The sequence below is a fragment of the Brassica napus genome, chromosome C1, assembly GCF_020379485.1.
Source record: "Brassica napus cultivar Da-Ae chromosome C1, Da-Ae, whole genome shotgun sequence".
NCBI classification, from domain to species: Eukaryota; Viridiplantae; Streptophyta; class Magnoliopsida; order Brassicales; family Brassicaceae; genus Brassica; species Brassica napus.
This window is the reverse complement of record NC_063444.1, coordinates 42,959,008-43,031,096: the sequence shown is the minus strand read 5'-3', so window position 1 is coordinate 43,031,096 and position 72,089 is coordinate 42,959,008. Positions and strand designations below refer to the sequence as shown.

Here is a 72,089-nt window from a genome sequence, read left to right as displayed (position 1 = left end):
CCATATCTATTTTATACGCAGTCTGAAAACTATAGAAAGTCTTTAATTTGGTCAACAACCTAAAGAGTTCTTGACTCTATAAGGGCAAACGGTTTGCCCCATACCCAGTACCAAATAACAAAATGAAATTATTCGCTATTTTTGCCTTGTTTATCCAAATCCAGATAGCCTTGTCTCAATGAAATCCGTCTCCTCTGGGCACTAATCTTATACAGCAACTCTGCAAAAGAAACCGTCATCAAACCCTATGAGTCTCTACTCTCAATCTTGATGCTAGAAGCAAAACCTCCAATCTCCAAGGTGAGATAATAAATAATTGTGAAAGAACGATTTGATTAACATTTTCTGTAAAAATGACTATGATTATGATATTTGACATATAATTCACGTAAACTTTGTCATCATGCGATTCCCTCACACATATTGCAAAGTTATGTAGCAAACAAAATATACTTATATGTTTTAGTTTTTTTTTTAAATACATTTCATATTTTTATGGAAAGGCCTTGCATCAATCTCATCGATGCTGCCACAAAGAAAACGAATGAGACGTTAAATTACCTCATCTCTGTTTATAAGAACCTTGTAGGCCGTGAAGAATACGATGACAAAAACGATGTTTGGGTGTGTCCCCAACGTCTCTGGAGAGAGGGCGAGATCTTGATAGTCCGTATGCTTGCAGGAGGCGCCGTCGATTTGGTAGATTTAGGGTTTGTCTTACGGTGGTTCTGGGTCAGATTCGCCACGGGGGCGTGTCGGAATGAAGTGCGTCGCTGCCTCTTCTCCTCCGGCCTTCCGCCTCCTCTGCTTTCCCCTGTCTCCTCCTTCGGTCGCAAATTTAGAGCTTCCCGTCTTATACCCATGGTCTGAGATGAAACGGCGAGACTGAGGAGCTCGTTGGGAACCTCTTCCTTAGCTCAAGTGACAACAACCATGGGTTCTATGGTGATATGTTCGACTCTCCCTTCCTGCTACCGACGTCATCTACTAGGGTTTGAGGACAACCGCGGTGGAGACTCACTTGCTCTTAGGTGGAGTTCTCTATCACCTTGTGGATACATGCTTTCAAGGAGAGTTATGCCTCCTTTTGTGCTTCATGCCTTCGTTCAAAGCTCCGACAAGATTGACTTTGTGCTCTTTCATGGTTTCTGCTGCATCTTGTGTCGCGTGGGCGGTTTTTGGAGCCAGTTGTACCGCCTACGCTTGACCGTAACTCGTGCTTCCTTGTGCGCAGTGTTGGTATGGCGGAGCTTTTGTCTCCGAGTCGAGATAGTTAGGTTGGTTGGTCGAGGTCCTCCTCCAGCGGAGCTCCGGGGCGTAAGCCAGGCGCTTCCGTCGATGCCTGCTCGGAGCCACTTCGGTGAGTTCTCGGCTGATTTTCCAGGTTATTCTCTTGCTTCCGCAAGAAGCGCTTTGAAGAGGGGTTTACATTGTTGTTTTACTTGATCTTACTACCTATTAATCTCAAGTCCTCTTTGTTTGAGGCTTGGAATTAATCTTTATCTATCCTAGTGGTTTTTTAATTTTTTGCGGTCACTAGGATCAGATGAGCTCTCTGCAGATTGTGGTTCAATTAAGTTTGTAACCAAACTTTCATTTCATCAATGATATTTACCATTTAGCAAAAAAGAAGAATACGAGATTTACGGAACTTGCATGGAGGAGTACGGCGCGGCTATTGATAGGTTTTTACGGGTAGCTTTGGGTGTTTAAAGGCTAAGAAGTATTTTACGGCGATGTCTCACATGAAAGAAGTTGTGTCTGTGCCGGGTATTTGTGAGGACCAGTTCGCCGGATATTGTCCGGAAACCGGCAACATAACAAATGTGTTCATTATATCGCCAATATGCTGATGTCATCAAAACATTTGTCAATTAGAACGTAAATTTAGATTCTTTTTTCTTTTTTGCGAGCAATGGTGCGAAAATTCGAAAGAAAAACGAATAATGTATACAATAAAAACGATTAAGATATGTTTTTCCATTTTTTTATAACCGGTTACCATAAAAAAACAATAGGAATAGGCCTAAATAGGAACGAAGATGAAAACAATTTAAAAATGAACTGGATTATGATCCACTTTAAAGCGCGAGAATATTTTTTTAATAAATCTAATTTATAAAATTAAAATATTTAAATTTTTTATTTACTGTATTTTAAAAATATGTAAATGCATTTTTAATTTAATTAAATATGAAAATTATTAATATATATTATTTTATTGTATTTATAATTAACTCGTTCCGTTATGAATTTTTAATAAATCTTTTTAATTTATTTGATTAATTTTGTGATATATATTTTGATAATTTTTATAAAACTTATTTGATGTCAATTTATCGACTCTAGCATTTTCTTTATACATCTAATTTAATATGAAATCTTATTTAAATTTATATGAATGTCATTTTCTGTTCAAGAAAATATAAATAAAATAATCTATTAATTTAATTAATTTTATACTAAATTATACTATTTTGTAATATCTTTTTTTTATGAACCCTATTTTTAATATCTAGACCTGCAAAAAATAGTTTACTTATTTTATAATTTTCATAAATCATTTGAGTGTTTTAATCAATAATTTGATTTATCAAGAAATTTGAAAAGATTAATACAAAGTTATTAAAAAGGTGGGACCAAATGTTTTGGACACAAGATTGTCAGCTCCGTCCGAGGTAAATCTAGCGGAGGAAGGTAATATGATATGACCCTTGGGTAAAGGTGGGTTCCAGATCCTTTTGAGTGTTTAAAATGGAAGGAGGAGTCAGATTAATTATTGTGTTGTTTGAAAATACATATAGTAGTAAAATATTGTTTTCTATAATTAATTTTAATGAAATTCTAGTATTTTCATTAATTACTAAAGATATTTTATGTAATATATAACATATGATTAAATGTTAGATCCAAATTATAATACTGTTTAAATAAGATTGGTTATTGTGTTGTTTGGAAATATATCTAGTAGTATTATAATATTGTTTTCCATAATTACTTTTCATGAAATTATAGTATTTTCATTAATTACTAATGATATTTTATGTAATATAACATATTATTAAATGTTAGATCTAAACCATTGGATAAATCATAAACTCTAAATCAGAAACACTAAACACTAAAACAATCAAGGGTTTAGAGTTTAGGATTTAGCGTTTAGTGTTTTTAATTTAGAGTTTAGGATTTATCCAATGGTTTATGATTTACCTAACGGTTTAGGGTTGAAGATTTAGGGTTTAGGGTTTAGTGTTTTACTGACGACGTTAAAAATATTTTTTAAACTTATTTTTTCTGTAACTACTACTATTTTTATATTTTTTTGCCTTTTTATTTTAAAAATATAATATAACTTGACAATATTTTATTTTCTTTTCTAAAAGATAACGAATTTGAAATAATGAAATCCTATTTGTTGGTGAATCTAGAAGTTCACCCTAGGATAACTCTAAATTTATTACTTATTGTACTTTTAAAATTTGATAAGTTATATTTTTTCTATAATTCATTAAACATAAAGGTATCACAAAGAACCATATATAAAAATCTTATCTGTATAAAATTTTCTATAATTTATTACTCATTATACTTTTAAAATTTGATAAGCAATAAAATGTTCCATAATTCATTAAGCATAAGTTGTTTATTGATTTGTTGAAGGGACATAGTCATATCTTTGTGGACAATTCTCTCGAATAGATTTTTTTAAGTTTTTATCATGAAAATAGATCTCAAAAACTAAAAAGACTAAAACAACATTTTTATTTTGAAAATTTTAACTCTTTTCTTTAATTTAAAAATTTTTAAATCATATCCGAAAACCCCACTCATCAACTCTAAACTCTAAATTTTAAACCCTTTATTCTAAACCCTAAACCTCACCCTTTAACTCTAAAATCTAATGTCTAGATTAATTAACTCTAAAGATATAAGTGTATTTACTTCTTTGATAAAATATTTAAGTTTATTTTGGTTATTTTTATTTTTATGGTATATATTTGTGAAAGAAACCTTTTTAAATCTATCCTATGGAATTTCTTAATGTTTATCTTCAAGAACAGCAAGAAAGACAATAAAGGCTTAGCTAGTATACGAAAATGGTCGTGGTCTTTTTTTTTCCCGTCAAGTGAGAGGTTAATTGCCTTATACTGTTCTTTGATCGAAAGAGGTCAATTGGCTTCTACTGATATTTGACCGAAAGAAGTAAAGGTTGTTGCCTAATTTATTTGAAATTAAATCACAGTAAATCAGTAAATTAAACAAGGAGAATCTGTTGGTATTTGTCTTAGTAACTCTTATTAAATTTATGTCCATATCTATTTTATATGGGCTTTTTGCAAAAGTGACTCAAAACTTGGAGTCAAACAGAAAACTAACCTTTTCTTTTGACTCCTTTTTTTTTTTTGAGATTTTAACCCCACACCTGCATTTTATCTACGAAAATGCCATTAACATTTTTTTTTTTTTTCAAAAATGGCTTCTTTACTGTCTCAACCTCATCTTCTTCAAGTATTTACAATATTGCCACTGCAATGAATAGTGGCAACAACCTTGTACGAACTGTTTGGAGCTTTTATTGCCCTTTAATGCACGTAAATCTCTTTACACTCTCTCTGTTTCAATTGTTATGAACTAAAAACAACATTTCTTTCACTTTCTCTCTATATTCATCCAAAAAACTCAAGCTTTTGATTCAAAATATGGGCTATGGTTGACAGAGCCATATTTCTTTCGTTTTGACTTACGGTTGCTTTCGTTTGAGGTTCTGGGTGGTTGGAGAAGACCTTGTGTGCAAACAAAGTCATCTCACCTAGTTTAAGGTACGAATTTGAATTTTTTTTCAAGATCTGTTCGCGTAGAAGACTTACTAGTAAGTCATCTGTATGTAGAAGACTTACTGATGAGTCTTCTGGTCAAACGGACGACTTAAATTAAGTCGTCCAGCTTTGTTTGTTAAAAAAAAACACTCCAGACGACTTATATATACGTCGTCTACGAGAAACGGGCTAGTTTTGCATTTGACCGAATCGTGTCAGATCTTTGACTATTTCTGGACGACTTATAATTCAGTCGTCTCTGGGAAAGTTAAAATTTCAATATTTTATGAAAACTTGACGACTTACGTGTAAGTCGTCCTAGGTTAGTTTTGTAATTGAAAAATAAAACTTCATAATTTAACTTTAACCAGATGACTTAATATAAAGTCGTCCCTCCAGAAGACTTAATTTAAAGTCGTCCGGGGAAAGCGAAGTCGTCCAGAATTTTTCCCAATTTTCTGGTCAAACCTTGCTTATCCCGGACGACCTTAAATTAAGTCGTTTAGCTGGACGACTTTCATCTAAGTCGTCTGGAGAAAGTTAAATTTCAAGTTTTATTTTTCAATTACAAAACTAACCTAGGACGACTTACACGTAAGTCGTCAAGTTTTCATAAAATATTGAAATTTTAACTTTCCTAGAGACGACTGAATTATAAGTCGTCCAGAAATAGTCAAAGATCTGACACGATTCGGTCAAATGCAAAACTAGCCCGTTTCTCGTAGACGACTTATATATAAGTCGTCTGAAGTTTTTTTTTTAACAAACAAAGCCGGACGACTTAGAATTAAGTCGTCCCTTTTAATTTTCAATTGCAAAAGTGACCTCTTTAGACGACTTACCTTTAAGTCTTCTGGACGACTTAATGCTAAGTCGTCTGCGGCAATGTTTATTGAACTTCTTCATTTTCTCTATGTTTACTAATGTGTTTTATTTTGAATATTTGTAGATGATTTTTCAGTTACATGCAGTGTATGGAGAATGGTTGTTGAGAGATTTCCGTTGGGAATTTGTGGTTGATGATCTCAAAGGAGCAAGATTGTTTTTATTGAATGAAGATTCAACACATGCTGAACTTGTTGCAATGGCTCAAGAAGATTATAACCTGGACATGAGAACAGTGAGTGTGGAGATTAGCTACTCATTACCAGCAGAAATGATGATGGCTCCAGGCAGTCTTCCCATTCATGTTACAAGTGATAGACAAGTTCGAAACTTGCTGGAGATACTCAAAACCCATAGAGTATGTCTTTGTGTATCAAGCCGCAGCAAGGTCGAAATGGTTTCAGAGAAAAGGGATATTGATGAAGCTGGTGAATGGGAAAAAGATGTTGGTGATAATGATGAAGCTGGTGAATGGGAAGAAGATGTTGGTGATGATGATGAAGCTGGTGAATGGGAAGAAGATGTTGGTGATGATGATGAAGCTGATGAATGTTTTGAAGATGTTGGTGATAATGAGGAGGAGGAAAATGGGGAGGAGGATGCTGATAATTCTATTGTTGGTGAAACGGATCAGAATGGTGGGGATTACAGTCTTTATGGAAAGGTTCCAGATGAGGACGAGGAAGATGATGATAATATTTGTTTTGAAGAAATCCAAAAGACTTATGCTAAGACAAATGCTATTGAAGGAGGAAAATCGAATGGTACCAGTATCTATGTCAACCAGAGTTTTGTTAGCAAGGGTGCACTGCTTTCAGAGCTGCGGTTGGCAGCAGTGAGGGGTAAGTTTTCTTTCAGATTATACAAATCAACGAAAACTCTCGTTGTGGCAACATGTCCGGTTAGCTATTGTGGATGGAAGGTCAGAGCGAGTGTCAAACATGGGACAAACACGTTTTGGGTAACAAAGTATGTGGAAAAACATTTATGCTCAGCGGGAGACCGAATCGCTCAGCGGAGACACTGTACTCCGAAGTATGTAGGTAGTCTTTTCATTGATCGTGTTGGAATCATTGATGGGATAACTCCGCAGCATATCACTGATGCAATGAGGAACATGTTTGGCATGGCGCTTGATTACACCACTTCATACAGAGCACTGTTATATGCACAAAGATTGGTGAGAGGATCAGCAGAAGAAGGGTATTCGCGTCTGGCATCATATCTCGAGCAAATCTCCATTGCAAATCCTGATTCTATCACGGCGATAGAACTTGATTCTATGAAAAGATTTAAGTATCTATTTCTCTCTTTTGGAGCTTCTATCAAAGGTTTTAAGTATCAGAGAAGGGTCATTGTGGTGGATGGAACTCACCTAAGTGGAAAGTATGGAGGAACTATGTTAGTTGCAGCCGCACAAGATGGCAATTTTCAGATATTCCCATTGGCTTTTGGGATCGTGGATGAGGAAGATATACCTTCTTGGGAATGGTTTTTCACAAAATTGGCTAGTTGTATATCTCATGACAAGCCTCTGGTGATAGTCTCCGACCGGCACAAGGCCATTAAAAGTGCGTGTGATAAGGTGTTTCCTTGGGCAACCCGAGGAATATGTTATTATCACCTTCAAGATAACATTGTCAAAAAGTTTAAAGGGAAACATCTCATGTACTTGGTGAAAGGGGCTGCTTATGCTCACACGGTTTACGATTTTGACCGGTACATGGCTGAGATACGGAGTGCAAACCCGGAACTTGCAACGTATTTGGAGAAAGCCGACGTCAGGCTATGGTCAAGGGTTTATTGTAAGGGGAACAGGTTCAACATAAAAACAAGCAACATTGCTGAATCTATTAATTCCGCACTGAAGCGAGCAAGAGGATTTCCGATTACGTTCCTGCTGGAGTTCATAAGGCAGAAGTTAGGAAAATGGTATTGGAAAAGGAGACAAGATGCTTTGAGTCTCACAACTGAACATAGCGGGGGTGTTGAATACTTGCTTGCTGTTCGAGAAGAGATAGCGGGTACGATGACGGTCGAACCAATTGATGGATGGCATTTCTTTGTCAAAGGTGGCAAAATGGACTGTGTGGTTGATTTGGAACATGCAAAGTGTGATTGTGGTGTCTATGGAGTGGAGAAAATACCTTGCTCTCATGCTATAGCTGCTGGAATACATGCTGGTTTGCATATCTCCACACTTGTATGTCCACTGTACTCAAAGAATTATCTGTATGCAGGATACTCAGAGAATATATATCCTATCGTGTCACAACATATTGAGGAACGAGAATGCTTTCCTCCAGAACTAAAGCGTGGTCGGGGGAGACCGAAGAAATCAAGATGGCAATCTTGGTTGGAGCTATCTAGGATGAGAGGACACAAACCCAGGAAGAAACACAGGGCACGGAGATGCTCAAACTGCAAGGAAACTGGCCATACGAAACCACAATGTACACAACCAGTTGACTAGTTGTCCAGACGACCTAAATTTAAGTCGTCCAGTCTTGATTACCCGTCCAGACGACTAAATTTTTAGTCGTCCAGTGTATTTTATTTTTAGACGAGCTTCTACTAAGTCGTCTAGTGTATTTTATTTTTAGACGACCTTCTACTAAGTCGTCCAGTGTATTTTATTTTTAGACGACCTTCTACTATCCCTTCAAGTGTATTTTATTTTTAGACTACCTTCTACTATCCCTTCAAGTCGTCCAAACCTTCTAGACGACTTATTTGTAAGTCGTCCAGTTGGAAAACCTTCCAGACGACTTACAATAAGTCGTCCAAACCTTCTAGACGACTTATTTGTAAGTCGTCCAGTTGGAAAACCTTCCAGACGACTTATAATAAGTCGTCCAAACCTTCTAGACGACTTATTTGTAAGTCGTCCAGTTGGAAAACCTTCCAGACGACTTATTTGTAAGTCGTCCAGTTGGAAAACCTTCCAGACGACTTATTTCTTCCAGACAACTTATATCATGTTCAAATACAAAAATCATGTTAAAAAATCATGTTCAAATACAAAAATCATGTTAAAAAATCATGTTCAAATACAAAAATCATGTTAAAAAATCATGTTCAAATACAAAAATCATGTTCAAATACAAATCTAATCATACATGCCCACGACAAAATATTTAGTCGTCTGTTTTCAGACGACAAAATATTAAGTCGTCCTAGACCCTAAAATGAACCCCTAAACTAAAATGACTAGATTAACTAACTAACCACGTTATAAAATCAAATTATACTTAAATAGTGTTTAATATACACAGAAATGAACACGGATAAGTAATTTTAAAAATTTTCAAAAACGGTTTTAATGCTTTCCAAAATCTAACCCTAAGAACACATACAATACTACAACATATGTTGATGAAACATAAACTAAAGAATATCATGACTCACTACTTTCACTCATCTATGCTGAAAACAATTGAAATTTGTTATATCTTAATTTATACCTCCTAAGACATATGTTAATTACATAATTCCCATTTTTCACTTATCAAAATATTTTTTACAAAATTTTTAAATTATGTTTAAGACTAACTGTCCAGACGACTTTCAGTTAAGTCGTCTGGACGACTTATTTTCAAGTCGTCTAAACAGACGACTTGCGAGGGGTAGAAACGTAAAAAAAATTCCGTTTTTTTGTTTGGTCACAAGGGGATAGTTGTAATTTCAATAGCCTTTTAGGTTACTTTTGCGTTTGACCCAAGTTGGGGTATTGTTTTGGGTTTGACTCCAAGTTTTGAGTCACACTTGGCAATTCTCCCATTTTATATTCATTTTGAAAACTTAGGAAACTTTTTTTTATTTGTTCAACAACCAAAGAGCTTTTTACTCAATAAAAGGGCAATCTCAAAAATCAGAAACGATTCACCAACTTTCTTTTCTTTTTTGTAGCTCTCAGTATAACAAAATGAATAACTTTATGAAATTATTCTCAATTTTCTTGTTCATCCAAATCCAAATAGCCTTGTCTCAACCAAATCTTATACAACAGCTCTGCAAAACAAACCGTTATCAACCTCTATGCGTCTCTACTCTCAATCTTAATCCTAGAAGCAAAACCTCAGATCTCCAAGGTAAGATCATAAATCACTGTGAATAAGAACTCGATTAAGAATAATATTTTTCTGTAAGCATATGACTAGATGGTTATGATATTTGACATATGATTCACCTAAACATTGTCATCATCGGCTATACCCTCATACATATTGCAAAGTTATGTAGCAAACAAATATACTTATATGTGTTACTTTTCATGCATTAGGGCTTGCGTCGATCTCTATCGATGCGACAACAAAGAAAGCGAACGATACATTAACTTATCTCATCTCCGAGTTACGGCGCACTGGAGGAGATCGCTCAGCTTTTGAGAAGTACGGAACTTGCGTTGATCAGGATTACGGTGCGTCTAGTGATAGGTATTTGCCGGGGGCTTTGGCTAATCTACAGGCTAAGAAGTACTCTGCTGCGATAGCTAACTTGCAAGACGTTGTGAAGGCGTCGGGTGATTGTGAGAACCAGTTCGCCGGAAGTTGTCCATTACCGGTGAGCCAACGTAACAAAGCCGTTCATGATATTGCCGATATGACTACTGACATCATCAAAACTTTTGTCTAGTATCTTTATTTTTGCTATAAACGTTGCAAAAATTTAGAGGCAAAATTAAAAAAAAAAAAATCAATAAAAGCGAATAAGATTATGGAGTTTCCAGTTTTTATTCACCATAGTTTTGATTTAATTAAACGTTTTTTAAGTGACAAAAAATATTATAAAGAAAAAAAAATCTATATTATTATTTGCGAAGTAATTTTTTAGAATTGAGCTCTCACATTAAAAGTTAGAGTGGTTAATATCGTTTATACCCTTAATGAATAAAATGTATAAATAAATTAAAACATAAAAACGAAATTTTAATTTATTTGATTAGATAATTGATTAAAATTAATAATAGTAAGAATTATCCAAAATCTGAAAATATAATTTAAACATAGATAATTGATGTATATATTGTATTGTTATCTGAAAAAGTCTTTTAGTAAAAAGTTAAAAACATTAATTATATAACTAAATATTAATCAAATAAAAATCTTATTATATAATTAAAATAGAATATTGAATTATCCAAAATCTAAAAATATAACTAAAAAAGATATTTTTATATATATTGTATTGTTATCTGAAAAAGTATTTTAGTAAAAAGTTTAAAACTTAAACTATATAATTAAATATTAATCAAATAATTTTTTTAATTATATAATTAAAAATATAATATTGAGTTATTTAAGATTTATTTTAGTATAATGAATATAATGTACAAAGAACTTTTCAAAAATTTATGAAAATGTTTAAGCCCGTATCGCGGGCAAAACACCTAGTTGGAAAGTTAAACGACCTGAGTTTTAAAAAAATACTAATCACGCGTGGTTACCCAAATATGGAACCATGTTTTATATACTTCACATTAGAATAACCGCAGCTCCATTTAAAGATTAGCATGAACTTTTTCATAGGTTTAAAATACCCAAAATTAATTAAAGAAATGCTATATTGGTGGGCAATGTATCCAAGAGTCAGAGGGTCTGTTACCGCTAATGACGTTAGGCCTTCTAAACGCTAATTCTAACCTCGAACCGAGAATAAAGTATATAATCATCTAATGGAAATGTGCTTATGAGTTTCTAATGGATTTTGTTGTTTCTTTCTTTTATGTTCCTTGAGACAGCTTCAAACAAGTTTAAGTTTTTAGTTTCTCATTCTTGATTTGGTACGTTTGATGATGTAATATTGTCATACAAATCCCATGTCCCAAAACGCTGAAAGATCTACAAACAGCTCTCTAACCTCATCAAACGTTAACCGTTGTTCGGTTTTCTCTCAAGTCTTTATTTGACTGGCCCTGTCCTTGTTCTTGTACATCATCTCCATCTTCTTCCCCTTCCCCTTGTTCATCTTCATACACCACCATAACAACATTACCATCCTCATCTACTTCGTACTCTACATCATCACCTTCTTCCTCTTCTTCAAACTCCTCTTCCTCATCATCATCAAAGACGTCATCCTCGTCCATACTTGCACGAACAGAGTGAAACTCGGGAGGGGGAGGGCAGTCTTCTGTAATAGCCTCATCACGTTTCATCACGAGATGCCTAATCACCCTCTCATCACCATCCAACATCCCTTTGAACTCGTTCAAGTGTTTCGCTTCCATCTCAAAGTTCATCAGTATATAATGTGCATTCTCTGCCTTCTGTATCTTATACGCCAGTCTACGCATTCCCCAGTCACTAAACCTCCACACTTTCCCCTTCTTCTCTTTCAAGAACTCTGAATATCATCAAAGAACACACAAATAATTAATATATAACTAAAGGAACCTACATGAACAAAGGAGAAAACTTTTGTTTACCTTGAACTTTCTCATTGACTCTTTCGACCTCCTCTGCATGTTTCTCATGAATCAAGTAAACCACCTCATAGTGTCTCACTACACAGACAGGTTATACATTATCAAACCGGAACCGGGTTTAAACTTTAAAGAAGAAGAAGATGAACTTACTCCTTTCTTCATTCAAGTCACTCTGAAGCTGAAGATCAAGAAACTCGTATAGCTCCTCTGTTTTCAAACAACAAGTAAGAAACAGAGTACAAGAGGCAGATAGTTTTAAAACAAGGAAAGTCTCTTACTTTCTTCATCATCAGCGAACTCAGGAAGAAGATCACCTTCCTCATCGACCTTCTTCTACAAAACCCAATTCATATAAACAAAAAAAAGTTCAAAACTTTAAGCATCAATGTTAGGACTAAAAACAGAGAACAACAGTAACCATTATTCTCGCGAGCTAACTGAGAGAGAAAGGGAACCTCTTTCAGAAGAATGGATTCGGGAAACGGACCGGTGGCTTCGTCAGGTCTAGCGGAGAAGCTGTGATTGTCATCTTTCTTGCTTTTCTTCTTCTTCGCGGCGGCGACCAAAGGAAGGGACTTTGATCCTCTGCGGCCGAGACTAGGTATGAAGCACACGCGGGCAGAGTTGATGAACGAATCTCGGCCGTCTATTCTGGGTCCGAGAGATACTAGAGACGAAGACGAGTGCAGGAGCGACTCCATTGGAGGATGAGATGGAGAAGACGGAGGAGGGTTTCAGCGGAAGAGTTGGGTTTTGGATAAGAAATGTTCCACTCAAGTGTTTCACTTTCACCCCTGATGTTATCTATAATTGCAAAATTCTCCACATTTGTTTTTTCCAAACTCAATTCGACCTATTTAGTTTCATACGGTTAGATTTTTTTTTTTTTTCAAACTAATCTTCCTCCAAATTATCTCTGTCACCCAAATTCCCACATTCGAAATCATATTCCTTTAGCCTTTCCCTACAAAGAGGAATCAACTTAGAACTTTAGATTAAAATAATTAGATGATAAAATTTTGTAAAATGAGCAGATGGATCGGACTTGAATCAGCACAATAATGGACTAAGGTTCACTCCAGAGCATGACACCTCAGCTTTTTAAATGTCTGAGACTTTAGACATGTCAATAAATAAAAAAACTTCATCAACCAATGTATTCATTTCGTTTGTACACATAAGCTAACTATTCTTTTCCGATTGAGCTTCCTCACTAATTTTTAACCTTCGCTGCTCTAACCTATTGAGTATTGAGGATATGTCCAAAGGCCACACGAGTAACCTCCTCCAACTACAAGCCATTCAGCGGTTGGGTGTACGAAGCACAAATGGTCGCTTTCAAAACACGTTTGTAATTTTTTTTTTGTTTTTTTTCCTCTCGGGCATTTTCAACATTTACCAAAACCCCATCATACTGATGCATCTTGTACCTCTGATCTGCAGGGCTATGGAAGAGCTTTCTGGATGATCCAATACGTGAAGAAGCCAGACTTTCGATGAACAAAGGTACAGACGGAACTCCAAAGCGAAGTTACCAATCAAAACAACTCTGAGAGGAGATTATACATGGGAAAAGGATGGGACTCTGGTTTCCAGCGAGCAAGTTTCAACCCTTGGCCTTCTCCTAACTTCAACACAACGGCAAGCAACTCATTATACAAGTCATGTTGGGTTCCTTCTAGATGGAGGAAACCCATTGGGTTTGGTTGGTGATAACCAAACTTGGAAGTTGGACCATTGGTATTAGTCCATGAGATTAGTATTGGGCCTTGGAGGTTCTTAGGGTTAGTGAGACACATATATATAGTCTCTTGACCTAATTTTTATGTAGAGACTTACAAGAATCAAAAAGACAAAAGAGAGAAAAGAGGGAAGGAGGCAGAATTTCGTATGGGTTTGTCAAGGCAGATTTGGAGGATCAAACGGATCCTGATCGGGATGATATTTTGTGGGAAGCTTCTACAGTCAGTGAGTTAAAGGTTCACCGAAGGGATTTAGATTTCAACGGTTGGATCTTCTGTTGTCTAGGTTTTAGTGAAGCTGGTCGTCACAGTTCTTTAGCAGTGCTGTCTTGAGTGTTTGGTAAATCCGACGGTGAGATCTTCTCTGATTGAGCTGAAATTTGGCAGAGGTATTTTTGACTGGTTTATCTTGGATTTGTACGGTGGGATTAGTCTCTGGTTTCCGGAATCCTTGTGAGCTGAGGTCGTTTGGTTTCTGCTGGTTTTGAAGCTTTGTGTTGCTCTCTTGTTGTTGTTGTTCTTGTGTTGGAGATAGCTCTTTGTAGCTTGAGTCTCTGTTCTGTTCAGGTTGTTGAACAGGGAGGACGTGGTTGTACTCACATACATTTATATAGTGGATTGTTGAGTGGACTACGGTCCCGTGGTTTTTCCTTCTCACATCGAAGAGGTTTTCCACGTAAAAAGTGCTTGTCTCATTTAGTTATTGCTTATATTATATCCTGCTATCGTCGAAGTATTTTTCTCTCAGATTCTCACAAGGTCAGGGGAAACACGATTGCTACATTCCACTGCGCCTCGTGTCCGCTTTCCCCAATAAAGTGGTATCACAGCTTCTGGTTTTAGAGCTTTGGGTTTGATAACTTCGGGTTATTGTTGATTGTGAGAATGATGGAAAATACGAGCAGGATGATAAGCTTGAATGGTGCTAACTATCATCTATGGAAGGGCAAGATGGATGATTTGCTCTTTGTTAAAGAATTCCATGTTTCAGTCTTCGAGGAGAAGAAACCTGAGAAGAAGACGGATGAAGAGTGGAAGCTGCTGCATCGCAAAGTGTGTGGGTTGATAAGGCAGTGGGTAGATGATAATGTTTTGCATCATATTGAGACTGAGACAAATGCTCGTTCTTTGTGGAAGAAGCTGGAGCAGTTGTATGCTAGGAAGACCGGAAACAACAAGATGTACATGATCAAGAAGTTGATTGAGCTGAGGTATCAGGAGGGAACTCCAATGACGGATCACTTGAATGCGTTTCAGGGATTGCTCAAAAAGCTGTCTGATATGGGCATCAGGTTTGATGATGAGATTCACGGTCTGTGGCTTCTCGGTACTTTACCGGATTCTTGGGAGGTTTTCAGGATGTCTCTTTGTAACTCCGCGTCAGAAGGTGTTATTTTGATGGATTCAGTGAAGAGCAGTGTTCTTAATGAGGAAGCAAGAAGCCAGTCGAATGCTAGTAGTTCGCGTTCAGATGTCTTTGTTACTGAGTCAAGGGGGAGGAGTTCGAGTAGAGATCCCAAGAGAGACAAGAACAGGAGCAGAAGCAAATCTAATAAATTTGCTAACATGGAGTGATATTTCTGTCACAAGAAAGGGCACATGAAGAAGGATTGCTAGAAGTTGAAAAACAAACAGCAACGTAATCAAGAAGAAAAGGTGGATCGGGTGACTGTCACCGAAGATCAGTTTCTCATTCTTCTTGAGGGTGATGCTATTAATGTCGCATGACAAGACACCAGTTGGGTGATTGATAGTGGAGCCACTACTCATGCAACATCACAGTGGGATTTGTTTTCTACCTATACTACGGGTAATTATGGTTCCGTGAAGATGGGAAATGATGCAATGGCTCAAGTTTCTGGCATTGGCGATATATGCTTGGAGACTAGTCTTGGGACTAGGTTGGTGCTTAAGGAAGTTAAGCATGTTCCTGATATTAGGATGAATCTGATATCGACGGGAAGACTTGATGATGAGGGTTATTTCAGTTTGCACGGTGGTGGTAAATGGAAGCTCTCTCGTGGTTCTTTGATTGTGGCTCGAGGTGAGAAGTGATCATCCTTCTATTGGATGCAGGCTAAGGTCTCCAAAGACGCTGTTAATGCGGTGGAGAATGATGGTGCCATGGAGTTATGGCATAAGAGACTCGGTCACATGAATGAGAAGGGAATGTCTGTGTTGTCTAAGAATGAGGTGATTCAAGGAATCTCTGGTTTGCACCTGCAGAAGTGTTCGCATTGCTTTGCGGGAAAACAACACAGAGTGTCTTTCAAGTCTTATGCGCCTTCTAGGAAACCCGAGGTACTGGATTTGGTACATTCAGATGTGTGTGGTCCAATGAGGACAAGATCTCTTGGCGGCGCATCATATTTTGTGACTTTCATTGATGATCATTCAAGGAAGTTGTGGGTATTTCCTATGAGGACGAAGGATCAGGTGTTGGGATATTTCAAGCATTTTGTGGCGTTGGTTGAGAGACAAACGGGGAAGAAGCTGAAGTGTATCCGCAGTGATAATGGTGGAGAATATTCTGGACCATTTGATGCTTATTGCAAAGAGCATGGGATAAGGCATCAGTTCACGCCACCTAAGACTCCACAGTTGAATGGGTTGGCTGAAAGGATGAATAGGACGATTGTCGAGAGGATGAGATGTTTGATCTCACAGTCAGGCTTATCGATGACTTTCTGGGGAGAAGCTTTGAACACGGTGGTTCATGTACTGAATTTGTCACCGAGTGCTCCATTGGATGGTGATATTCCAGAGAGGGTTTGGACTGGTAAGGATGTCTCTTACAGTCACTTGAGGGTCTTTGGGTGTAAGGCATTTGTTCATATTCCCAAGGATGAGAGATCGAAGCTTGAGATGAAGTCACGGCAGTGTGTGTTCATCGGTTATGGTCAGGATGAGTTCAGGTACAGATTTTATGATCCCGTTGAAAGGAAGCTCGTAAGGAGCAGAGATGTTGTGTTCATGGAAGATCAAACGATTAAGGACATTGACAAGTCCAAAATTCCAGCTTAGGTTTATGAGAGTTTGATTGATTTAGAGGCTACTCCTTCTACATCGGTCCACGGTGAGGTTGAGGTTGAGGTTCAGGATAATACACCCAGTGCAGATGCTCCCGCACATGAAGATGGTAGTGGTGATCATGGTGACGATCATGGTGAGACACCAGCTGCTGAGAACCAACCTATTGTTGTAAGAAGATCCGAGAGAGGTCTTAAACCGTCGACAAGGTATGATCCTAGTGATTATGTATTACTTACTGATGGGGGAGAGCCTGAAAGTTATGATGAAGCTTTGGAGGATGAACACAAGGATATGTGGTTTGGAGCCATGGATGAGGAGATGAATTCTTTTGAGGAGAACCATACTTTTGAGTTGGTGGAATTGCCTAAGGGCAAGAAGGCTCTGCTTAATAAGTGGGTGTACAGAATTAAGCATGAGGACGACAATTTGCCACCTCGACACAAGGCTAGATTGGTTGTGAAAGGCTACATCCAAAAGAAGGGAATTGATTATGATGAAATCTTTTCTCCTGTTGTGAAGATGTCATCCATTCGGGTTGTGCTTGGATTGGCAGCGAGCCTTGATCTAGAGGTTGAGCAAATGGATGTGAAGACTGTTTTTCTCCATGGTGATTTGGAGGAAGAGATCTACATGGAACAACCGGAAGACTATGTGAAAAAGGACAAAGAAAATTTGGTTTGCCACTTGAAGAAAAGCCTTTATGGATTGAAATAAGCACCAAGGCAGTGGTACATGAAGTTCAAGTCTGTTATGGGGGAGCATGGTTATGCAGAGACTGATTCATACCATTGTGTATTTGTGAAGGTGTTTGGTGAGGATGATTTTATCATCTTGTTGCTGTATGTCGATGATATGTTGATTGTGGGCAGGAACATGGACAAAATTAAGGAGCTGAAAGAGCAGCTCAGTGAGTCCTTTGCCATGAAAGATATGGGTCCAGCGAAACAGATTCTTGGTATGAGAATTGTTCGAGATAGAGGTGAGAAGCTGATTCACTTATCTCAGGAGAAGTACATTGAAAAAGTACTTAAGCGGTTTCACATGGACAAGTCTAAAGTGTTGAGTACTCCTCTTGCTCCACACTTAAGACTGAGCAGTCAACAAAGTCCGAAGACATATGCAGAGAAGGAAGATATGGAGAAGGTTCCATATGCTTCTGCAGTGGGTAGTTTGATGTATGACATGGTCTGTACAAGACCGGATTTAGCTTACGCCGTTGGAGTTGTCAGCAGGTTTATCTCCAATCCAGGAAGAGAACATTGGAATGCTGTGAAGTGGATTTTGAGATATCTCAGAGGGACTTCTGATCTGAAGATTACATTTGGGGGTAAGAAGCCTTTACTGGTCAGTTTCACTGATTCTGACATGTCTGGAGATGTTGATTCTAGCAAGTCTACTTCGGGTTACTTGGTAACATTTGCGGGTGGAGCTGTGGCATGGCAGTCAAGGCTGCAAAAGTGCGTTGCACTATCTACCACTGAGGTAGAGTTCATTGCTGCAACTGAAGCTTGTAAAGAGTTGTTGTGGATGAAGAACTTCTGTGAAGAGATTGGTTTCAAGCAAGAAAAGTATGTGTTGTTTTGTGATAGTCAAAGCACCATCTGTCTCGGGAAGAACTCTACATTTCATTCGAAATCAAAACACATTCAGAGGAGGTGTCATTGGATACGAGATGTGGTTGCTTCTAAGGAAGTGGAACTTGAGAAAGTTCATACGGATGATAATGGAGCTGATATAATGACAAAGTCTTTGCCGAGAGGGAAGCTTGAAGTATGCCGAGGGATAGTCGTAATGGCTGTTTCCTCCACCTAGTCGGAGGGGGAGTTTGTTGGGTTCCTTCTAGATGGAGGAAACCCATTGGGTTTGGTTGGTGATAACCAAACTTGGAAGTTGGGCCATTGGTATTAGTCCATGAGATTAGTATTGGGCCTTGGAGGTTTTTAGGGTTAGTGAGACACATATATATAGTCTTTTGACCTAATTTTTATGTAGAGACTTACAAGAATCAAAAAGACAAAAGAGAGAAAAGAGGGAAGGAGGCAGAATTTCGTATGGGTTTGTCAAGGCAGATTTGGAGGGTCAAACGGATCCTGATCGGGCTGATATTTTGTGGGAAGCTTCTACAGTCAGTGAGTTAAATTTTCACCGAAGGGATTTAGATTTCAATGGTTGGATCTTCTGTTGTCTAGGTTTTAGTGAAGCTGGTCGTCACAGTTCTTCAGCAGTGCTGTCTTGAGTGTTTGGTAAATCCGACGGTGAGATCTTCTCTGATTGAGCTGAAATTTGGCAGAGGTATTTTTGACTGGTTTATCTTGGATTTGTACGGTGGGATTAGTCTCTGGTTGCCGGAATCCTTGTGAGCTGAGGTCGTTTGGTTTCTGCGGGTTTTGAAGCTTTGTGTTGCTCTCTTGTTGTTGTTATTCTTGTGTTGGAGATAGTTCTTTGTAGCTTGAGTCTCTGTTCTGTTCAGGTTGTTGAACAGGGAGGACGTGGTTGTACTCACATACATTTATATAGTGGATTGTTGAGTGGACTACGGTCCCGTGGTTTTTCCTTCTCACATCGAGGAGGTTTTCCACGTAAAAAGTGTTTGTCTCATTTAGTTATTGCTTATATTATATTCTGCTATCGTCAAAGTATTTTTCTCTCAGATTCTCATAAGGTCAGGAGAAACACGATTGCTACATTCCGCTGCGCTTCGTGTCCGCTTTCCCCAACAAGTCACTTTGATTTAGATGCTTAATACATTGAGATTCTCTACTATGGGATCTATTTCATATGCATTGAACTATTTTTTTTTGTGAAAGCAGGTGGGGCTAACAGGAGTAAGAGGTGATAGAGTAATTAAGAAAATAAAGAAAGAAGAAAACACTTGGGGGCCATTTTGGGACGAGTAGTTTGAGTTTCCGCTCACAGTACCAGAGCTGGCGTTGCTCACGGTTGAAGTTCATGCCAGAGAAGGACGACTTCTCGGGACAGACATGTTTGTCTGTGGCGAGCTGAGACAGGGTATACGTTATGTTCCTTTGTATGATCACAAAGGCGAGAGATTTGTCGTGCTCGGTTACACATCTAATGTGGTTTTCCAGTTTGTTTATAAATCAGAGTTTCTTTCTTCTTCTACTGTCGTACTTCAAAAGAGTTGTAGTAGAGAAGTTTTTTATTGCACAAAACATATAAGAGATAACGAATCAAATAACTATGATTGGATATATATATATTCTGAAACAATAGTAAGCCAAGGTAATGAATGGTGACAACACCATCGCGGATTTCAAAGCGGTTTTCACAACAATGCTTTTAGTGCACCAATCACACTTTTTTGTCAGATGTACTGCGGTTTTCGAAAAAGAAAAAGCAAAAACGCATACAATAAAATTTACTCAGCAAATCAACAAACCGCACTTCAAAATTGGAAAGCAGTCAATACCCAGCGGTTTTGAGAATAACGCACCGGATAACAATTTTTAACATTATTTTCTAAAAATTAATTTATTTTCAATAAATGTACCGTAAGAATAGCTACTAAAATATAACGTAATCAATAAGGCAACGAGATTGCTACAAACTTCATAGTTACTTTTAGCAAATTTATAGCTACAATTGTTTAGTTTTTGCATTATATTTATATTCTATTAAAAGTAAGTGAAGTATGCCGATTAGTTTGATCCAAAGTAATATACCTTCATGTGTTTTAACAGAAAAAAAAAAGTTTCTTTTTTCAAATGTGTCATCTCCAAACAAAAAAAAATAAAATAAAAATATAAAAAATACAGTAAGCTAGATTCAAAAATCAGCAAATTAATAAAAATTTATTGTTATTTTATGTTTTTATGACTTAATTTAAAGGTGCCTAAATAAATTTTTTTTTATTTCATTACAAATTATAAATAATTATTTTTAAAATACAGATCTATAAAAATATAAAATTGTAGTTGATAAACTTACATCATTAACACTACTTAATATTAATTTATTTATACAGTATAATAATTTTTTTACCAATCAAAAATTTTTATTTAAAATATATTATTTAAAATATATTTATTATGTTAATATAATAGTTCTATTATTTAAATATTTTCCATATTTTACATTATTATTATTTTATTAATTAAATAATTACTCAATACCGCAAATATATATGTCACCAATCAAACAATATTCCGCACCACTTTTTACTTAAAATCGCAGTTGTACCGTACCACACTCTAATTCCGCATGAACCGCAGTTGCACCGTCCTACACTTTAATTCTGCACCGCTTTTAATACTAAATCCGCCGTCACCATTCGGAGCCTAAGTTTCAAAAAAAACAATAGTAAGCTTTTAGATATACGAATGAGCTTTTTATATGAGTGTTGCTCATAATTTGTGATGCTGAGTTTTGCATATTTTTGACAGTTTAATAAAGATTTAAGTATCAGTCTTTTAAAAAAATAACTAAAATTTTTTGGGTCTGTAAACTCTTACAACTTTCTAAAACGAAGTTCATTGTACATCACATTTTTTTTGTACACATCACATCAACGCATTAGGATTCTTCCTCTTCCTCTCCAAATCAAGCCACCATCGTTTTCATTAGGTATTAATTTTGATCCGAAGATTGATTTATTTGGAAAGGATGAAACAAAGCTTACTACGGACTTCATTACTATTTCAGGAAGAAATAAGCTGACTAAAATCAAGGACATAGCATGAGGTGGATTTATTTGATGGGTTAAGAAACTTCATCACTTCATAAAGGACGTCAGAGTAGAGGCGAAAGCAGAGAATACAAAGGAGTGAGAGATGACGACAGCAGTGTAATGTTGGTTGAGATATAGCTACCCATATGAGCCCAGAAGAGTTGTATTAACAATAATCGGCTTTAGTCTCCTCAATAACTTAACTACTCAGCTCATTCTATGGTTGTTAAATTTCTGTGGTTGAAATTAGAGCAGGTCTTGTAAAAATAAATCCTTGTAGATGTGAGGTGAGAAGTAAAAATGGATAAAAGAGCAAAAATGATCTCAGAACAGCCATGAATCTTTCATTTTTTCTTTGTATGATTGCTTACAGATTGCAAAGATAGGAACCGAAGACAGCAGCTTGAGAAAATATGCAGAAGGTGAAAGCATAAGCTGCCGTTAAAAACCTCGAGTTCCTGTTTTATTTATTAAAAGCTAACAGAAACGAAGCAAACCATGATCATTTTATTGGAATTTCTTTTTGTTAAGATCTTGTACAAGCTTCAAATAGCCAGGTTAAAAGCACTGGAGATGAGACAAAGTTTATAATCTAGTGATCATCAACAAGAACAACAACAGAATCACCAGACCTAGAGAAACTCAGTGATAATCAAGCATCTTGTTCGAAACATCACCGCAATTCCGTTGTATCACCAAGTTCAGTATTTTATAGAATACAAGAGGAAGTTCATAAAAGTTGCAGGAATCTAACAATCTGTATCAATCATAGAGGGAGCAATCCATCTGTTAAGTGAATGAAGCATTGACTTTGTTCAATATTATTATGTGAATCATCTTCTTTTTGAAGTGTACATTCCTAACCAGTACGAGATATGGTTATAACTTCACTACATTTTCAAGTAACATATATTTACAATGTATTTTTACAAATCAACAATTAAGTTTTAAATAAGAATAAATGAGACCAAACTTCACACTAGACCAAAAAACACAACCTATACATTACAAACAAAATTTCTCAATTATTCAGAAATATCATTAAATTAAAAATAGATATAAAATATCTCAGAAAATAAAAAAAAAGTTGAAATTCCCTCACACTTGAAATTTAGCACTGATAGTCTATTGATATCTCATTTTAATCAAATTTTATTTAATATTAAAAGTTGAAAAATAAATCTATAAAATATAATACTTATAAAACTTTTATATAAAAAACTTCCGCGGGGTAGCGCGAGTATTACCTAGTAACTATAATAGACAAACTATATAACTGGAATGTTTTTGGGGACAATTGGAAAATCAAAACATTATCAAAATTCAGTTGAAAGATTTTATGCAATTTCTTTTATAGTATTGGTATTTTTTTCTTAAGCACGACATATTTTATTCATATATGATAGAGATGCAAACTAATAAATGATGTGGGACAAACAGAAAATTTTATACAACACAGCAATAAAAGATAGAGATGAAAACTTAAACAACATGTGAAATTTTTTTTTTTGAAAGTACAACACGAGTAAAGTCATAAAAAAAGGTAGATTATCCTTCAAAAAATTTAAACTTCAGAATAGTCACCTTAATTTGTGATGTTAAGCGCTCTAAAACAATTCGAATTTCATAAGTATGAGTTTTGTTGTACTTTCCAATCCAAACGGACCATCACACAAAGTAGCAAATGGTATGGAATACAACAATGCTCTTGGATTTCAAATCAAGAGTACATCTAGTGAAAAGGAATTTTGAAGGCTAGAGTCGATCTCTCTTACAAATAGGAGTAAAATGGAAGACAAATCGTCTTAAAATACTAGTTTATATGAAATTAATTGTGTAAATGATATTGGAATGGCAAAAAAGAAGAGGAAACACGATATCGTGTCCTTGCTGTTCTCCCCGGGCCTGTCATAACACAACTAAGAGAAGGCGTAACAAGACGTGGTTGAGATGGGTAATATCTAATGTGACTGACACGGCAAATCATGTACTCACCACTCAGATGAAGGAAAACAAAAATCTTAAACTCAGATGAATTTAGATATGTGTATTTACGTTTTCACACCTTTCGTACAAATTCATGTGATACTTGTTGTCCAAACTCATTATTATTACCATTAGATGGTTGGATAGTAGAAATAGAACAGTAATATGTACATGTGATTGGATTTATTATTTATGATTTATCCATGTTTTATTTTAGAACCAGTAACAAACAAACAAGAAAAGACAGTATATATATATGATATTGTGATAATATCTAGGGGAGTGACGGAAGTGCTTGACCATTAAGAAAGGAACTGAAAAGTGCGAGAGCTTCTTCAGGTTTATTGAGAGGTACCAAGTGTCCAGCTCCTCTCACTGTTACAAACGTTAACCCTCCCTCGTACTCCGTTATCCTCCCTCCAACCTTCACAAATCACAACAATCACATAACGAAAAAAGACTTGAATACATAAATACCTAAAAGCAAATGTAGAATCTACAATGATATAGGCTAACTAAAAATAAGATGATACATTCAATATGTATATAACCACCGTAAACAATAAATTTACATTAACCTGATGATTGTGGAACCAAGAGCGCCATTCAGATTTGACGGGAAGACCTAACGCTTCAACACAATACCGACTTCCAATCACCGGCACCCTCCCGTCGGCGTCTCCACTGTCAGGCACTAGCAAATGTTTAACAGTCTATGCATACATTCTCATGCTTTAATTAAAAAAAGATAAGGGTAAAAATATTATTTCAATAAAGATGTTAATCCAAAAAAAAAAAGGGACGTAAGTATAGCTATCATAGAATATAGCTATCATAGCATACGTACGTACAATAGTTTGGTGGATAAATTATAGCTATCATAGAATCTTCGGTGAGATTACTTCATGAATCTCGGGTATCCTCCTATGAATCATCAATATTTTATTCAGAAAAATTTTATATTGGAAATTTTCTTTATATTTTCAAAAACTACCATAATTTTTTTTTCTAACATATCAATTTTAAACTAAAATATCACCACTTTCTTCAGAGGCAGGGGCGGACCCAGAAAATAATTTAACATGGAGCACTATATATATATATAAATAAATATCAATTATAAATACTATAATGTATTTTTAATTACATTAATCTTTAAATTTTTGTATTTATTTTAAAATTAATTAAATAAAAATGATAAACATTTGTATAATATTGAATACCTTTAAGTAATATTACAAAATTATAATTTAAGTTTTGAAAAAAATATTTACTTTAATTTAAGTTTGATAAAAAAAATTGTTAATGTAAAACTTAAATAAAGTGACTTTTATTTTAGAAAAGGTAAAAATCTAATCTTAAAGAAAAAGAATAAAAGATTTTATTTTCTACTAGTAACAAAGAAACAAACGAGAACAAAAAAAAAGAAACAAAGGTGAAATAACAAATCTTTATGAAAGGGTAAATACGATATAATAAATGAGTTAAGAAAATCTGGAAATTAAAAACAAGCCTACGGCTTGTCTAGAGTTATATGGGGCACTGTTCAATCATTTAAGCAAAGAGCTGTTAATTTTCATCTGTGTCCACTTTTCTACAAGAATTTTTATAAATTAGGCTGTGGCACGTGCCACACCTCCTATAGGCGTGAGTCCGCCCCTGTTCAGAGGGGTTGTAAAAAAGAATACTTTCCTGGAAATGAATTAGGACTCATTTTGAATGTCTAATAAGAGGCTACTCTTAAACTATTTTGTGTTATAAATTGAAATTGTCCCCAAAATTCATGATTTATAAGAAGAAGAAAAAAGCGAAAAGTGGTAAAGATAAAGAAAATCAAACACTTAGGTTTTATTTAAATCCTTTGTGTTCCTTCAAGAATCTCGTGTCTATTATTATGTTTAAGCAATACTTTCTTGGGTTCCTCTAATATTATAGCCTCGCAACGTAATTGAAATTGGTCCGTTTTATTATAAAAAAACAGCTGAGGGAATAAAAAACATTGAATTAACGACTAATTTTACGATATTTAATCTGTTGAATTTGAGTGGGCGTAGTATGGCCACCACTATTTGACGTATAAATTTTAAACCAATGTTGAATGAAAAAATAACACCTGTTATATAGTACCGAGGACTCATGTATAAATATCGTATAATATATTAATCATATCTCTCAATATGTGAATATTCTTTATATGGAAAGGATACGAGGGCTTACCCTCTTATGTATATAAACCTTTTGTGAGATTAATAAGACGGCACGAGATTGTATTCTCTCTTTGACATGGTATCAGAACCACAAGTGTTCATAGAGAATTAACCAGAAAAAAAAGAGAAGAAAATTTTGCAGAAAGAAACGATGAGGACAAAGAAAGATGACGGAGGGCTTGCGGAAGGCGGCGCTGGTATGTTAACAGGGATGGAGAAGAAAACTCTGTCACCGTTTTACCTTCATCCATCAGATGGACCAGGAAACGTGATCACAACGGTTCAACTAAAGGGAGAAAACTACGAGGATTGGGCAAAGCATGTGCGGAACGCCTTGCGCACCAAGAGAAAGTTGGGTTTCATTGACGGAACACTAACAAAACCAGAAAAGGAGGATGAGATAGAGCAGTGGGATGTAGTGAACTCGATGTTGGTGGCATGGATCATGAATACAGTCGAACCAACACTCAAAAGTTCGATCTCAATGGTGGATGAAGCATATTCTCTGTGGGAGGATATTAAACTACAGTTCTCTGTTGGAAACGGACCTCGTATCAGTGAGCTGCGAGGTGAGATAGCGAACTGTAGGCAGGATGGAGACTCTGTTTTGGTGTATTATGGAAAGCTGAAGAAGATGTGGGATGAACTAGCGGTGTATTAACCGATCAGGACGTGTAGCTGTGGAGAACTTGCACAGCAACTGGAGGAAGATAGGAATGAAGAGAAGACAAATACATTCTTGAATGGCTTGGATACAACGAGATTTGGGACAGTGCGCTCTACCATAACAAGCATTGAGCCACTTCCCAAGCTCACACAAGTGTATCAGCGGATTGTTCGCGAAGAGCGACAGCAAACCATAGCACGGAACAGGGAGACTCCAACTGAAGTTGTTGGATTTTCAGCAAATGCAGGGAACCGCTTTGCCTCAAAAGAGACGGTGTGTGGGCATTGTGGAAAGACTGGACACACAAAGTTAGATTGTTATCAGTTGATAGGCTATCCTGAGTATTGGGGTGAGAGAGGCAGAGACTTCAGTGAAAGAGGAAGAGGAGGCAGAGGTCGTGGAAGGTTTGGACGTGGAGGTGGTGCAGCAGGCCGCAGTGGAGGTCGCGGAACCTATGGACGTGCCCACATGGCACAAATGCCTCACGTCTTAGCAAATTCAGCAAAGAAGGAAAGTTCATACGATCGTCATTCTCTTCCGCAACTTAACGATGATCAATGGACTGCTCTTCTCAGTTTTCTGTCATCTCAAAAATCAGAAAATGCAGAGAGTAGTGAAAAGCTGAATGGTAAAAAAAAAATATGCAGAGTTTATTAGTGCGTCGAACCATATGACGTGGAATCTGCGTTATTTGTCTAATGTTACTGATATTGCTCCTTGTGATATTGGTTTACCGGATGGCAAGAGTGCCTTAGCCATAAAACATGGAGATTTGTGTCTAGGAGGAGATTTATGGTTAAAAGGAGTCTTATATTCTAAAGACTTGACTTGTTCTTTGATCTCAGTAGCAAAGTTGCTTAAAGTTGTTAAGGGATCAATTACATTCACTGATGAGTTGTGTATATTGCAGGACCGTACTACGAAGACGCTGATTGGAGCGGGTGAAGAGTGCGGAGGGGTCTATGTCTTTAGAGGAGTCATCGGCACAAGGATACACAAGGCAGTGAGTTTGAGATCTCATAATCTTTGGCATCGTCGCCTCGGGCATCCTTCTAGTCGTGTTTTATCTTATTTATCGAGTACTGTTGAAGTTGGAAAACTAGTTGAGTCGGATTTGAGTTGTGATATTTGTTTGAGGGCCAAACAAACGAGAGATTCTTTTCATGAAAGTTCTAATAAAGCTGATGGTGTTTTTGACTTAATTCATTGTGATATATGGGGTTCTTATCGGACATTGTCCTCAAATGGATCAGCTTATTTCCTCACAATAGTTGATGACTATTCTCGGGCTGTATGGATTTATTTACTTAAGGAGAAGAGTGAAGTTGCTGGAACACTCATAAATGTTTTTCTATGGTAGAGCGCCAATTTGAGAAGAAGGTTAGAGTGCTTCGCAGCGAGAACGGTGGAGAATTTATGTGCTTAAAATCATACTTCGGTAAGGAAGGAATACTACACCAGACATCTTGTGTATACACGCCTCAACAAAATGGACGTGTCGAAAGAAAACATCGACATATTCTAAATGTTGCAAGATCATTGATGTTCCAGGCAAGTATACTGATAAGATTTTGGGGAGAGTGTGTTTTGGCAGCTTGTCATGTTATTAATAGGACTCCATCAACCTTACTTCAAGGTAAGACGCCGTACGAGATGTTGTATGGGAAGACACCGGATTTTAGTTGGTTACGGGTATTTGGAAGCTTGTGCTTTGCCCATAAACAGTCTCGCCATAAAGATAAATTTGGAGAGAGGAGTCGTCGGTGTGTGTTCGTTGGGTATCCATTTGGACAGAAGGGATGGCGTGTGTATGTTATCCAAAAGAAAGAATTCTTTGTTTCTCGAGATGTGGTGTTCAATGAATCTGAGTTCCCTTTTGCTACACTAGCTTCAGATGAGTCAACTCCATTGACAACACACTCATCTCCACAAGCAGTTGTGTACGATGAAGATTTTTTTGGAGATTCAGAGAGTTTTATCTTCACCTACTGTTGAGGACAGGGGGAGTGATCATATCGTCGAAACCTGTGTTAATGTAGAAGAAGAGGTTGTTGAAACTACACCAGTTACTGTGGAAGATAAAAATCTGGGAAGAGGTCAGCGTATGAAAACCAAACCGACTCGCCTTAATGATTACATGGTTTATAATGCTCGATGCTCCATAGACCCTTCTCCACTCTCCCCTGCTCCGCCTAATACAGCATCTTCGAGCCAAGGTACGGTACTATATCCTATCTCTAACTATGTATCGTGTGACAAATTCTCTGGTGCGCATAGTGCATTCCTTGCAGCTGTTACAGAAGGATATATACCTAAATCGTATGCTGAGGCAGTGAAAGATAAAAGATGGCGCAATGCAATCTCAGGTGAGGTTGATGCTCTTGAGACAAAGGACACATGGTTTGTTACAGACCTTCCACCGGGAAAGAAGGCGATTGGATGTCGCTGGGTTTTTACCATCAAATACAAGGCAAATGGTGAGATTGAAAGATATAAAGCAAGGTTGGTCGCGTATGGAAATAGACAAGAAGAGGGAGTTGATTATGATGAGACATTTGCACCAGTTATCAAGATGACTACGGTGAGGACGTTTTTGAAAATAGCGGCTGTCAAGAAATGGGAGGTCTATCAAATGGATGTTCACAATGCATTCCTCCATGAAGATATTGAGGAAGACGTATATATGAAGTTACCTCCGGGGTTTGCTTCAAAAGATAAGAACAAGGTCTGTAAACTGAAGAAGTCAATATATGGACTGCGTCAATCTCCTCGTTGCTGGTTTTCTAAGCTTACTGCAGCTTTAAAAGGGTATGGCTTCGTTCAGAAGAAGTCTGATTACTCAATGTTTGTGTTAACGCGTGGAACTATGCGACTGTATGTTCTTATCTATGTGGATGATTTGTTGATTGGTGGGAATGATTCAGGCGAGATTAAGAAGTTCAAAGGATACTTGAGTCAGTGCTTTCACATGAAAGACTTGGGGCCACTGAAATACTTTCTTGGAATCGAAGTTGCTCGATCTGATGCATGAATCTACTTATCTCACCGCAAATATGCTCTCGACATTGTTTCAGAGAGTGATCTCGAGTAAGCCGGCTGCGACACCAATGGAACAAAATCAAAAGTTAGCTACAAGTGAAGGAGCTTTCTTTCGTGATCCAGAGGAATATAGAAGATTAGTGGGTCGCTTGGTTTATCTGACTTATACTCGACCAGAGCTGTCTTATGCGGTGCATATCTTAACTCAGTTTATGCAACACCCACGTACTAAGCATTGGGAGGCTGCGATTCGGGTTGTACGCTATCTTAAAGGATGTCCAGGCCAGGGTATATTATTGAGCTCGGACTCTGACTTATCTCTTAAAGCATTCTGTGATTCGGACTGGGCGGCATGTCCTATAACTCGCAGGTCGCTCACAGGCTATGTTGTTCTGTTAGGAGACTCGCCTATTGCGTGGAAGACAAAGAAGCAGCCAACAGTATCGTGCTCATCTGCTGAGGCAGAGTATCGAACGATGGGTTTGACTACACGTGAATTACTATGGGATAGGCAACTACTATCAGCTTTCGATGACGAGCATAAGGGTCCGATGCGTCTACATTGTGATAATAAGGCAGCACTACACATAGCATCGAATCCAGTTTTCCATGAACGAACTAAGCATATGGAGGTGGATTGTCATTTTGTTCGAGATGTTATTCAAGAGGGTAAACTAGCTACAGCCTATATCAGCACGACGGAGCAGCCTGCTGACATCTTGACCAAGGCATTGGGTTCACAACAATTCGCATACTTGCGTCACAAGTTGGGCATTCGTAATCTTCATACTCCAACTTGAGGGGGAGTATTGAGGACTCATGTATAAATATCGTATAATATATTAATCATATCTCTCAATATGTGAATATTCCTTATATGGAGAGGATACGAAGGCTTACCCTCTTATGTATATAAACTTTTTGTGAGATTAATGAAACGGCACGAGATTGTATTCTCTCTTTGACATATAGCAGAAGAAGATAGATGTAGATCGTACCTATAAACCCATATCTTGAGACCAGCTTTGATGAGCTTACTATAGGTCGGCAACATTGAGGAGACAGTGAATTGGTACGTTTGCAATATCGAATCACTGTACCATAAGTAAAAAAACACTATTTTCAAATTTAATATATCAACCTTGTTTTAATAATAATTAGGAGTTGTAAGAACATAATAATTAGGAAATTCAGAACTATCATGCATAAAACTTACTTGCAAACCTTCCACCTTGATACATCTCGTGTACTGGCATGAAGAGACGTTCGAACATCAACTCTGTTGAAATATTTTTCAGCATAATCAGAGTAACAAGGATCGTAACCTTCAAACCATCTCACTCGCTTGAACCAGTCTTTCATTGCCGGAGACTTATTGAAAACTCCTAAGAAGGAAGCTGCTGATGAGTTACTGGTGGTGCACTTGGGAGCATATATATTATAAATATCAATCTCTTTGTATTTTTGGAACATTGTATTCATGGCAACGTTGCATGGTTCCGACCAATTCGATGACTTGAAGTCGCAATTACGTTTTGCGGTGTCGTAGAGATTGTCGGAGATTACTGCATGGCTCCATGCGTATTCTAGAATCCCCTTGTTATCGTACTCGTCGTCCGTCAATGGATTGCCTACCTACGTGTAACGAAATAAAGTGGTCAAATTAATTCTGTAGCAGCATTGTTTAAAATAATCGAAATGCGATTATGTTAGCAAATACAAAAACTTGCGGACTGAACTTGATTTTAAAGTTAATTACGTAATTAGAACGAAAATATATCATAATTAACTTTGAAAAAAAATATCCAGCAAATAAGTCTGTGTTATTATATATTGTAAATTCTTTTTCTATTATACTATACGGATGGGCGGTCGGGTCTAGCATTAAATTTTGTTGATTAAAAGTTTCTTTTTAACAAGAAACACCGGTCAGATTGGATCAACGTTACGCTTTCCTCGTGCAAGTAGTTAATAGTTGCACTAGCAAATACAGAAATATACGTACAATGAAGCCTTTGAGGTTAATGAAGGACTCTTTTGATTTAACTTTGTTTCGATCGTATATTTGCTCGGCTAGCTGAGGTGCGTAGTGACCTGTAAAGAGTATAACCCATACGACATCATATTTTATTATTTCCTAAATAATTAGATAAAATCCACTTTTCATGCTTCAGTTTTATATGTACTTGTTCAGTCCTATATCTTTTCGCCTTTTAATTAGTTGGTATTCTATATCGAGTTACTAATCCAAAAACTCGAGAAGAAACATGAGGGTAAATAATTAAGCTCACCGGCATAGCTTTCACCAGCGATGAAGAAATCACGAGACTTATATCGGGGATACCTTGCAAACCAAGCAACCATGAAGTTGTATGCATCTTCCGCTGTTGTAAAACATTTTCACATTTATTTTTATAAGATACTTTCATTTAGTTTAGAGTATGCTTTCCAGTAGTTAAGAAACAGTTTCTGAAAATCTGACCACCTTATTCAGATGGTTCTTTTGCATGGTCTTCTAGTTATGGAGTACTTACCAACGAAACTGTCGTTGAGGTTGTCCAAATCGGAAGATGTGTTGGTGTACGAAAACCCTACTCCAACCGGTGATTCTAAGAACAACATATTCGCTTCTGCAATTCATTGATTTTTTTCGTGAATTTCTATTAAAATTTTCCATATTGAATTATTTAAAACCGGTCACGACTTTTATTTTATGGTGTAATATTTCATAGTTAAAAAAGAAAAGAAAGGAACAAAAAGAAAAACCTTGGACCCAAGAGTATTGATTGAATCTAAGGCTTGTCCCATTTTCAACCACACGAAAAGGTCCTAATTCAGATGCTGCTCCATATCCAATGGATGAACATCCAGGACCTGCGGGACATACTCATAATCCATAAAACACATAGAAAAACGAAAAATGAGAATATTGTATAAGTGACGTAATTATACCTCCATTGAGCCAGAGAACTAGAGGTCTTGTTGGGGCTTCAGACAAGGCTTCGAAGAACCAGAAGAAGAGTGCTCGTGTATTTTCTTGATTCACGTTGACATAACCTGAGAAGTGAGAGATCTTTGGATTGGATGGTTGTTCGGGAAGATTCACTACTTTGTCTGAATTTTGTGCTTCAACGTTATAATCTTGATGACGTAATGATAGTAATAATAATGAGATGATCAGCAGAAAGTTTAGTTTTCTCCTCGGATGAGTCAAATCCATCACAGATTTTTGTTGTCTAGCTTGTTTTTCCCTTTGTCTGGTGTGTCTATAAGTGGTGAATGGTGATTTATTGGGAATGTTGGTTGAGTGTGGAAAGTAGAGTATGTGGCCACAAATGTTAAGGATAAGTTTTCACAATTCTTATTTTAATTTCTGTCATGATTGTAATGGCTGGAAGCTGAATGTGCACTTCTGAGTTGTGAACAATCCATTTGATAACTTATTATTATGGTATCACAAGTAGAGATAATAGAAGTTTGACAAAAAAAAGTAGAGATAATGGAAATGTCATCAAAATCTTGGGAGATTCTTTCTGCTTTGTTTGAATTATACTAAACTAACAATTTCCAAGTTCATCCATATTTTAAACATTATAGCAATAAAGCTATTAATTTAGAGTCATAATATGAAATAAATTTTATCCATGTGTGATTTATGATTTATGCTATTAGAAATCTTTAAATTTTTTGTCGTTGGTTTGAGGCTCATATGCTTTAATTTTGGTTGTTTCAGATTAGTTGTTAGTTTCCTTAAATCTGTACATATATTCTTCTAATGATGATAAAGAAATTAAACATTTCATCAAAAAAGCTATTAGTATCAAATCCACTTCTAACAAATTATTTCACAAAATAACTAATTTATAATTTTATCCAAATTTTAAATAATTGAACTAATTGAAAAATACTATGCATCGTGCGCGTAAATCTCTAGTGTAATATTAATGTTTAATCTTTATTTTCAAATCGGTTATCTAGTGGTAAAAGAGTTGCGGCTGTAACTTCCGTCACCGGGGTTTGATTCGCGCTGGGAATGACTATTTACAATGTTTGGATTTCCGGCGGAAAATAGGTGAAAATACTTTTTTTACCAAAAAAAAGATCGGTTCTCCGGAAGGTTTGAGATGGTTGTTATGTGCTAAGTGTTTAACTCCACTAAGTATCATGTGATTATCATTAGCTCACTAATTAAGAACCAAAGTCAATAATGAGATCCCACATTTTAGACTTCCAACGAGGCTAAGACACGTGCTTTAGTGAACTACTTAGGCCATGTTCCTTTACCTATCGCGCGATTTGCGACCTGCGACTGATCGCAAATCGCAGGTTGTTGTTCGTTTTGCTATCGCGTAACATGCGACCTGCGATTGGTCGCATGTCGCAAGTCGCAGGTTGTTGTTCGTTTTAATGTCGTGTGACTGATCGCACGACCAGTCGCGGGTTTCCATTCAAGTCGCCGGAAAAAACAGTGACTAGAAAATTAAAAGAATTTTGATCGCGCGACTGGTCGCAGGTCGCAGATCGCATGTCGCGCGACACGTAAACGAACATAGTTTTAGTCGCAGGTCACAAGTTTAGTCGCATGTCGCAAGTCGCTGGTCGCGCGACACGTAAACAAACGTAATCTTAGTCGCAGGTCGCGCGACACGTAAACGAACATGGTGTTATTCACTAAAGCTTTAGTGAACTATTTATATACAACTAAAAATACCTATTTATATACAACTTGAAGTGGACGCTGCTGATTGAAGAAGACGACAGGTGGTCTCCGCCGGCCGGCGCGTGGTGGCTTTGTTAGCGCCACCATCGGTCCGGTAAGTTTCGTTTGTTTAGTATTTTGTAGATCTGGTGTTTAATCCGTCTTAACTGCGGCTCGGGGTAAAGTAGAAGGGAACGACTCGGACACCTCTTGCTTTGTCGGGGTCTTATGCGGATCCTTACGGTGGTAGGTGGTTGCAGCCCGTGTGGTTGGTGAGAGCGGAGGTCTCTGCTGGTTCGTGGTTCAGATCCTTTTTGCTTGATTCGGGTTGGAGATTCATAAGGCCTGGGCTTTGTAGTGGTCTTTGTAGTGGTTTTAGGATGGTGGTGTGGGTCCGACACTGGTGAAGAGATACAATTTCTGATTGCTTGAAGAATCTCTTGTTTGCGGTTCTTCGGTTAGGGTTTTTCTTTGTTAGTTCTTATGGGGTTTGGGATGTGGCTTGACCAGTGGTGGCTCTAGTCTTCGGTGGAGGTAGAAACATCTTCTGGTTCTCAGAGGAAGTGCGTGTTTGGCTTGGAAGGAGATAGATGTATATCAGAGCGATTGCTTCATCGTGGGTCGATTGTCGCCGTCTTGATCGTGATTGTCATGGATTTGGAGTGGTTATTATCCAGTTACCGGCTGTGTGAATAAGACGTTTCCGGGAAACCTTTATAGGCTTTGCCGTGGGGTGATGGTGCGTATGAGGCGCGGGGAGAGCACACTCAAGGTCCAATGGAGAGACTTAGTTGGGATTGAAGGATGTTTACAGCGACGGTTAAGGATTCTAACCTCTCTCGATTCAGTTTATATGTTTGGTGATGTTCGTGTGCGTCTAGTCTATCTCGCTGCTCCGCTAATTTTGTGTTAATTGTTGATGAGTTCTATTTCGGTAAGCTCGTTTTTGAGCGCAAGGTGGAGCTCTCCTCTACTGAAGTTCTGTTTTACTCTACTGCCTCTCGATATCTTTTTTCTTCGTGTCTTTGTTAGTTTTTTATGGGTTTGTGTTGTATCCATCTTTTGGCTCCGGGTGGTACATGTTACCTCGCCGACTTATGGCTCTGGAAGGAATGTATTCCTTGCCGGCTCTGGTTTGTAAGAAATGATGTTTTTGTGTTTAATATAATTTACAGATGACAAAAAAAAAAATACAACTTGAAGTGGACACCTTTAATCCTGAGTGCTGGTGTTATTGAACGGGCCAAAAAAGGGCCGGATTTGCTAACATAAACATAATGTTTAATATACTAACACGTTTACTTTAAAATGAACTGATAATGTATGTCTTATTCCGTAGATCTTCTAAATGGCTGTTATTTTTACTATTCAAAAGCCTATGCGTATTTTAAAAACTAAGTTTAGCACTATTGTTTATGTGGTTTCATAACAAAACCGAAAGATATCAAATCCATAAGTATTGTTATTTTATGAGGACAACACTAGAATTAACAAAAAATGTTGGTCACAAAACGAATGATCTCTGAAACATAGTACAAAGAGAAGGGACGGACTGATTGATATAGGCAAACTATAGTTCTTATCAGGGGTGGGTGTTTGGGTTCGATTCAGATTTTTTGGATTTTCCAATTTTTGGGTTTACCTTTATAGGTCCCACTCCGTTTTATAGAATTTTAGGTTGGTTCGGTTCATAACACTTCTTAAGTTCCGAAGTAACCGAAACAATCTAATACCAAATAATGAAACAGAATTGCCTATCAAATCTTAAAGCATAACAATTAAACGTGGTTTTAATGTGACAAACCGACAATGTGGAATTTAAAAGGAGTTTCAGAACTAATAAAGAAAAACAACGTAGAACATCTAGAATATGAAATTAAAAACAACTTGTGGCTGAGATAAGCAAAAAACTTAATCTATTTTATCATTTGATTTGGACTCCCAAAATCTACTACGAAAAGAATAATAAAAAGTGATGGTTAAGTACCAAAGGTAATATCATAAAACTAGGATAAGACCCGCGCCTTACGCGGAATTAAGTTATTATTTTTATTATATTTTGGAGAATGAAACAATAGTTTGGCTTCATTTGGATTAGGGGTGTTCAATCCAGATATCGAGTTGGTTTCGATTCGGTTCGGTTTTTTTCGGTATTTTGGTTAGTAAAATATAACTACTATTCTAAATCCATATTTACTTTGACTTTAGTCTTTCACATACTTTTGAAAGATTTCAACTCGACAACTAAATTGATCAGCCAATCTTGTTGCTTTAAATCATTAGTATATATATATATATATATATATTATTTAGTTTGAATATTTATTAAATAAAAATTCATATGCGTTATATTTTATGATCATTTGTAACTTATTATAAAAAAAAAATAATCTATTGATCACAAAATTTTCAGAGTGAGAATCTTCAAATTTCTAATAATATATAGACGTTTTGAAAAATTCAAAATATAACATATAAGAAAAAATATAAATGTTTTTATTATATATTTAATGTGATTTTTTAATATCTTTTAATAATATAAAATTAAAAAAAGAACTAAGATACAAAAATTGTTATCTAATATTTATTATTCATAATAATTAATTTTCATATATACGTTAATCATATTAGGTAATTTCGTAGCTTCTAATTAAGGAAAGTGCAAAAACAATATTTGGTAGATTATTTATCAATTCGAATATTCGATAGTTAGTTTAATAAAAAATATAATGTAAGTTAAGATGGACCAACCTATTTTTTTAAGAATAGTATATTTTATATAGCCATTTATTAAATGAGAATTTATAATCATACACTTCTATGATCATTCATATCGTTTTATAACTGAATATTTAAATCATCGATAACAAAATTTTCAATGTGAAATCTTTAATAAGTTTATAATTTATAAATGTTTTTGAAAATTTATTGAAAATTTTAATATTAAAATATTTATGTAATCTTATGGTATATAGTTTAATCTATATATATATATATATATATATATATGTTTTATTATTAAATGATATTTTTTACTCATATGGTTTTAAAATCATGTGTATCTTCTTATAATATTAAATAAAAGTTCATATTAATACAATTTTATGATCATTTGTAACTTATTATGACAAAAAAAAAATCTATTGATCACAAAATTTTAAGAGTGGTGATCTTCAAATTTCTAATAATTTATAGACGTTTTGAAAAATTCAAAATATAACATATAAAAAAATATAAATGTTTTTTATTATATATTTAATGTGACTTTTAATATCTTTTAATAATATAAAATTTTTAAAAAGAACTAAGATACAAAAATTGTTATCAAATATTTATTATTCATAATAATTAATTTTCACATATATGTTAATCATATTAGGTAATTTCGTAGCTTTTATTTAAGGAAAGTGCAAAACATTTTTTGGTACGTTATTTATCAATTCGATAGTTAGTTTAATAAAAAGTGTAATATAAGTTAAGATGGACCAACCTATTTTTCTAAGAATAGTATATTTTATATAGTTATTTATTAAATAAGAATTTATAATCATACGGTTCTATGATCATTCATATCATTTTATAACAAAATATTTAAATCATCGATAACAAAATTTTCAATCTGAAATCTTTAATAAGTTTATAATTTATAAATGTTCTTGAAAATTCATTGAAACTTTTAATATTAAAATATTTATGTAATCCTATGGTATATAGTGTTTAATCTATATATATATATATTTATTTTATTATTAAATGATATTTTTACTCATATGGTTTTAAAATCATGCGTATCTTCTTATAATAAAAATGTTAAACCATTGATCATTAATTTTTAACATAATAATTTTAATATTTTTAGTCATTTATTGTCGTTTTTAAAAATTCAAAATATAACATATACGAAAAAAATCTAAATTTTACTTTTATAGCTAATTTGATTGTTTAATTTATTTTAATAATATAAAATTAAACAAAAAATGATGGAGGAGATATAAATTGTTATCAAATCTTTATTATTAAAATCATTAATTGTCATATATATATTAGTCATTTATGGTAATTCCGTAGGTTTGATTTAAGGAAAGAAAATAACATATCATATCATTATATCATATAGTTTGACCAACTTATGTATCTAACAACATATAAAAATCGAATGTGGACCTACTTATTTTTCAATTGAATGTAATTGACTACCTAATTGAGTGCCACCTATGCATTGGGGCCTATTTTAATTAATACAAAATTGAGATTACATCTTTTCAAATGTTCCTCAATTAATATATAGGGGAATTTAGGAAAGTTGAATAAATCGTTATGTGTACTAATATATATCATATGACATACTCTATATATGATACATATGTCTTCGGTTAAGTTCGGATCCTTGTTCTGTTTGTGAATTTACCCGAACCTAACCGAAAGTTCATACAGTATATATTTTAAAGGATCCGAAACCGAACCCAAAGTCCATTGTAATATGAAACCGGCCCCATTCGGCTATTTTAAAGTCCGTTGACCATTTTATGTCTTAGAAGACTGTGATTCTCCCGCACGCCCACAAAGTTTCTATTCCCCACAAATCTCAGACTTTTGATTCCTTACTCTGAGAGCAACCACATCAATGAACCCCTTTTGGGGTTTATTGGATTTTTTTATTATATTTGTGGTGGGGTCAGAAATAGTGATGAATCTGTATTGATTGTGTTTTTCCATTGGTGAACCCGAATATGAGGTTCTTAGAAATTTAAATTATTTTTTTAATTTTTTTTTTGTTAAAAATTATTTAATACATAGAGAAATCTTAAACATACAAAGATTATTCATCAAGATTACCAAATTTTTGCCATATATTTTCAACTAAATCAGCTTTCAAGCGATGATGTATCTGTTGATCCCGAATTTGATTGCGAATCCCACGCATTTCATCGACATTAGAAAGGCTTTCCGTAGAGGAGACGACATCAACCTGGGAACTTCTGCTTGACTCTCCTGATTCGAATTCATTTGTATCATACTGAGTGAATCTGTCGCGTTCGTCCTCTACTATCATGTTGTGCAGTATGACACAACATCTCATAATCCTTCCTATCTTTTCCTTGTCCCATAGTAGTGCTGGGTTTTTAACTATTGCAAACCTCGCTTGCAATACTCCGAAAGCACGTTCGACATCTTTTCTTACGGCTTCTTGATGTTGAGCAAATAGCTGTGCTTTTGGAGTTTGAGGAAGTGAGATTGATTGGATAAATGTTGACCATTTCGGATAAATTCTGTCGCTAAGATAGTACGCCATACGATAATTGTGGTTGTTGACCTTGAAATTTACTTTAGGAGCCCGACCTTGTATAATGTCATCAAAAACTGGTGACCGATCAAGAACATTAATATCGTTGAGGGTACCTGGAAGTCCGAAAAATGCGTGCCATATCCATAGATCTTGTGATGCCACCGCCTCTAAGATAATTGTCGGCTTTCCTGAACCACGTGTGTACTGTCCTCTCCAAGCTGTTGGACAATTTTTCCACTCCCAATGCATACAGTCGATGCTGCCTACCATTCCTGGGAACCCGCGTAACTCTCCAATATCCAGTAGTCGTTGAAGATCATCAGCTGTAGGTCTTCTTAGATACTCATGGCCAAACAATTGTATTATCGCATTAGTGAAATTGTCCAAACATAAAAGTGCAGTACTTTCACCTAGTCGGAGATATTCGTCATATGTATCTCCTGATTGACCATATGCCAGCATACGTATAGCTGCTGTACACTTTTGCAGTGTAGATAGGCCGTATCTTCCGTGAGCATTTCTTCTTTGGTGAAAGTATGGAACTTCATTTCTTAAAGCATCCACAATGCGAAGGAACAATGGCTTGTGCATTCGAAAACGTCTTCTAAACATTTCCGGTGGGTATGTAGCATGTTCCCTGAAATAGTCATTCCATAGTTGATTGTGTCCTTCTTCCCGATGTCTTTCGTAGTAAGCCCGTCTCTTTGGTTTTTTTGCTTGATCATTAACTAGGGAGTCGACGAGATTATCAAATTCTTCGTCGAACCATTCTTCAACAGCTTCATCTACGCCATCTGACGATGAGGATGACATTTTTTGTTTTAATTTAGTAAAAATATGATTAAAGGTTAAAAAAAAAGGTGGAGATAGAATAGGAATATTTGGCTAAGTGTGTTTAAAAAAAATGGATATCGAAGAAGAAAATATGATTAATGGTTTTTAAAAAAAAATTGGAGATAGAAGAAGAATATTTGGCTAAGTGTGTTTTGAGTGTTTTGTGGCGTGGGCTTGAGTGTTTTGTGCTATATGATTTAAAGAAGATAGAGGATGATAGTTGTGTTCTTATTGTTTTAGAGAGAAGCGATGAAGAAGTACAAGTTTAAGAGAAAAAGAGGTGAACAATATTTGAGAGAGCAATGCATAAATGAGACAGATTATATAGTCATTGTTTTACAACACACGTGAAGTGTAGAAACCAACAAAATACTACACTTTCACACCCGTGACACAAACATAATTCATCAACTACAGCTCTACCTACTACAACCCGTGACTAGCCTGTAGAAAACTCTGAGATCATCATCACCCGTGACACAAACACACCTACTACAACCACAACTACACCACTAGCTAGTACAACCCGTGACCTGCAGAAGGAACCAAACACGCCAGTAGATGTTCAACCCGTGACCTGCACAACAAAAAACAAAAGAAGAAGCAAGACAAATAGTTAGTAACCAAGTAAGCAAATAATCAAGTTAGCGAATAATCAAGCTAGCAAATAATCAAGTAAGCAAATAACCAAGTAAGCAAATAATCAACCCGTGACCTGCACAACCTAAACAATCAACAGAACATCATAACTACCTAAACAACTACGCAACTAATCACTGACCAGATCAAAGCATCTCAGCTACGAGTTTGTCCTTCAGAGACACCTCACTTTCAGTGAGAGTTTCTTTTTTTGACAGGAGACGATCTAGTAGTTTCTGTTTGGATATGTTTTGTTTCAAGTCTAGAATGCTCTGTAGTCGATCATATGCAGCTTCATTCCCATTCTTCTTGCGTTTGGCTGCTTTGGAAGCCTTAACACCAGGTGGCCTTACCTCTTCCGAGTCAGGTACCGTCTCTGCAGCTTCCTTCCTTTTCTCCTTTGCACCATCTCTTGGTAAAGAGATAGACCTCCATTTTTGATCGAACCGCAGCTCCCTCCACGCATGTTCAAGTGTGAACTTGCCGTGGTAGTCGTTGAAGAAGATGTCATGGGCAGACTTCATGACATCGTTCTCATTTTGGCCACTAGCTTGCTCCTTCAAAGCGGCCTGATAGCTTCCCACAAACTTAGACACTTGGTCATTGAGCCTTCCCCACCTCTGCTTACACTGACTCCACTCTCTAGAAGCAAAGCCTGTGAGCTGAGGGCTGGAATTGAAATAATCCTCAATTCTTTTCCAAAACGACCCTAACTTCTGCTGGTTACTAACTATGGGATCTTTGCTGGTGTTTAACCAAGCACTTATGAGGACTAAGTCTTCTTGTGTTGTCCACTTTCTCCTTTCCACCGGTTTAGGAACATCAGAAGACCCTACTTCTATGTTCACAGGGCCGGGAGAAGTAAGGGAAAACGGATCCATTGTGTTTCGATTGGTGTGTTTTAAAGTTGGTATGTGTTTTCAGAAGTTGGTTTGAGTTAAGGGTAGAAGGATTGACTATGTTTTTAAACTAATGTTTTGGTTTGCGTTTCTAACTACCAAACATTGATTACACAGATAGCATTCATCAAAACACAACCACTTTCAAATCACATTTTAAAAACGCGAACAGAGTGCATTTATTACACATCAAATCACATTTTTAAAACGCTAAACAGTATTACACAGATAGCATTCATCAAAACACAACCACTTTCAAGCATTCATCACAGCAACCAACTACCCTAGTTCAGTTCGTACTATAGAGAGCATCACATCACTTTCAAAGCATATCAATTAATACAACACAGAAACTAGATTTATGAACATCTACTTTACTTCCTAGTCTACCTAGTGAAGTTCAACCAAGCAACCTACAAGGAAACTACTTCTAGGAAACTACTTCTAGTTCAGTTTAGTTTAGTTAGAGTGTTTACCTAAACAATTTCATTCAAAGCAGACCTTCTCCAGATTAGCCATCTGCACAGTGAGGTTATAAACGTCACCAGTGAGGTGATCAAGCAGCAAACTGAGCCTTTTAACTTGTGCCTGCACATGGAAACATAGAAACCTTGTTAGTGAATTAAAAAAACCCAAACATTACCAATATTAAGTTCCTATGAGCTACTCTTAAAAAACGACACTAACCTCAACACTCTCAATCTGTTTATTGAGATTGGGCACCAACTTGATCACCTCATCAGCCTCCTCCACACGCTTACGCAGGCGTTCGATCTCCTCCTGGACGCCTATTACCCAAGGCTGACGATAATGAAATCCATCAGCCTTGGGGACAACAAAAAAAAACATCAGACAACATAAAAAAAAAATTATATACTAATATATGCGTCTGTTGAGGTATCTCTTACCTCGTAGTTTATGCAACTGAAGAAGCGCTTCCCAGGATGAGTGTCGTACTCCTCCTTCCCGCAAACCTCGTCAATGATTCTCCCACCACAGGGACATCTTCTAGGAATCCCATATTCAGAATCGGCCACGTATCCCAACATGTTGCAGTTCTCCTGATGCCTTTTTGTATCTCTTCTCTCCTCTGCGGGATCCATCTGAAGCAGACAAGCAAATGGCTTACAACAAAATCACAAAATTATATCATGAACGGAACCCATAATGGAACCCACTATTCGATAACAAAACGCTTCGATCTAACCCAAAATGAAACCCATAAGACGATTCGGAACCCTAGAATCGAAACCCCCAAAACTCGAGTTTGAACCCTACCTCCAATACTCCACTAATCGACAACTAAACGGTTCGATCTTACCCAAAATGTAACCCAGATGACGATTTGGAACCCTAGAATCGAAACCCCCAAAATCGAGTTTGAACCCTAATTTGAGAACTCCACTAATCGACATCAAAACGCTTCGATCTAACGGGAAATTGACTCGACACTGACCTATTCTCGTCGAGGAGACACTCCGTCGTCGATTCGATGGAGAAAAGTGGAGAAAAGTGAAGAAAGATCAAAATCGCACGAGATATCGCCTCTCCGAAGAAAACCCTAGTCTTTTCTGGAAAATGAGAAAATGAAGGTCGAATCCCCTTTCGTCGTCGTGACGTCAACAACGCGGCGCCAATGGAACCGTGACACCTGGCGTGAACCCGCCTCATACCGAATCACTCGTAAGACGCGGGTCACGGAAATAACCCCATTTAAACATTTCTTTTTTCTATCCGGGCCTATGAACCCGAGCCCATGAACCCCATTACAACCTTCAATGTGGTTGCTCTGAAACAAAATTTTGACTTTTTTTGTTTTATTAACCATTTTACCCATTTTGAAAGAATTCTTTCAAAACGAATTATAGATGGAAAATATTTTGGAATAATAAAAAATATCTTCAAAACACAACATAATAGGAACTTTTATAAAATAATTTGTTTTTATAACAAACTTGAAAAATAAAACCAAAGCACATGGGCACATCTCATTTTCTAAAGAATATTAACAGAGTATATAAAAACTAATACTCCCTCCGTTTCATATTAAGTGTCGTTATAGAGAAAAAATATCGTTGCAAAATAAGTATCGTTTTAGCATTTCAATGCAAAATTTATTAACTTTATTTTCCGGTTGATTTTTCTATTGGTTGAAATATGGTTAAGTGTATGGGTAATGATGTTTTTATATAGAACTATGCAAAATTAAATGTTTTCTTAATTTGTGTGCACAAATCTAAAGAGACACTTAATATGAAACAAATGGAGTAGTTTTTATTTTGAACTATAGTGTTTTGCTTTCAATAATTTTGCTTTTAAAAAAAACTACTAATAATTTTGTGTGTAAACATGATTTATTTTGAAATTTGAACTATAGTGTTTTGCCATAGAATTGAGGAATTCCATTTACCAAGATTCTCTTAATTTGCTCAAATGTTTAGCTAGGAAGCCTAGTCCATCTATGTTAAATTACAAAATATAACAATTAATCAATTATGTAATTTAATATATGAAAAATACTTTTAACGACAATTAAAAGAAAAAAGTATAAACTGTTAAAAATAAAAGGAATGTAAAATGAAATAGAGTTTAGAGTTTTTATTTGACCTATTGACTTTTTATGGTATTAACATTAGTAATATCTTTATAAGTTTTCCATAATTAAAAATTAGAAAAAGAGAAGAAACAAGAAGTGATGTGAAAGAAAATCAAAAATCGGTTTTGGAAGATTTAATTTTCAATATAAATTCCCTAAACAATTATTATTAATTTTTCATGTTAAAAGGATTAATGCTTTTGAAACATTAAAATACGTTATTTATTTAATCGATATTGATGGTTTTGAATCGTCGGGCCACTTCATCTTGCTGGCTGTGTAATTCTGAAATTGAATCTAGAGATCATTTGTTCTTTGAGTGTCCATATTCTATTCTAAAGGAGTTTGGAGTGGTATCATTGGCGATATGGCGGGTAATAGAAGCATAAGCCAATGGTCTCAGGTCATTTAGGTCTTGGTAAATGGTCTTCATGAGAGAAATTTGACATTCCTATTGAGATATTGTTTTCAAGCTGTGTTATATGCAATATGGCATGAGAGAAATGTAAGAAAGGTTGGTGAACCATCTCAGCCAGCGGGTTGTTTGATTGCAAGATTAGATAAGCTGGTTAGAAACAGAATTACTTCTCTAAAAAAGAAGTCCGGAAAAAAGTATGAAAAGACCATGAAAGTATGGTTTAAAATAAGATAAATTTGACTATTATGCAGTTTTAACATTTATCAAAAGTTTTGAGTAATATTGTATAGAAATGGAAGCAAAACTCTCTGTAAAAAGGTTTTTTTGATATGAATAAATTTAAATTTCTTTCAAAAAAAAATGAAAAAAGGATATTGATGGTTTTAAAACCAAAGAAACTGCTAGCTCGGAGTCAAAGAGAAGAGGGCCATCTCCGGGTAGAACGGTCAGGTATTCGGGCATGCTTGTCTCCTGAATATTGCAACTAATGACGTCATCAAGCTCACTAAATAGCTCCTTCCGGGTAATGACAACGCCACGATCTTGCAAAGGTCAGTTGGGCCCGGCCCACGAAGGCTGTTATTTATTTATTTATTTTTCTGTTTTGCTCAACTTTTCATTTTCCTTTTCCTTCATATATCTCACCGTTTCTCAAGTCTCTCTCTATCTCTCTGTTTCTACTTCTCTCTCTGAAACGAAACAGAGAGAAGATCTCTCATGGATGAAAAAGTGAGACATGAGTTTCTTCAAGGTGATATGCATATCATATAACTATAAATATATATATATATATATATATGTGTGATATATGTCATATGAAGAATTAGGCCTTTCGTCAGTTCTATGTCCTGTTTGGCCATAGTTTACATCTTATAAATCTTGTAAGTACTAAATTATATAATACATAGATAGATATATCTATATACATGCATATATATAATATATGTAGTGTGTATAAATAAAATAGACATTATCTATGTATAGATGCATAACATATGCATTTATCCACACACTTTCGCTACCTTCGCTTTTTTTTAAAAAAATTTCAAAGTGCTACCTTCGGTTTATGAAGATGAGTTCTTAGTTATCGTCATACGTTTGATTGCACATTTATGCACATACTCGCTTTCTTATATATGTGTATGTCATTGGATAAACTATATATGGTTTGGACTTTTAGAGCTAATATTGTAAAACGTAATAAGTTCTTTTTGTGTGTGTCTGCAGGCAATATCAAAAACATAACCATCGTGATGTATAGAGACTGTCGGGTCCATTGTGAGGAGACATTCAGTTTCTCTTTAAAACTCCATTGAAATAGTCCGGTGTTATCCCTACCTGAGCTTAGTTTTTTTGTTTTTGTTTTGTTTTTTTTTTTTTTTTTTTTTTTTTTTTGGTAACTCCGGTATCTGGGCAGCCACATTCCCAACTATCCCCGTAGGGAGTCCAGCGCCCCAACGAAAGGGATGTTAAATCCGTTGTGGCCAAGGCTCGAACCCGGGTGGCGGGCAATACAGCTGTACCTCCTTTACCACCAAGCCACGAGCGTTTGGTTTTTGTTTTAATTTTTTTTCTGTTCTATTGAATTATTCTATTTTCTTGACCTTGCAAGACCTTTTCTTGACCTTGTAATACCCCATCCCTTTCTAAGTATCTCAACCTTATATCCTTTTAAAGACTCTCTACTATCTCTTTTTGGTGTTGAGTATGTGTGTATCTCTACTCCTAGTTCATTTGAATCAGTTTTTCTACCTTGTCTATCCCTCCTGAGCTAATGTTTGCATCTTCTTGTTGGTCATTGATGTATGGTTGATATAAATTCCAAATAAAGAACTTAACCTTTTCTTATTTTTACTTTTGTTGGTGTTAGTTACATTGTTGTATAATAAAATTACAGGAGGTGAAAAATGTCTCGCTATCATGGGAACTGGTAAAGGGCAATGAATAAGGAACCGGGCAAAAAGAATTATGCCTTTACTCTCTATTTTTAAGGCTTTGGACAGGAATTTACTTTTGTTTTATATGTTGTGTTTGTTTGGGTCTGACTGACCCCCCCAAAGGCCGAAGCCAAACCAAAGAACTCATCTTATTAAATATTCCCTCAGAATCATTTATTGCCTGTTTCTCTCTCACTCGTGACTATGTTGGGCTCTCACTTTTTGTACTAAAATCTCTTTTAGCAAATCCTACATAAACTTGGTATCTACTTGTGGTTTGACAAATTAATAATCTTTCCTAGTGGTGGTTAAACCGGTTGACCGATGGGTAAATATAGGTTACTAAGTTTTTCATAATCCATAGAGATGATCAAGAAGTAATAAAAAAGGTTTGTAGCAGCGAGTTGCTAAATATGAGTACAGCTTAATGTAAGGCTTGACAGATGTTTAATGCTATGCTCAATTGCTCCATTTACCGGGTTACCTAGTTGTTAGATTATGCTATTACTTTCTCTGTTACTAAGTAGTCACATGAATATAAGTAACGCCTAGTTAATACTTCTTTAAGCCAGTAGAACCGCCACCAAAATCCATATAATCTTTTTGATATGGAAAGATTTGGTTCTGTACGAAAAATAAACTACAGTGTTTTATGGCAAAAAGAACCACGCATAATGATTTTTTTTTTTTTTTTTTTGTTCACTGGACGCTCTCTGGAATCCCGGAGGAGTCGAACCCGTGTGCCTTGGGATCCAGTTCACTCTAGTGTTTTACCACTAGGCTATTCTGTCCCGGCACCACGCATAATGATTAGTTTGATCTTTAGAGGAGTCAAATAGAGAGAAAGGGGTAGGTTTAACTGAGAATAGAGGAAAAGCTGAACCACCCTTGTGTGTTGTATACGAGAATAAATGTTGCTTTTGTCTCTTATCTTTTTGCCATTCCTCATAAATACATATCATGTGAGGACTTATGATCAGTCTCATATCATAATTGTACATATTTATATCTCGTTTTCAAGAATCAAGATACAAAATATACAGTTGATTTGTTGATAGCTTTCATTTCAAATCAACTACTCCATATATCCAGTTTATGTACGTATAAATGATTTTGAGGCTATTTGAGATACTAGTCTTAGACTTTTGTATATGAATCATAAAACCGAAGTAATATTCATAGTATAACTTTCAAAGAATGTATCTAAGATGAATTATAAGCAAATGATATTTGACTATTTATCACATTCACACACACACAAACATTGTATATATATATCACTTATTTAAGCTATATAGGACAACTACATATATAATATTCTTCTTGTAGATTTATTTTTTTAAATTGGGGTTTTAATGATAGAGAGGTATAACAACAAGGACATTAGGTAAGGCCGTAAGGGTCACTGTGCTTTTATTTACCACGATCATTAGAATTTTATGGTTAGGGTTATCTAAATTTGTTGGAAGTTGGGCATGAGCAGACATCACATTAGAAAAATGTCAAATCATCAATTTTAGTTTGTTTTTATTCCAATACACACTATGATATCAGTGAATATAATTACTGTGTAATGTTAGTAGCACATGCATGATATTGATATAACTAAAACAGGTCACTTAACATGTAATTTATACTGAAATTGTTAAGCTTGATTTGAATATGTATTAAGTAAATCGAAAGCTTACCAATAGTTAATGCTCTAATATTTGATTATTTAAATATGTGATAGGTATTATAAGTGGTAGAATGACGTCGCTGCCACTATGCACCGAAATTTAATTTTTTGTTGCTAATATTCGAAAAAAGTAAGTCAATTTTTTCTTTTTGATTATTGAGTAACTTACGTAGACAGTAAACCAATTATTCTCCATCTAAATAAATTGGATTCACTTTGTCAGCGGCCCCTTTAATAATGGTAGTGGAACGGTGGAGAGATTAATTATACCAAAAGTCTTTGGTCAAAATCAGTTTCCTTACATAAATGCCAATTTTGGTTTTAACATTGCCATATCTGACTTCAAGAAAATTTAGATACAACCCCTGTTCTAAAAATCGGCCGGACGGTTAGGCGGCCGCCTAGGCGCTACGCATCATTTTTTTTCTCCGATTTATGCCAAATTGGTTTAAAAAATCGGATATCCGATTTTTTCCGTCTAAATGACCGCCTAGCCGCTTAAATGACTGCCTAACCGCCTAATCTATTTATTTATTTATTTTTATATTTATTTTTATATTTATTTTTATATTTATTTTTAATTTTTTTTTATTTTTTTTAGTTTTAATAATATTTTTATTTGTTTATTTGATCTAAAATTTTATAAATATCATTTATATTCATAATTTTGATGAAAATTACACTATATTAAGTTTATATATTCTATTTGTGTGTTTTATACAATCTTAAACATGGAAATGTATTAATGTTATACACAATTAAAGATTAACATGTTTTATAACATAGTAAACCATCTAAAAATTCCGCTCCGCATAATTTCCGATTAATCCCCGATTTTCTCTTTGGGCGCTAGGCCCAACCCGACCGCCCGACTAGCGCCTACCGCGTTCCGGAACAGGGGATACAACTAGGACAGAGTATTTTATTGGTAAATTTTGATTTGTTTCTATTCGGATATCCGTAAATTTTGAAACAAAACAAATATTAAAAATTAATATTCGTTAAAAACAAAATAGAACACAAATATTAAAAAAAATTACTTGGATATCCGCTCCGCTATATTTTTTGTACAAATTGATATATATCTACAATTAAGTATAAAATTTTAAATGTATAATTTTTGATAATTATTATTTTAGCATATAATTTTATTAAAATTACTTATAAAATTTTTATTAAAATTACTTATAAAAATATTAAATTAAGAAAACACTATAAAATCTATATAAAATTACAAAATAAATTAAATAAAATTTAAAATTTAAAATTTATAGAACATATAGTTTCACTAATCTTTATTTTTTATTTTTATTATGTAAAAGATATTTTTTTAAAACATTCTGGTATAGTTTTTTTCTAAATTTTGCTTGTATTGAATAAGTTAGATGACATATTCGTAAATATTCGTAATTTTTTCGGATATCCGTCATTTTCTGAAATTATTTTCCGAAATAAAACAAATAAAAAATTAGATATTTGTTAATTACAAAGCAAATCACAAATATTAAAAATTATGGTACACACCCCTTGAGACAATTTTCTTGTATTATTATGTTAAATAATTGAAGAGACTTTACAGAACAGAATTTGGGGCATTTTTGTTTTGGTTTTATAAAAGGTTGATAATATTCAAATAATTGATGTTATGGTGGAGGTACGATTCTACCACGAAATGATTGTGTCTGCAAGTAGACAATGAAATGTAAATAAGGGTTTGCATCATGTTTACCTCCTTTATTCGCAACGGTACAAACATAGCATTAAAAGTTTTGGAGAATTTTTCATAGATAATAAAATGATATTTTTCTTGGAATTTTTATTTGGGTGCAAGCTTGTTACGTATTCCCTCTATATTTCAAGATTGACTTTTCACAAAGTACCAAAATACTATATGCTTCCTCTTAAATGAAAATTTGTGTTGATATAGAGAATAAGTTTGTTTATCAAAACAAATTTTCATTTAAGAGCATGTTTGAGTTTCAACTAGTTAACCATACACTAATCTTACAATTACAATCCATTATCGTTTATTTGACTAATTATTTTTTGAACGACTAGGAATATTTGGAGCCGAAAATTTGTACATGACTCTAAAATGAAATATATAATATAATAGTTTTTTTTTTGAGAAAGGGTTTGCTATTGAATACTAGAAAGTTACAAGAAATGGCTCAGCCATAGTGTTCAGAAAGAGAATTAAAGCAAATTGCAAGAGAACAAAAACATGGCTTTAAAATCAGAACATAGAAGAAATGACCATGGGAAGATGAAGAACTTTTGATCCTAGTGGGAAGAACGCCCACGAGCAGCACTATTTCTTCCATGCCTTTTTATGGTCGATTGTGAACCACTCCATATCTTTTTAGTTTTTGAGATGGCTTTAAGCAACAACCTCTACGTGATCTTTGCGCTATATCAGAACTACATGAGCTTGTAGCTACTATATTAAATTAATTTTCCTTAGAAAAATAGACTTTTCTCAAAAAAAATCGAGTACATTCCTTTTTATATCCCTACTAGGTGATCCTATCTTTTTTGCCAATACCCAAACTCTTCATTGGTAAATGGTAACTTAACTAGTTAACCATGACCAACTAATCATCCATCTAATGTGAATCAACGTCCCCACGATACCTAACAATCCAATAATCGTAATGATTTCATATACTATACCCATAGATAAATTTCTCTTTTTGGTTTATTTGTTCTCATGAATCATGATGATCATTGCACCACCTATATAAATACGTACATACAGATAGACATAAACGTGTATATAAATGGCAGGGACATGAAGCAGAAGGATGGGACAGGATGTTCAAAATTTATACTAAGAATGGATACCATCTTAACATGGCTCACTCATCCATTCTTTTCATCTTCTTACATTATTTTATTTTCTCCATTTTTTTTGCTTTAGAGTGTTTTTTTTCTTCTTCTAATCCTTTCCATGTGATTCCCCACTTTGTTTGTTAATACGTTAACTATTAGAAACTAATTATTTGATTGTTGTGTTAACATTTAGTTACTACTCATCTCATGTGTGATATATATATTTACGCTAAATATGTGTTTGCGAGCGTGTCTATGCTTATTATATGAATTGAACTACACAACTTACCCACCAGAAAGTTATAAATGAAATCATTTTATTCGTTAATATTTGTTTGTACTTCCATATTTCTTATGAAGCAATGCCTCCCGGGTCGTTTATCAAAAGTTTCAACGACCAAAAATTTGGTATAGCCTAAGCATGACCAGTGACAACCCGAGTTACCTTCTACTGCTTTTAGTTGTTTTTATTTTTATTTTTTTTTTAAACTGAAGATCATAAATATATATGAAGTATAAAGAATAAAATTTGACTTAACTATTTACAGGCTCCTAAAATCCAGGAGAAACTTTGTATATAGGAAATTTGCAAGCCAAAAGTACTAAACTGGGAAAATTTGCAACTTCAGTTAACTTAAAAACCTATGTTTCACTTGGAATTTAACTGGGCCGGTGCTAAAATATAGGTGGCTAAAAATCGTGAAGGATACAAATCTTAAAATCAACACAATAATAGCACAAGGTTCTCTCCAGCAGTTGACACATAAGCATTTTAGAGTCAATTGGGATTGACATGTCATTAACTGAAAAAACTTCAGTATCCAATCAAATCATTTTATTAATACACATATGTTTTGTAATCGACACATAAGCAACCAAAGAGAATCAATCCCTTAAACAATAACTTTCTGAGTATAGACGCTTCGATAACATCATTGGTGGACCCAATTTCGGTCAATATTCTAGATTGGGCCGAAGATAATGTGGGCCGCACGGTCAGAAGTAAAGATAAGGCCCAACCTGTTGAACCAGGATTTAGCACTAAAATCCCTCCCGCCAAAAGGATCAAAAAACCGACTAACGACTACCTTCAGTTGAGCTAAACGGGCTTGCGAGAAGTTTGAACGTGACGTTGGCCCATAAAACCCGTTGGATAATGAATTGGTCAAAGATCTCAAAGATTATTCTCCACATATCTTGGAATATGGTCAACAAATAATAATTCATAGCTAAATATGTGGAGTCACGTGCAACAACATTACGAAGTGGAAGGAGACGAACTCTTGGTATAAAAGAGAGTAAGAGGCCGCTCTCACAGTCATCTGATTCTCCATGATATATATACCCAAATAAAAGAAACCAATAAAGGTTTTTCACCATGAAAAAGTCAAGACGATCACTTGATAGAAAAGAAGAAACAAGAGCTCGCTACGCTCGAGCTAAAGCCGTAGATGACGTCTCCACTTTCAAAGGAAGAAGAGCACAAAATCCTAAAAGGACTATAATCCTTATATAAACATAAGGATTAAACGACGTGTTAAAGGGGAAGAAGAGGAGTTATTCCTTTGTGTTTAACTCGTCCCGAACAACGACATCGAGCCAGAGACATTACCCTTCACGATCGTACACGATACTGTGTTGATCAAGAACGATGGCTGTTCATACGAATCCTGATGACGATAATAAACCAATTTCCACAAGACCGGACGTTTCACTCGAAGCCGGCGTCTTACTCAAGACCGATGAAGCCGACGTCTTACTCAAGACCAATGAAATTGACATCTCTTTCGAGATGATGATAATCGAACTACGTTCTGACTTGATCTCTCGTCGAGGGTACGTAGGCAGCTGGATCTCGAGTTCAGTCACGATCCTTCTTAATCCCGATATCTTTATGATATTCGACCTGCGAATATAGTCCATTTTCGTCGACTCGAACCTGATTATATCGTTGTGTTCTGAGGATATTGTTGCCCACGTTATTTCTTCCCTAGTTTTTGCAATCAAACACTATCAAATACTTAGTGTAGATTTTAGGATCTACATTTTAGCGCCGACTGTGGGGAAGATAAACAAAAAACGTCCTTGCTAGGAACCCGATCTAAGGTTTGTAAGCACGAAAATGGATCCATCTCATATGGTGTCCGATACTGCACCAAACGAGCCATCACACCACGCGCGGTAGCAATGATCTTACTAGATCATAAACAAGAAATGAAACACGAGATTCTATTCCGACCTCAACCAAATCAAATCTCCGTTACTGATAAAAGAAATTCACCTCGCCGAGTTTCACCGATAACGCCCTCGAACCATAGTAGACCGAGGATGAATGCTGATCGCCCGACCTCCCGAGTTCAGTGAGCTCGACATCAATCTGTCAAACGAATATCAATCTATATGGTGTAAGCCTGAAGAATGCAGGATGTCATCCTGAACAGACCGTAAGCTCCAAAAATTTGCAATTAAAGTCTTGGACAGCTTTGAACAAGACGAAGAAAAAAACTTCGCCGCGCGCCGAGCAACGACTTCCTCGATCAATAAATGACCCGAAGTGAGGAAGAATCTCGAAGAGATCGAATTAATCTCGAGCACGCCTAGACTGTGTACAAAGACTAAGTACATCCAATTCTCAAGATCCCGATACGAGGGAGCATCGAGAAACCGGAGCCCTTCACTTTCCAAAGACGAAGAGTACGAGCTCTTAGAGACCACTAATATGCTCGTTATTTTCTTCTCGTTACGGTCGCGTATTTGACCAGGCCAGAACCCTTCTTCCGGCAAAGCAGCTCAACAAGACTTCTCACTGAAGGATGAAGACAACGATAAACAGAAATATACTATTATCATTTCATGATAATAAGGATTTCTTCAACCTGCAAAACAACAAAAGTGAGACAGACCTTTTCAATGATTATCATCCGCTCAACCTCCGTAAACGAGAGTCCGCACGCTCGAGAACCACGACTACAAGCATATTCCCCCTCCACCTTCCAGCTTTCCATCGAAAGTAGCTCACGAGCTGAAGGAATGAAGACCAAAGATGTTTGCATTGTTGTTTTATGGATCAAATACAAGCACATATTTGATTAGATATGATCTCTCGTTCACTCAAAGAAATCAAACCACATAGACTTTTTCTTAATCATTATGTATCAATAATGATAAAGTAATCCGACCACTCATTGGTTGATCAAGGAGACAGAAAAATATATATTCCTTATGTTTATCTCATAAAGTGAATACGAAGATATATTTACCAAACCGAATGTATTTTAGACGACGAGAAACCTATTCATGCAAATGAATGAGGATAAGACTTTTTCTCTACACGATGATAATAACATGAATACAACGTCTTGATAAACCCGACGTCTCATCATTGTAATCCAGCAGAGAAGAGCTTTCACAGCTCAACAACAACCATTAAAAAGATCACCATATTTCTATCACAATGTGATTTCGCCAACATCAAGTTTAAACAATTCTAATTGTTTAAAGAAGAAAGATATGCAATAGCTGATATTTGTTGCACAAAGAAAACAGATAAAATCCGTAAATAAGACGAGAGAAAGATGGCTCTCATCACGATCCCTACTCGTACCTCTCCCATGAAGATGACCCCACTTTGTTGTAGATGAGAGAGTATAAAGCTCGAGACTGTCTTCACTATACGATGACGATATCAACAAAGACCAACATATTATCAAATCATTTAGTCAACACAATGATTAGATAATTCACCCACCATGTGACTTGGTCGACAAGAAAGAGATAGAAGAAAATCTTAATATCAATTCAGCACATAAACAACCTGTCGAGTATGAAAACTCGTGAGTTAAAGAGACCAAAATCACCCGACCTTTACCGTGATTTTACGAACCGACTGTGGTCATATGCATTTGATCAAAACGACGTTCTCCGTCCATGAATTAGGAAATCGTTACCTTTTGTGTTCCTACCACCACACCGATATGGTTATATATTCGCTGAAGGACAACGATGCCAAAAACGAAGACCGGCTATAGCCAATCCGAGTTCTTCTAACTTGTTATTGTTATCAATAAACGAAGTTTCATTCAAGAACCGTCAAACCAACGTCACATTTAATACTGACATAAACGACGTCTCTTTAGAGATGGTAAAAATAAAACTACGTCAGACTCGATCTCGTGACATATTTAGATGATTCATCGATCATATTGATGGAGAAACGAGTTGAAGAGATTCCTCACGACTCCACCAGCAGAGGAAAGCCAACTTTTCGTCCTTCCACCTCGACACCTCACTAGAAGGACTGGGGGGGGGGGGGGGGGGGCAACTAACTATTAGACCCAGATTTATAACCAGATCTCTCCCGCTAAAAAAAAAAGCCATTAACGAACTCTCCACCTTTGAATCGCTGGGAAGAAGACAAAGGCAGTTGTTGATGTTTAAACAAAATAAATACAGAGACGTATTTGTTGATACCGAGCATCTTCTAGAAGAGAGGACAAACCCCATTCTCTTCCACCTAAAACGAACAAGAACTCATGAGATGAAGAATACACTCTCCTCTTCTTGTGATCAGCATTCAACTTTGGAATTTATGAGAGCTCAATCTCTCACGACCATAAATTTATACATACCAAACCATGTTAACTCAAGAACGACATTCGTATATGAACACGAAGAAAACCATGTTTACTTTAGGTTACAAACCCGACATCACACCTGATTCCCAATATCTCAATATGCGTAGTACGAGATCGAGGAGACGTCAAGAAAAAGACCCAAACCACCAAGACCATACATGAAAGAGAGACTCTCCTTATGTTCCAATCTTCTTACATGACGTGTTTCGTTTGACAAGTGATCATGCGATGTTCCTACTTATACATGCCAAGTTCTTAATTACGCGACGTTACTATTGTTGTTTTGCGAGTTAAGAGGAACAAAGTTTGTCACCTCGCAATAGAGACGGACACGAGCCAGAGAAGAGGTCCCTATGCATATTTCTTCTATCGCCTCGATACGACTCCATGTTTGGTGAAGAAAACGACGTCTCACAAGAAGACGAACCAGATTTCTCACGAGAACCGCCGAACCCGGCTTCTGAACCGACGAACCCAACGTAATCGAAGTACCACATTCTCGATGTTAAATGAAATAGAGCTCATGAGCTCAAGATAGCTAAAAGTCCTTCCACTCACCCTTCAACGAACAAGAAGCCCTCGAAGAGCAAGAGCAAGAATAAAGAAAAAGACAATTTCATATCCATGTCATCGAACCATTAAGTAACATTACGATTAAACAATTCCTCCACTATGGGATCGTTCGACAAAAGAAGAAACATGAAACTCTTTATGTTTATTCCAAACACTTCACCATATTTGTTGAAGCCAAGAATCTTTTCCAACAAAGAAGAACTCAAGACAAGTTCAAGATAAAGCCAACTTTTTGCTCAGGATGACGAAACAGACCATGTATCTGAACTAAACAAAATAAAAACAAATGGACCCGATCTCTGGAGAGCTCGAGAAATGCTAAAGGTCGATAAGTCACCTTCTCCCATCAATGAATTAAATTCGATCTCCATTGATCTCAAAACAGCTTGAGGAACGCATTCACAATTGTTATCCCAGTAAGCAACGAGCTCGATATCCAAATAGCCCGATTTCTAAGTAGGCCGATCTTCACATAGCTCGATCTTAGCATCAAGTTCGATCTCCAATGCGCTATGACAACTTGTGGAGCCGACAACGCATCTTTCTCCCTAAAAATGGTTTGCCGATAAAATATAAATATTTTGAGATTGCATGTTGTCTAATGGTATCTCCAAACGAAAACAAGACCACAACTGGCAGGAAGCGCGTGATAACTCAAAAAGGCGTGCTAGGACTTGTACGCGAATCAAATCAATAGTTCATAGCCTGAATGCACCACCCTCTCATCATCTACACAAAAAAACACATGATCAAACATCTGACACCATTCTCGTCTCTGCTAGCTCGCAGTCACCGAGACAAGAACACACCCGCCTTGGTAAGTAATCATCCTTAACCTATTTGCGCATACCATTATATTGCATCAGATAAATAAATTCTTGCATTACTATTGCAACCTTTTAAAGTTATCAATTCATATTAATTCATTATTTTCATCGCAAAATGTATAAACTTATTCAAATGACAAAATGTTTTATATACTCCTTTTATCGGTAACTCGAACTATTACCGAGATTCAATTTCCAGCTTCAAGCGTCTAAAACTTTATTTCTCAGCTTTAAACATCTCAAACTCTTAGCAAGTTTTAAGCTCTCATTAAGCTAAAACATCTTTCGTATAAAAAAAACAACAAGATCGATAAACCACGTCCTTCAGCCACCATTGGCCCGCGAGTTAGATTCCTGATCAGCTTCTATCTCGCAAAACATCCCGAGGACGAGCGATATTAATCGCTCTTATAGTCGAACCAAAATAAAAGTTCGCTCTCTACGTGTAGCCAATCATTTTGCATTGACTTAGTGATTCGTTGGGACTATATATATCTCCAACACCTTTACACAAACACAAAAATATTAACACGAACTCGAGTTGACACAGAATAAGCAACCAGGCTCACATCAAAAAATCATAAACAGAAACAAATTCAATCGCAAAATCCAATCTACCATGAGAGATCAAAATAACTCTCTATACTTTTCAAATAAGCGACTCCGCCGACAAGCGATACCCATATTTGCGAAACCGCGAGCTCGATCCAATTCTCGTCTTCCGTGCGACGTCTCCAACAGACTACTTCAAACTATTTCCTTAACCCACGAACATAAACGAAATCGATCACTTAGTGATCAAACGAACATCAAATGGCTTGATATAATACAAAAAATAGCTGAGATCGAATTCACATTTTGATCACGACAAACATGACAAGATCAAAACGCTTAATGAAAGTTCTCTCGCACGATCTCGCTACCACACAGAAAACGACTTCGCGAACTATCTAGAGGAAATCGACTTGGAATCATACTGTTATTAGGTTCTCCGTCCTCCAACCTCGTTGCCACACTTGAAGGACTGGGGGGACAAATGTTGGACCCAATTTCGGTCAATATTCTAGATTGGGCCGAAGATAATGTGGGCCGCACGGTCAGAAGCAAAGATAAGGCACAACCTGTTGGACCAGGATTTAGCACTAAAATCCCTCCCGCCAAAAGGATCAAAAAACCGACTAAGGACTACCTTCGGTTGAGCTTAAACGGGCTTGTGAGAAGTTGAAACGTGACGTTGGCCCATAAAACCCGTTGGATAATTTATTGGTCAAAGATCTCAAAGATTATTCTCCACATATCTTGGAATATGGTCAACAAATAATAAGTCATAGCTAAATATGTGGAGTCACGTGCGACAACATTACGAAGTGGAAGGAGACGAGCTCTTGGTATAAAAGAGAGTAAGAGGTCGCTCTCACAGCCATCTGATTCTCCAGGAAATATATACACAAATAAAAGAAACCAATAAAGGTTTTCACCATGATAAAGTCAAGACGATCACTTGATAGAAAAGAAGAAACAAGAGCTCGCTAAGCTCAAGCTAAAGCCTTAGATGACGTCTCCACTTTTAAAGGAAGAAGAGCACAAAATCCTAAAAGGACTATAATCCTTATATAAGCATAAGGATTAAACGACGTGTTAAAGGGGAAGAAGAGGAGTTATTCCTTTGTGTTTAACTCGTCCCGAACAACGACATCGAGCCAGAGACATTACCCTTCACGATCGTACACGATACCGTGTTGATCGAGAACGATGGCTGTTCATACGAATCTTGATGACGATAATAAACCAATCTCCACAAGACCGGACGTCTCACTCGAAGCCGGCGTCTTTCTCAAGACCGATGAAGCCGACGTCTTACTCAAGACCGATGAAGCCGACGTCTCACTCAAAACCGATGAAACTGACATCACTTTCGAGATGATGATAATCGAACTACGTTCTGACTTGATCCCTCGTCGAGAGTACTTAGGCAGCTCGATCCCGAGTTCAGTCACGATCCTTCTTAATCCTGATATCTCTATGATATTCGACCTGCGAATATAGTCCATTTTCGTCGACTCGAACCTGATTATATCGTTGTGTTCTGAGGATATCGTTGCCCACGTTATTTCTTGGCTAGTTTTTGTAATCAAACACTATCAAATACTTAGTGTAGATTTTAGGATCTAATCATGATTATCGGCACCGATCAATTCAATCTCCAACATAATCACGAGTGAAGCACTAGATACTCTTACCGACAAAATTTCGCCGGATGTCGACCCGGTGATGCCTCCTGCTTGGAGATCTCCCTCGAGGTTACATGGATTGAAAAGGATTTGTACCTATCGGATTTTCTTTGCCGTAAGATCATGTACAAGTCGTGCTGGCGATGGTGGCACAGACGGCGGTTAAAAGCAATCTTCGTCGTTAAAGGACGCTACAAACTTAATGACTTATGGGATGAAAGTTTACTAGATTCACCGGTATAGCATCTCAACTGAAGATATTAACTCGAGACCTGAACCGGATCTGAGAAGGGATGGATTTGTGGTGTCTGGGTTGAGTTTCAATTTCTACGATGGAAAGAGTCAACTTGAACAAGAGAACGGTAAAGGTGAACTTAGCCATTGTTGAAAAACATGTAATGATCTGCTTTCTTTTGTCCCCTTCATTATGGAGAACATTTACAGAAAATTTGAACTTTCCTGTGTGTGGATTTTGTTTTATTTTTATGTTCTAATCAACCTACAGATTCCTCTTTGAGAGTTTTCTTAGTTTTTAAAACATTGTTGATTTGACTTCAGGATAGGTTAGTAGGGAAGAAGTTGATTTCAACCCCGATGCGAGTAACACATATAAACAAAGATTCTCTTTTTTTTTTTGGGTTACGTACTTTAAGTTTGAGGATTCTTTCTTTCTTGGAGTCATTCTATTACGCATGCAAAGCTAATGTCTTACAAAGAATTTGATAACCTTAAAGAAGAGTTGATGTGGGAAGGAAGCAGTTTTGTCATGTTAAGTAATGAAATTGTAGCTTCTTCTTTCTCCATTCGGTTTTCTTATACCGAAAAATTCATGATTTGTGATCTCTTTCAGGTTCCAATGAACAAAAATTCCTTGAAGCTTCAGTGTCTTATGTCTGTGGAAACCCAATCATAAGTGAAGAAAAATATTATAAGCTAGAAATGAAACTAAATGTTTGCATATTTTTGAGCTTCATTCAGCTTGTTATATATAACTGGATCTGATTTATGACTGTTCTCTTGGTTCTGTAGATGGACGAAAAAGAAATTGTGTTGGAAGGTCCAAGATGCAGTTCGTAGTAATGAAAAGGTAAAAGTTATAAGAAGAATGTCAAGGTATATTCCTTAGGATACTTCATTATGTTTTTTTTTAAAACTACCTTCATTATGTTTTTAAGACTTTATACTTATAGAACATAACAGAAGTTTCATTGTTTGGATTCCTGATTATGCTGGTTTACAGTGATCTGCCGTAGATGTTTTAAATTTATCTTGTGGAATGTACCAGCCACTGTTGTTGCTCTCAGACTGAGTGTCGGTTTTGTTCCCCTCTCAAATTTCAAATCGCTTGATCTCAAATGTCTTAAATTATTTATTATTTTAGATTGGTGTTCTCCATTTTTTCTTCCTTGATGACCTTACGGGTTTTGAAATCACGTCTTGCTCGAGGTAAAACCTCTTTTGACTCTTCTCTTATGGTTTAGTGGATGTAATACTCGTAATGGTTCAAGTTTTCTTGCAATACTTGTAAAGCCAAAACCAAACGCGCAGCTTACAAAACCATTAAGTTTAATTTGGTTAGCTGTGGTGCCTGCAGTTGTATATCCGGTGCTATCACTCACCAAGCTGATCATCAAAGACTCTTTTTTTTAAGGTATAATATTGGTCCTCTCAGATCAGTTCTTGATCCGGAAAAACAAGAGATTGTACTCATGATAAGGAGTGTCGAGATGATGATGACAACATCGAAGAGTTCTCTTTTCCAGAGGGTAAAATTACATTTGAGCTTTGCTTCTCTTTACCATGTTATGTGTGAAATGAATCTTGCGAAACTTTACTTCTCTAAAGAAAGTAATTAGCCATTTTTTATTATTCGGTTTAGAGTTCAATATCTTATAATGGCAACAAAATGAGAAAAATTTTCTACCCAAATTATATATAATGTGAATTTAATTTAACAAAAAGTTGGTTCGAGATGGATGAAACATAGTTTTTACTATATTCTATTTTAGAGTACTTCATGAGTCTCCCCTGATAATATACATGCTTGCAAGAGATATTTTTACACGATTATGAATCATACCTTTTAAAAAAAAATACTTACCGTGAATCATACATTTGATACCAAAGATGATACGAAAGTTTTATCGGCATATCTGCATAAGAACAATATGTTTTTCGTAATGACGTAAATAAGAGCAATATGCCGATAACAGTTCAAGCAAAAGACACAAAAAAAAGAACCTCAACTAATAAAAACACAAAACAAGAACTTCAACTAAAGAAAATACAAAACAAAACAAAAAATATCAAAAGAGAGCCAAATAATTATTATAAAAAATTGTGAAGAGAGAATGAATAGAATATGGTAATGGGAACAATCTATAATATAATGAGAAAGTTGACTCATTTCTGAGCCGCCACGTCAACAAGTAAGTGGATTCCACTTTTAAAAAATGTGAAAAAGTGTCAAGCCTGTGGTTTGAACCCGGGTTATTGAGTTATTAACACCAACATTTATACCACTAAACTAAATGATATTTTGTACATTGATGGCCGAAACTAATATATATTTATGAAGGTCGGAAACATTTGTTTTTTTGGTTTTCTCTGTGGGACCCACACTTAATTTTTTTTATTCTAGTGATTTAATAAATACTTTATAACTCACGTTTTGAAATGAGCTTCGTTAAAAAAAAGGTCCAATAGACCTCTTTGGCCTGTTAGCGTTCTCTTCAATGGAAGTTTAGGGCTTTCAATTTTTAATCATCGGTTCATGACTCTTTGATACACTAAAAATGAATCCTTGGTACTGTCAAGTTAACAGTGGTAATCGTAATATTTGAGATTCAATCCAGATGACCAGTTTACTCTTTACTCTTATGAGTTCAATATTAAGCTGGGAAACAAGTGGGGTTTTAAAATCAATGGTGACGCAAGTAACTAGAATACCTAGAGATTCAAATTCGATTTAAATGAAAGCCGGCTTAGGGTTGTTCATCGGGTGTCAATGCGGAACCAAACAACTATTCAAGTGCAATGAGGTGCAGTCTAGAACTCGGATCACTTGGCTAGAACAATTCACTATCGCAGACTTGTTCCCTTTGCTGATCGGTCTTGAGTCCTAAGCTCTCACTTGGAACAAGACGCGATAGCAAGCCTTAGAGACCAGGTCCGATTAGTTCAATTAATACTCTAATATCTACTCTCGCTGATTAGGGATATGAAGCTCATTCAATATATATCAATTTATCTCCTAAGCAGTTAGCTAGGTGATTAAACTAGAGATCGAACATTAAGTGATCAATTCAATGCAAGCAGTAAGAACAATATGAATGAAGAACAGTTAAAATCACTTATTTGTGTTTAGCTCATGCGATTGACACCCTAAACCCTAAGCAAGCATAGCCGACTACTCAATAAAAAAGCAAGATGACACAGACATGATTTCTGAATAATATTGCATATAAAATAAAGTAGAAAGACAAGGGTTCATGATGATCTTCTCGTGAAAATGAGAGTGAAGTCTTCTCCCTTACAAGTTGCTAAATCCAAAATAGTTCTAGGTCTCTTGTAAAACTAGCGTCAGGAATTAGAAATGATAGCCTCCGCTTTTTTATATGGAGGCGCCAGTGGTAAAGAGAAAGGAGAGAAAATCTAGGGCAAGCCCCAGAAATCTTGGAGGTTTCCTTAATAGTCGGGAACAATCAGACGCTTGCTCTCTTTGGGAACAACCTTCGGATTGATCGGACTGGCTGTTTTGCGTTAGATATTCCAAAATGACTTCTTCCTTCATGGCACTCTCTTCTTTACTCTTTCACCTGCTCCAAACCTGGAATGATATCAAATAAGCACGAATTAGGACTGAGAATTAACTCAAAGAACACATATAATGGTATTAAAAACGCCATATATCACTCATCTAAGAAACACATATTGGCTCTTTGAGTTCCATGAATCAGTTTATCTTCTTTAGTCTCTACATCTCCCCATCTTTAATAAATTCATCATCGGTTCTTTTATTTTGCCTGATAAATCATGATTGTGTGGTTTTAATTTTCTTTGGTCATCCTTAGCTTGCACCCTTTGATCTAACACTACAAGAAAACACAGTTTTAGCAAGGAAATTTAACGAGGAAAACTATTCCTCGTGAAATTACGATGACTTAACGATGAAATTGCGAGGAAATAAAGTTTCCTCGTAATGGCCTTGTAAAATACCGAGTAAAGCTTTTCCTCGTAGAATCGTCGTAAGTTGACGTGGTTTTTCCGAGAAAAATGTGTTTCGTCGCAAATTCGTCGTAATTTTAGCATGATTTTTACGAGGAAATAACTTACGAGGAAAGAACGAGAAATCCACCAACTTAACACGTTTTTTTTGCCACCAACCTAATTTTTCGTCGTAAATTCCTAGCAAAATTCAACTACCAGATTCGAAAATTTTCTATATATATGGAGGTTTGAACATAATTTTAAGCACACCAACAAGAAAAAAAACGTGAAAAAAATGTCGGGCTTGGGAAATATTTTCGAGTTGCGGAGGTGGATGTATATGCATAGAGATGCTAACGGGAGAGTGACGAAAGAATATCTTGCTGGGTTGGAGCGTTTTATGCATCAAGCAGATTCTACACCGCTCGCCCAAGAAAGCGGTAAAATATTCTGTCCTTGTAGGAAATGTAACAATTCAAAGTTGGCAAATCGTGAAAATGTTTGGAAGCATTTAGTAAATAGAGGTTTCACGCCAAATTATTATATCTGGTTTCAACATGGAGAAGGTTATAGTTATGATCAGAATGAAGCTAGTAGTAGTAATAGCAACTTTCAAGAAGAACCGGTTGATCATCAATTGCATAATGCACATAGTTACCATCAGGAGGATCAGCCGATGGTAGATTATGATAGGGTTCATGATATGGTAACTGATGCATTCGTAGCTCATGATGATGAAGATGAAGAACCTAACATAGATTCAAAAAAGTTTTATGAAATGTTAGATGCGGCAAATCAACCACTTTACAGTGGTTGTAGAGAAGGTCTCTCTAAATTGTCATTGGCTGCTAGAATGATGAATATTAAAACTGATCACAATCTACCTGAAAGTTGCATGAACGAATGGGCAGATTTATTTAAAGAGTATTTGCCGGAAGACAATGAGTCTGCTGATTCTTATTATGAGATTCAGAAACTGGTTTATAGTCTTGGGTTGCCTTCGGAGATGATAGATGTTTGCATCGACAACTGCATGATCTACTGGGGAGATGATGAGAAGTTGGAAGAATGTCGATTCTGCAAGAAACCACGATTCAAGCCGCAAGGAAGGGGACGTAATAGGGTACCGTACCAAAGGATGTGGTACCTACCAATTACAGATAGATTGAAAAGATTGTACCAATCGGAGCAGACTGCTGGAAAGATGAGGTGGCATGCCGAGCATACTCAGACGGATGGTGAGATGACTCATCCATCAGATGCAAGAGCCTGGAAACATTTTAACAAAGTACATCCGAATTTCGCTAGCAATAGCCGGAATGTGTACCTCGGATTATGCACAGATGGATTTAGTCCATTTGGAATGTCAGGGAGACAATATTCATTGTGGCCTGTCTTTCTTACGCCATACAACCTGCCACCGGAGATGTGCATGCAACGGGAGTTTTTATTCTTGACCATATTAATACCCGGTCCGAAGCATCCAAAAAGGTCACTTGATGTTTTCCTACAACCACTGATAAAAGAGTTGAAGGATTTGTGGTCAACAGGGGTGAGGACGTATGACTGCTCAACGAAGAAGAATTTTACGATGCGAGCTATGCTTTTGTGGACCATAAGTGACTTTCCTGCCTATGGGATGTTGTCTGGATGGACTACACATGGGAGATTAGCTTGTCCATATTGTAATGGAACGACAGATGCATTTCAACTGAAGAATGGTAGAAAGACAAGTTGGTTCGATTGTCACCGTCGATTTCTTCCAGTTGGCCATCCGTACCGAAGAAACAAGAATTTGTTTAGGCACAAAAAGGTTGTGAGAGACACTCCTCCTCCATATCTAACTGGAGAACAAATTGAAGCGCAAATCGACTACTACGGAGCTAACGAAACAGTTCGCTGGGGTGGTAATTGGCATGTCCCTCGTAATATGCCTGATTCTTACGGTGTTCATCACAACTGGCACAAGAAGAGTATATTTTGGGAGTTACCATATTGGAAGGATCTTCTTCTGCGCCACAACCTTGATGTGATGCATATAGAGAAGAATTTCTTTGAGAACATCATGAATACAATATTGAATGTCCCAGGGAAGACAAAAGACAACATAAAATCGAGGTTGGACTTGCCGGATATTTGCTCAAGAAGTGAGTTACATATAAAAAGCAATGGCCAAGTTCCCGTTCCAATTTTTAGATTGTCTTCAGAAAAAAAGTCGGTTTTGTTCAATTGGGTGGCATCAGAAGTGAAGTTCCCTGATGGGTATGTTTCAAATCTTTCAAGATGTGTTGAAAAGGGTCAAAAGTTCTCCGGGATGAAGAGTCATGATTGTCATGTCTTTATGCAACGACTTCTGCCATTTGCATTTGCGGAGCTACTTCCAACAAACGTACATGAAGCACTTGCAGGTAGTTTACAATAGGACAATAATATTAAATTGGTTTAGTTTACAATAATAGTATTTGACTAACAATGTGTTTAATTGTTTTTGGAATAGGCATTGGAGCATTTTTCAGGGATTTGAGCACACGCACTCTTAAAGAAGAAGTCGTAGAACAGCTTCAGGAGAACATTCCTATCTTATTGTGCAACTTGGAGAAGATATTTCCTCCAGGCTTTTTTGACGTGATGGAGCATCTAGCTATCCACCTCCCATATGAGGCATTGCTTCGTGGACCGGTACATTACGGATGGATGTATCAGTACGAGCGAGCCATGAAATATTTGAAGGGAAAAGCAAAGAACCTCGCCAAAGTTGAAGGTTCTATAATTGCTGGAAGTTTGACAGAAGAAGTTTCTCACTTCACATCGTACTACTTTGCGTCAAAAGTACGTACCCGAAGAAGAGCTCCAAGAAGATATGATGATGGTGGCGTTGCGCCCACATATGCAGTTGTTGGTGTTCCAGAAATCTTTAGCCAGATTGGACGACTTGGTGGGAAATCAAAACAGGTTTGGTGGTCGAGTGAAGAAGACGCTCATAGTGCACACACCTATATTCTACTCAATTGCGAGGATCCATTGATGCGTTATTTTGAAAGGTAACTTAAATTGAGTATACATTATATAATTGAGAGAGATTAATTCATGTAAAATGTGAATTTACAGCATGTTTGTTTCACAAGTCAAAGAAACATTTCCTGGTATATCCACAAGTGACGTAGACAAAAGAAAAGATCAACACTTTGTTAAGTGGTTGAAGAATCAGGTATTAATCAAATACTTTTAAAATTTTCATACATGAATGATTTGTATTTCAACGTTCTTTTTATTTTTAAATAGGTTGATTATGACGACGATGCAGATTATCCTAAGTGGTTACACGAAGTAATTCAATCTCCACTTGTAAAGGTCACCACATCACAGATGTATTTCACACGAGGCTATACTTTTCACACATATGAGTATGGTAAACAGCGGGCAACCAGTAACTATGGAATTTGTGTGAAAGGAGAAACAGATTTCTACGGAATCTTGACGGAGATTATTGAAGTCGAATTCCCAGGGATATTGAAGCTAAAATGCGTCCTCTTCAAGTGTGAATGGTTCGACCCCGTCGTCAATAGAGGTGTTCGGTTGAACAAATTCGGTGTAGTAGATGTCAACGGTGGCCGGAGGTACAACAAATTCGAGCCCTTCATCTTAGCTTCACAAGCAGACCAAGTTAGCTTCCTTCCATACCCACGGATGAGAGAGTCGGGTATAAATTGGTTAGCCGTGATCAAAGTTACACCTCGAGGACGAATCATCGTAGGAGAAGAACCACCATTGCAAGAAGAACAAATAAATGAAGTTCATGAACCTGAACAAGAAATTGATGACATCCTTCTCATTGATCCGCATAATCACGAGTATGAAGATCTTACCGAAGATCCCACGGAGGAAGCTGTTGAAGACGAGTTTCATGTAAATGATGATGTTTCAAGTGATGACGAGAATGTCGATGAATCCGATTAATGTATTTCATATTTGTATGAGTTTGATTTATTATATATAATTAAAGATAATGGGAGTTTATTTATAAATAAGATATCGACATTAATTATAAGTAAAGGAATTGTGTTTTTATAATTTTCGGTTTGGATTAGAATGAATTGCTTGAGGTTAAAGGATAGAAGTGTTTGATATATGAAGTAGAAGATAAAGAAGATGTGGTTTGGGATTTGGGGTTTCGTTTTAGGGGTTTAGAGACAGTCGTCGTACTTTCCACGTTATCTCACGGGAATTTTACGACGATTTATAATACATTACCTCGCATATTCCACGGTAACAGTAAACGTCGTAAGAGCCTCGTTAACTTACGTGGACTAAGAGACGATTTATAATTAAAAAAGCGGACCTCGCTTATTCCACGTAAGACCAAAACGTCGTAAGAGCCTCGTTAACTTACGTGGAATGAGCGAGGTTAGCTTTTTTATTTTACTTTTCGTCGTTAATTCGTCGGTAAATATAAACCCTAAACTAAAATGAAACCCAAATCCCTAAACCCCAAATGTGCAAACCCTAAAACTCCCCATCCTACTTCATATAAACTAAAAAAAAATTAATTTTCAATTTTATATAAACTTAAAAAAAAAAAGAGAAGAAAGATATTGGAAACACATATGACGAGATACGTAAGTGTAGCCCACATAAATCTACATCATTTGTATTCAAATATCTTCTTCTCTTTTTTTTTTTGTTTTTAAACCTTTCATATATGATTTGTAGCGTGTGTTTGATTTGTTGTGTGATATGTCAAATTCAAAATTTGTAAAATTGTTTTCCAACGTATTAAACCTTTCAAATTCAAAAAAATATATATATTGAAGTTAAAGGGTTAGAAATATATGAAGTATAAGATAAGAAATATAAGAAAGATAGGGTTTGAGGTTTGGAGATAAGAAAGATAGGGTTTGAGGTTTGGGGTTTAAGATTTTAGGGGTTAGCAAAAAAAGCCTCGCTATTTGCACGTAAAATCGATGATAAAAACAAAAATCGTCGCAAGAACGACGTTAAATAAAACACGGGCCTCTGTATATCCTCGTTAATTTGCTTGGGCCTTGCGACGAAACGAAAGACGGGCCCACGTAAAATCGATGATAAAACAAAAATCATCGCAAGAACGACGTTAAATAAAAGACGGGCCTCTGTATATCCTCGTTAATTTGCTTGGGCCTTGCGACAAAACGAAAGACGGGCCTCTGTCTTTCCTCGTTATTTTGCGACGAATTTTCGACGAACACTAATCCTATATATAGGCGAAACCGCAGCCCTCTTCATTTCCTCTCTAATTCCTCTCTACAGCCTCTCCATTTCCTCTCAACATGGTAACTCTCTTTCCTCTCTAAGTAGTTTAGGGAATTTAGATTAGGTGGTTAGTTTAGGGAATTTAGTTTACGAAATTAGTTTACAAAATTTAGGTTTCCTCATTTTATTAATTACGTAGTTAATACTGTTCATAATTTTTTATTTACTCTTGACTTTAATTTAGAAATTTAAATTTTGCAGACTATTCGTAGACACCAGCGTAGTGCTCACTACTCGCAGATGTTCGGTCCACCGGGTAGTCGGTTAGACCCGCCTTCACTTCCCGGTTCTTCTTCAGCTCCCGGTTCTTCGGGTCAGCAGGAGACCGTCCCCGAGACTCAATCTTCTCAGAGAGTCTCGCCTTCTTCTACGGCATCGCCATCAGTTCCTCATGTGCCTCCTCCGGTAGCTCCTCCTCCGATGCCAGCTCCTCATGTGCCTCCTCAGATGCCCGCCCATCAGGTTCATGCTGATTTGATGGTGCCAGCGAGTTGTCCTTACTCTCAGTACACTGTTGAGGACATTCTCGGTTTGCCAGGCAGAGAAGGCTTACCGATCATAGACCCCGACCGACCTGAAGGAACACTTTGGTATGTATGTTACATTTATTTTTTAAAATTCATTTGTGACTTTAATAAATATTTAAAACTTTGAATTTGTTTTTTTTTTCCAGGTTTGGGGTTGATAACTGCCTTGCAACAGAAGTAACCGAGACGATTAAAGGTTACTTCTCCATGGCACATCCCAACTGGAAATCCACTCCGATCTACATCAGAAGGACGTGGTTCAAGATTTACGCTGTAAGTTTTTACAATTTATTCCTGATTTATATTTTTTTAAATTTTATTTTTCTAAACTAATTTATAATATTTTTTTTTTGCAGCAAAAATTTAATTGGTCCATGGGGGTCACTGAGAAGGTGCGGAAAGAGTTTATCGACAAGGCGAAGAAACGTTTGTTGGACACGGTCTCCAACTGGAAGGGTGACTGGATCGTGAAGGGCTATGAGCGGGGCAAACCCACAACCATCACCACGGACGTGTGGGATGGCCTCATCCGTTACTGGAGGGATCCTGATGCCATGAGAGTCGCCCAGTCTTGCTCCGCCTCCCGTAACTCGGTAGATGAGCACGGCCACAGGGCGATGCAACATAGTACGGGCCAAAAGCCACACGCCCGCGTCCGTTTGGAAATGGTACGTAATTTAAATATTTAACTTTTTGATTTTTAATATATATATATATATATAATAAAAACTTTCTTAACTATTTTTAGGCCAAGGAGTTGGGACGTTTACCGACTCTTATGGAACTTTTCGATCGGACCCACAAGAACAAGGCGGGCGCATTTGTAGATGAGAAGTCTGAGAAGATCTACAATGATGTGGCAGCTCGTATTGACGAGCGTGAGACCCAGCTGGCGCAGGAGTCCGCCGACGGATCACCCGTCGTCTTATCCACAATAGAAGTGGATAGAATTTACGAGGAGGTAAATTTTATATAAATTTTTTATTAATTCCATTTTACTTTAAAATTTAAATTTTAATATATATTTTATTGTTTTTTAAGGTCGCTCCCAAGAAAAAGGGACGTGTGTTGGGGATTGGTTCCGTCAACGATGTTCCGAGAGCGACTTCCTCTTATGGCCAGAGACGGGATGATGAAGTCTCTCAGCTGCGCGACGTGTTGGAGACGACACAACATCAGCTGTCGTCGACACAAAACGAGTTGGCCTCGACAAAATCGTCGTTCACAGCTCGTATGACTGGTCTCGAGAACTTCTTGGACGTCATAGCGGCCACAAATCCGGAATGGGAGGCCATGTTCAGGACCATGAGACAACAAAACCCCATTCCAGGCGAGACATCCGTGCAAGTCAACGAGGAAGATCTCTCGAGAAGGAGCGAGGAATTCTACGACGCGGCAATGCAGCATTAGTTTTTTTTTTGTTATTGTATTTTAAAATTCAAAACTTATTTATATATTATATAATTTCATTTTAATTCGGCCAAAAAAAAAATTTCTATTCGATTTAATTTCAATTAAAATTTTATTAATAAATTAAATAAATATAATTTTTATTTATAAATTCAGTAAATAGAAAACAAAGTAATTGCGTCGCTAATTCCCGATGTATTAACGAGGAAAATTAACGACGAAATATCGAGGAACAATTAACGAGGATTTTACGTGGATTTAGTTACGATTCTATTACGACGAATTGTTTTCGTGTTCCTTACGTTTTTATTACGACGAATTTATTTAGAGGTTTTTGCGGGTCTTTTACGATGAATCATTTACGAGTTTCTTACGAGGAAGCACAACGACCGCGTTACGTGGAAACCCCACGTGGTCTTTACGATGAAAACTTAATTCTTCTTTACGAGGAAAATATAACCTCGCTAATTAACGAGGAAATGGCGACGAATCTTCTCTTACGACAATCATATAACGACGAAACGCCTTTCATCGCCATTTCCTCGTAAGCCTTCTTTTCCGAGGAAATAACGACGATTTTGGCCGTCGTTAAATTTGTGTTTTCTTGTAGTGTAACCAAGAAGAAGAAGAAGACATTTGTCGTTCAGGATGCCATCGAGGACTCAGCTGAGTCACACAAGAGACATACTATCCGTTGCCTGATTGTTCAAGAAGAGTTTATGTGTTGTGAAACATATTTGTTTCTTTTCATCAGTTGCTTTGATTTTTTCCTGCAAATAATGATGGTTTTGACAGTTCATTTACGGGAGCCAAGACGTAAAAGAAGAAGAAGCCAGTGAGTGTTTGACATTTTCTGTCTTCCTGAGTTTTTTTTTCCATTCATTAAACTTGGATTTTGAAGATTATGTGCCTCACATTCTTTTTATTTTGATGGTTGTTAGGTTGAATGAAGATCATTGAATAAAGAAAATGTCGATGCTCCAGAAGATTTGGAGGGTACTTTATATTTCTTTCTCTGATAATTCTAGCGACATAAATTGATGACGAGGAAGAGGTGGAGGAAATTGATCTGCACCAGCA

At 36.3% G+C, this 72,089-nt stretch overlaps 5 protein-coding genes, 1 long non-coding RNA gene and 1 pseudogene across 6 annotated transcripts; 3 read left to right on the top strand and 4 right to left on the bottom strand.

The window, feature by feature from the left end:
- Positions 1 to 122: 122 nt before the first annotated feature.
- LOC106398071 lies at positions 123 to 2,084 on the top strand (annotated as a pseudogene).
- Positions 2,085 to 9,558: 7,474 nt separating this feature from the next.
- Positions 9,559 to 10,432, top strand: LOC106400525 (pectinesterase inhibitor). The gene is made up of 2 exons (XM_013840878.3): positions 9,559 to 9,793; positions 9,985 to 10,432. Exons 1-2 carry the CDS (start codon positions 9,628 to 9,630, stop codon positions 10,335 to 10,337), a joined length of 519 nt encoding a protein of 172 aa, XP_013696332.1. The 5' UTR covers positions 9,559 to 9,627; the 3' UTR covers positions 10,338 to 10,432.
- Positions 10,433 to 11,450: 1,018 nt separating this feature from the next.
- On the bottom strand, positions 11,451 to 12,911 carry LOC106401850 (glutamic acid-rich protein). The gene is made up of 5 exons (XM_013842456.3): positions 12,585 to 12,911; positions 12,408 to 12,462; positions 12,280 to 12,336; positions 12,130 to 12,207; positions 11,451 to 12,047 (listed from the first exon to the last, which is right to left on the bottom strand). Exons 1-5 carry the CDS (start codon positions 12,828 to 12,830, stop codon positions 11,566 to 11,568), a joined length of 918 nt encoding a protein of 305 aa, XP_013697910.1. The 5' UTR covers positions 12,831 to 12,911; the 3' UTR covers positions 11,451 to 11,565.
- A 10,819-nt stretch (positions 12,912 to 23,730) lies between these two features.
- Positions 23,731 to 33,597, bottom strand: LOC106397909 (serine carboxypeptidase-like 33). Its single transcript, XM_013838543.3, has 9 exons — positions 32,443 to 33,597; positions 32,257 to 32,364; positions 32,025 to 32,120; positions 31,782 to 31,874; positions 31,496 to 31,584; positions 30,707 to 31,125; positions 30,489 to 30,584; positions 24,156 to 24,261; positions 23,731 to 24,001 (listed from the first exon to the last, which is right to left on the bottom strand). Exons 1-9 carry the CDS (start codon positions 32,708 to 32,710, stop codon positions 23,852 to 23,854), a joined length of 1,425 nt encoding a protein of 474 aa, XP_013693997.1. The 5' UTR covers positions 32,711 to 33,597; the 3' UTR covers positions 23,731 to 23,851.
- A 5,411-nt stretch (positions 33,598 to 39,008) lies between these two features.
- LOC106398070 (putative nuclease HARBI1) lies at positions 39,009 to 40,289 on the bottom strand. The gene has a single exon (XM_013838669.2). The coding sequence runs from the start codon at positions 40,287 to 40,289 to the stop codon at positions 39,009 to 39,011; it is 1,281 nt and encodes a 426-aa protein (XP_013694123.2).
- Positions 40,290 to 41,095: 806 nt separating this feature from the next.
- On the bottom strand, positions 41,096 to 41,830 carry LOC106398069 (glutathione S-transferase T3-like). The gene has a single exon (XM_013838668.2). The coding sequence runs from the start codon at positions 41,828 to 41,830 to the stop codon at positions 41,096 to 41,098; it is 735 nt and encodes a 244-aa protein (XP_013694122.2).
- A 3,627-nt stretch (positions 41,831 to 45,457) lies between these two features.
- LOC106399803 lies at positions 45,458 to 47,068 on the top strand. The gene is made up of 3 exons (XR_001280163.3): positions 45,458 to 45,613; positions 46,090 to 46,665; positions 46,760 to 47,068. It is a non-coding gene; the product is annotated as an uncharacterized LOC106399803 (long non-coding RNA).
- Positions 47,069 to 72,089: the final 25,021 nt, after the last annotated feature.

Bases quoted from the DNA above. Each gene is read 5' to 3' on its own strand.
- LOC106401850 (XM_013842456.3), bottom strand. From the start codon at position 12,830: ATGGAGTCGCTCCTGCACTCGTCTTCGTCTCTAGTATCTCTCGGACCC. The intron at 12,463-12,584 runs GTTCCCTTTCTC...TGGGTTTTGTAG, and splicing joins AATCCATTCTTCTGAAAGAG to AAGAAGGTCGATGAGGAAGG. The intron at 12,048-12,129 runs GTAAACAAAAGT...GATGATATTCAG, and splicing joins AGTCAATGAGAAAGTTCAAG to AGTTCTTGAAAGAGAAGAAG.
- LOC106398069 (XM_013838668.2), bottom strand. From the start codon at position 41,830: ATGGATCCGTTTTCCCTTACTTCTCCCGGCCCTGTGAACATAGAAGTA.
- LOC106400525 (XM_013840878.3), top strand. From the start codon at position 9,628: ATGAATAACTTTATGAAATTATTCTCAATTTTCTTGTTCATCCAAATC. The intron at 9,794-9,984 runs GTAAGATCATAA...TTCATGCATTAG, and splicing joins CAAAACCTCAGATCTCCAAG to GGCTTGCGTCGATCTCTATC.
- LOC106397909 (XM_013838543.3), bottom strand. From the start codon at position 32,710: ATGGATTTGACTCATCCGAGGAGAAAACTAAACTTTCTGCTGATCATC. The intron at 31,875-32,024 runs GTAAGTACTCCA...GTTTTACAACAG, and splicing joins CCTCAACGACAGTTTCGTTG to CGGAAGATGCATACAACTTC. The intron at 24,262-30,488 runs GTACGATCTACA...AGTGCCTGACAG, and splicing joins CTCAAGATATGGGTTTATAG to TGGAGACGCCGACGGGAGGG.
- LOC106398070 (XM_013838669.2), bottom strand. From the start codon at position 40,289: ATGTCATCCTCATCGTCAGATGGCGTAGATGAAGCTGTTGAAGAATGG.